Source organism: Colossoma macropomum, unplaced genomic scaffold, assembly GCF_904425465.1.
Source record: "Colossoma macropomum unplaced genomic scaffold, Colossoma_macropomum, whole genome shotgun sequence".
In the NCBI taxonomy this organism is placed as follows: domain Eukaryota; kingdom Metazoa; phylum Chordata; class Actinopteri; order Characiformes; family Serrasalmidae; genus Colossoma; species Colossoma macropomum.
In genome coordinates this window covers 31,321,249-31,393,337 of record NW_023494786.1, presented here as the reverse complement: position 1 = coordinate 31,393,337, position 72,089 = coordinate 31,321,249, and positions in this window count along the sequence as shown.

Below are 72,089 nucleotides of genomic sequence, written 5' to 3'. Positions count from 1 at the left end.
ATTTAGTGGGGAGACATAGTGACACTTAAACTGTTGGACTAGTCACTCACACAATTTTTGCAAAATGACAACAGGGCCTTTCGTGAATGCTTCTGAGGTTGGGCAGAAGAATTGTGAGTTGGTCTTCCTTCATTACATTTTACACTTTGTGCAGTGTACCAGGTCCACTGTCAACAAAGCAGCTCCGGAGCATGATGCTACCACCACCATGCTTAACAGAGGGTAGAGTGTTCTTGGGGTTAAATGCCTACCTTTACCTCTCCAAACTTACCTCTAGTCACTGTGGCCAAACAACTGAATCTTTGTTTCATCTAACCATAAAACTGTCCTCCAGAAGGCTTTTTTTTCTCCATGTGGTCAGCTACAAACTTTAGTTGAGAATTTAAGGTGTCAGGTTTGGAGCAGTGAGCTTCTTTCTTAGACAGCAGCCTCTCAGTCCATGGTGATGTAAAACTTGTTAGACTCTAGACAGTGACACTGGTGTTCCAGCAGCTTCCAGTTCATGGCAGGCCTGTGCCTTGGTTGTTCTTGGGTTGTTCCTGACCATTCAAACCAGTTTTCTCTCAGCTGAGGGTGACAGTTTGGGTCTTCTTCCAGACCTTGGCAATATGGCTACACCTCCCAAAAACTTACACTTATGCATAACCATTCGAACTCAATCTTGAAATCTGCAGTTCTTTAGAAATGGCTCTAAGAGACATTCTTGACGTGTGCAAACTACAGTAATCTTTAAGATCTGCACTGAGCTCCTTGGACTTTTCTATTGTACTGTGTGTTGGTCAACCCAATAAGTGCTGTCAAACAAGCCAATTTTATGTGGGCTTGAAGAAGCCGTAGTAATATATGTGGGTGTATGAACATAGAATTGTGACCCTGTGTTGATTTCAGAAAACCTTCAAAAATTAAAACGTGTGCATTAAATTCTTGTTTTTTCTTCATTTTGTTACTGTCATTGTATTAATTTTGTAATATAAGTTCACTAATGGTTTTCTACTTCTTCTTCTTAGTGTTCACATATTTTTAACAAATTATCCTGTACAACTTAACATAAATTCATGGATCATTTTTTTCCAAAAAACAAAAAAAATGATCACCTGACCTCAAAATGTTTCTGGGGGAATAAATCCCAGGAATACAGTGATCCAAAGCCATTCAGTAAAAGTCTCAATATTAGATTTGGTGACATCATTTGATCAGAAGAGAAAATAAGGGAGGGCGCCTTACTCTGTGTTACCCTACACTTCACACACTAGACGACACACTGAAGTTCAGTAAAAGCAGAATAATCCTACCTGGAATAAACAGCAGAATGATCAGTGACAGGACTCCACATCTGAACCACATGGTTCCTTCTGACCTGATCACAGCAGAAAACAGAACATATATTTTCACCAACTCATTTTAAATGATATGATATTACACACTACCATTCAAAGGTTTTCAATAAATGTTTTCAATAGTTTCATTCAACCTAATGAGAAACTGTAGAACAGACTCCGTTTATATCACAATACCTACATTTAGAGTCGGTTATTCATTCAGCCTAATGAGAAACTGTAGAGCAGACTCAGTTTATATCACAATACCTACATTTAGAGTCAGATATTCATTCAGCCTAATGAGAAACTGTAGAACAGACTCAGTTTATACCACAATACATACATTTAGAGTCAGTTATTCATTCAGCCTAATGAGAAACTGTAGAACAGACTCCGTTTATATCACAATACCTACATTTAGACCTTTTCAGTACAGTTTTTTATTCAGCCTATGGAGAAACTTTAGCAGGTTATTATTTTCTGTGTTTAATTTCGAAGTGTTTCGCTGACATTACACTAGTGTCACAGGAGGGACAGAAAAAGGGAGAAGACCAAGCCCAGCAAAGGGCTGTGAAAGAAGAAGCAGTGTGGTGAGGTTCAGCAGCAGAGCCCAAATGGAGGATAGCAGCTGGTAAGGACCTGCTAGCGAAGCAACTTAGCAGCCTGGCCGTGTTGACCGTGGCCTGCCAGCATTAAGCAGGCGCTGGTGGCTGTGGCAGAGAGTTGGGGCTTCAGCACAAACGAGCAGCACTCTCGCTGGTGTCGACAGCATGGTGGGTGACGGAGAGCGGCTGAGGGAGCACTCTTTGCCCCCAGTAGTAGTGACCTGCCTGCTATCCTGGCTGTTTCAGCAGTGCTGAGCAGCGTTGAAGGTCAATACAAAAATACATAATAAATATATTTGCAGTAGTAACTATGCAAGCATGCTGAGCATTATTACTCTTAACCAACTTTCTCATGTACACTATCTCATCAGCTTCCTGACTTGTGTAACAGTGGCTAACACAGGCCCTATTTCAATTCTTGTTTTTTTGTTTTTTTTTGGATTCACATGATTCACCACTCAGATGCACGCCACGCCTATTTTGCACAAGTGGCCACTCATGGCAGAAGTGGAGGAGGAGACAGCAAGGAGTGGATCAGAATCAAGCTTTATTGGCCAGGTATTGAGAGAGGTATTGGCCAAGGAATTTGGTTTTGGTTACAGGAACTCACAGTGCACAGTATCCAACAAACATTTTACAGTAGTAAATAAAATAAGAATAAAAAAAAAGAAATAAAATAGAACATGCATTCCTACCACACAGTCACACACACACACACACACACACACACACACACACACACACACACACACACACACCTTTAAACCATGCATTGTGCCAAGTATATGTAATATATTGAAGTGCTGAGTGCAGCAGCAGTTAAAGAATGTATAGTGGCAAAAAAAAGGGATAAGTAAGGTAACAGTCAGATAAATGGGGGTAATAAGGCAGGTAAGTGAGGTGCAGAAAACGCTGGTCTGAGACAGTAGTTACAGAGGATGGAATGTTGAGTATTACTATATACACCATATAAACTATAGACCAATATATTTAAGAAGTGCAGTTTGAATATTGTTTGTGTAATATTTTAACTGTTCAAGGAGTTCAGTTCCAGCAGTGTGGGCAGCTTAACCCCAATTGTCCTCTCTGCAGACCTGACGATGTGCTGCAGTCTGTGGAGGTCATGCTTGGTGGCTGAGCTACCCCACACTGTGATGGACGTGGTGATGACCGATTCTATGATGGCTGTGTAGAACCGCACCATCGGCTCCTGGGGCAGGTTGAACTTCCTCAGCTGACGTAGGAGGTACATCCTCTGCTGGGCTCTCTTGATGATGGAGCTGATGTTGCTGTCCCACTTCAGGCCCCTGGTGATTGTTGTGCCCAGGACCTTGCAGGACTTTACTGCCTTCACTGGCAGGGTCGGAGGGCTCCTCCTTAAGTCTACTATCATCTCCACTGTTTTCTCTGTATGCAGCACCAGGTGGTTGTAGCTGCTCCAAAAGACCACCTGATCAGCCACCCGTCTGTAAGCAGACTCGTCACCATCACGAATGAGACCAATGACTGTAGTATCATCTGCAAACTTCAAGATTTTCACTGAGGGGTCCGTGGAGGTACAGTTGTTCGTGTACAGTGAGAAGAGCAATGGTGAGAGAACACAACCCTGTGGAGCGCCTGTACTGATGATCTGGGTTTTTGAGGTGAACTTTGCCAACCTCACCTGCTGCTCTCTGCCAGTGAGGAAGCTGGTGATCCACTGGCAGGTGGGGGTTGGCATGCTGAGTTGGACCAGTTTGTTGTGTAGCTGTCCTGGGATGATCGTATTAAAGGCTGAACTGAAGTCCAAGAACAGAATGCTTGCCTGAGTTCTTGGGTGTTCAAGCTGTTGGAGAATAAGATGAGGTCCCATGTTCACTGTGTCGTCCACTGACCTGTTTGCCCGGTATGCAAACTGCAGGGGGTCTAGCAGAGGATCTGTGATGTTCTTCATATTAGTGAGCACCAGTCTCTCTCAAAGGATTTCATGACTACTGAGGTCAAAGCAACAGGTCTGTAGTCATTCAATCCTGTGATGGTTGCTTTCTTGGGAAGTGGTATTATGGTGGAGCGTTTGAAACATGAAGGTACGACACACAGCTCCAGTGATTTGTTGAAGATTGTTGTGAATACAGGTGCGAGCTGGTCAGTGCAGGCCCTCAGACAGGAGGGTGATACACCATTTGGTCCTGGTGCTTTCCTCACTTTTTGCTTCCTGAAGAGTCGGTGCACGTCTTTCTTGCAGATCTTCAAGGCAGGCTGAATAGGTGGCTGAATGACAGGAGGGAGTGAATCTGTGCTGAGTGGGTATGTGGAGATGTTAAGCTCATCAGCCAGCCGACGATCACCCATTGTCTGGGGGATGTCCTTTTGTAGCTGGTGATGTTCTGCAGGCAGTTCCAGATGGAAGATGGTTCGTTTGTGGACACTGTACTACTCAGCTTGTTTGAATAGCTCTTCTTCGCAGCTCTGGTTTCTTTGTTGAGTCTGTTCCTTGTGTGATTGTACAGAGCCTGATCCCCACTTCTGTACACTGCCTCTTTAGACCGATGCAACTACTATTTTGAACACAGCCAGCCTTTGCACCAAATAAGTCTGTAAAGTATCTACAGCTGTGTGTAATGAAGCAGGAGCTGGAAAGAGCCGTGCCAGACTGGGCAGGTTCAAATAGGCTACGTTCACCTTACAAGTCTCATTGCTTTAGATTGATTTTTTGCTCAGATCCGATCTCTATGACACTCATATAGGTAAATGATTCAAATCTGTCATTAATGTGAATGGAATGATACACATACAGTGAAATAAAGATAAGCATGTGTTTGACTCATTTTGGAACTGCCCTCACTCTTATGGCTTTTGGAAAGATATATGTTCTTTCATCATACAAAAAATTGATAGTGACTTTTCTCTTGTTTTGAAAATGTGTTGTTTGGTTTTATAAAGATCTCCCCTACAAAGGCAGATAAATACTATATAAATCTTATTTTATTGCTAGCTAAATTCCATATTCATAGATGTTAATATCAAAACCACTTTTAAATTTTGTTTGTTATTTATTACTGGCTCCAACAATTAAAAAGCTGTGAAAACACTAAAATTATCTGGATCTTTGATATTTTTGTATAAAGTGATGCCTGTTTGTTTGTGAATCCCCAGCTGTAGGCTGGAGGTTACCTTAATTTATTTATTTATTTTTTCTCTTTTGGTTTTATTCTACTGTTAGTGTCTTTTGATCGATGCTTTATCTTATTTGTATGTTTGCATTTAAAATGAATAAAACAGTTTAATGCTGAAACCACTATATACACAGTCTCATTCTTTTTCCTACTTTAGTACTGCTTATTATTAAGTTTTGCTCTGTGAGTGAAAACATTCAGGTTAGAGCACAGTGAGACATTTTTGTTTAGCGTGAGAGCTTGTCTGTGGCTGAATCTCAAATGGCTCCTTATCCCTATATAGTGTGCTGCACAGGTCATGAAATCAGGGATTCTACACCAACATAGTGCACTAAATGTTAGACAGGATGTTGTGCAGCTTTGACTGAATATAAATACCTTTTATTTGGACATATAATGCACTGTTTGTGTGTAGAAGCATTTACATAATGAGCTATGTAGTTCGCACTATAAGAAGTAGGAAGCACAAAGCAAAATGGCTCCAGTAGATGATGACACCTTTAAAGCCCTGTGTTTTCACTGATAAACATGTAGGATAGCTGGCCTGCTGAGCAGAGAAGGGTGTAAAATACACAAGTAACTACTACTGAAGAATATGACCGTTTTGTTGCAGCTCACCTACAGTCAGTACTTACGCATATGCGCTACAGATCGGGTAGTGGCAGTAAAAGTAAGACTCTACACATGTGTGACAGTGGTGCTCCACTATGTTCCACTGTGGGCTGAACACTGAGGTCTGCCTTTAGTACAACAGAAAATAACTTAATAATTTAGAACACTTCAGAAAAAGCACATCCCTGTACTTCTGCACAGAATCACACATAAGAGCCTCTGTCCATGACACATGCGCATTTCGACACTGTTTGCAACCCATCACATTATGCAGAGCGCTATAATAGTGATACTATAATCCAGCTAAGTTCTTTATAACATCTCTGAATCCAGTAAGAGCTACAAAAGAGATTTAACATAATCTCACACAGGAATTAGTTCTGTTTTCTGAAAGGTAGAATTTTCACTTCTCTGCAAACCAAACATCTTACTTCCCTTCTGTAAGAAATGGTTTCCTTTGTTCCTTTGTCTCTTCTGCTGATTATTTTGCTTGGATTTACGATTATCCACTGCAAGAAGCTGAGCCTTAGGGGCTCTTACTCATTTCAAGAGGGAAAGCGCTGACCACTTCTAACTCTCTTCCGACTCAGTATGTCTTTTATCTTAGACTCATAAGGTCAAGAAACATGAAGTTTAAACACGGATGCGTGTTTAGGAAGCATATTAGCTGTGAGAGTGCTGATAAACAGTGCTGGCGGCTCACTATCATCAAGATTTAATTGAGCTTCATCCATCCAGAACTTACAAAACCTCTTAAATGCGCTTGGGCATTCATCTGACCTCTGTCTAGTGTTAGCAATATGAGACATGTCAACCTGAATCTGATTTATTCTGGTGAGATAACCTATAAGTTCACTTTGAAAAGCTTTCAGGTTTATTGGGCTATTCCAAGCATATGCCTTGGTTACATACACCTCAGTTCGATCAATGCATAAGTCCACCATCTCATCGTCTGGCTTAATCTTTAGTCCTTCTAGTTTCCCGCACAGTTTTCAGCTTAGGTGGATATCATATTTGGGATAGAGACTATTTATATTTTCGATTACCTCTTCCTCATCACATCTTGCCCCTAGCACCTGAGATAGGATCATTCTATAATCTGGACCTGAGAGGTGGGAATAACGAGTCATTTTCAACAGTGAATCAGGGAATTTGTGTGGTTGGCGTGGGGATCGCAGACTGGAAACACTGTTTTATTCCAGTAAGATCAGGTGCTGTGAGCGTTACCACACTGCCAGTAATGGAAAAAGGTGCAACAATGTGAATTACGGGCCGTCACATCCTCTACATCAGAATTAGAATCAGAGTCAGGATAAGAACTAGCAGCATAATTGGTGTTGGTTTCACTCTGCGAGTTAATCGACCCTGAATTCAAGATGTTTTCAATAATACGAATCCTGTCATTAGCAGCCTCGTATGCCAGAGAAGGAGCCGAAAGGACCAGGGAAGTCGGATTCTTTGAAGTTAGTACACTTAATACTTGACTTGGTCTCTCTGTTGCCCTTTTAGGGTGACATTTATTCCATGCGATTTTCATTTTGTTCCATGTCACCAGACAATGATCCATGTATTCATAAAACCATTTGGGATGCCCTACACCATCTCTTATGCATGTTGCTGCTAATCTCATGTAAGTTTCCTTGAAGGATCTGTCTCTCGAATATGTCTGACCAAAATAAGAACGAGATCCTTCTGGCCATCCCGCCAAACTATCCACGGGACGGTGCACTCACCTAAATTATTCCTTTTCATCCAGTCCCTTGGGAATTCCCGAGGATTAGGTTTTACAATTCTACCCCCCATTTTTATTCGGAGAACAAACAGAATGGAGGTTGGGATTGGTCCTCGCTGCTGGCCAGACCAGTAATGGAAAACAACAACAGACTAGTGTATCCTATCTTTCAAGGACTTTGTAAATTCCCCCTAGAATTCACACCCCTAATCTGTTCAGTATAGCCCCTTTGGCCAAAGGGGAGAGCCACCTCTACAAAATTCACTGTCAAGGAGAATGAGTAAGGAAAAGCAATACCTCCCGATGGTGATCCCACTTTGATCCCAGATGGTAAGAAATAGTTTCCTTTGTCCCTTTGTCTAATCCCACCTTGACCTCTCTCTCTACCTGGTTGTTTTTCTGGCAGAGCTCCAGGAGTGCGCTAGAACAAGACACACATACAGGTGCACTGATATTCAGAGACACTCGTTCATTTTTGGGATAGAAGGGCCTCCTTTATACACTTAGAAGCAGACATGACTGGCAGTTGGTCAGTACAGAGATGAACAAGATTTCTAAGAACAAAATGCAGATGTGCTGAGGTGTGAAAGAAACAGGAAACCATGGGTGAGCAAGACATGCAAGAAATGTACTTGCAGGTCAAGACGTTCTGCCCTGACGTACAGACATGATGATTAATTTAATGAACTTATAGCACAGCTTTGTACAGAAAAGATTCTCCTTTTTAAGGAAATCGATGGAATTTCCTTTCACCTTCTTTTATATATACAGGGCTTAAAGCAAGGAAAATATCTGTGCCTGAAATGTGTTGAGGGAGTCAGGAGAAAGTATCGAAGGACGGGGAGGGTTCATGAAATGAAGACGTTAATTAATGGAATATGAACATGTTTAACAAAACTGAAACTAACAAACAATAACAAATAGTAAAATAACAAGTTGTGCAAAACAAATAATGTATCGTGATTGTATCCAAGTCCAACTTTCAGGGCCATAAAGATTATCTAATACGTCTCTCCTTCAAATTTGTCATCGCTCATTTCTCAGTTGGTCACTAAACAGTGTGTGCACCCCAACAGTGCATAATATAGCTAACAAATAGCCATTTGGGATTCAGCCGCATCCATACTCGACAAAGAGTGAACTGCTTGGTTGTAAAATTTAAAACTCACATAGCATGCTGTATAGGGAGTATGGAGCTGTTTGACATTCAGCCTGGTTTTGATGCTCCATAACTGCTTAAATTTAAGCCTGTGATATTAATGATGGAGTTATATAGGCTGTTTGCTATCTTTTAGCCTGTTAGCTAGCTGACCAGCCTAGTTCTACTTAAGGAAATAAGTTGTCAGCTCCTCAGTTTAAACAAAACGGTACACTCAGCGGTCTGTGCGAGCAGCATTACAGTCAAAGATCATTCCACACAAGAATTAACACAGATTTTGTGACGTGGTGAGGTAATACAGAGTTCAGTTGCTGTGAGGCGGTTGGTGTGCATATATTGAGTTTAAACAACAGCCTCGAACACGGCTCAGCCAATCAGATTTCAGGAATGAAACTTAATCTGTTTTACAATTTTTCAATCTAAAATGGCCCGGCTCCACGCCGGAAATCCGGCACAGCGCCGGAGAACTTTAAGCCATGCATCTAGCCAAGAGAAGCACTCTTCCTATTTTCACTGTCACAGTGGCAGATCAGACACTGTCAGGAACAGCCCAAACACCATCCGCTACCTCCTCACCTTCCTCTACTTCTGCAGAGGAGTTGGTTAACTCAGGCTGGCTAACAGGAGGTGCAGCAGAAGCCACCAGCGCACTGCCTTAGACAGTGCTGATGTTAGCTTTAGGAGAGGTTCAACTTTCTGTTGAAATTTCTTCATTGTTATGTTTGATTTTTACATTTGACCCCAAAATGTCCTAAAAGAGAATTTTTTTTTTTTAGTTTGGAGAGGAGCTAAAGCAGCACAGAGTGGAAAAATTCTACCCACAGAAACAACAGCAGAACAAACAAAACCAAGATAATTGAATATTTCACTGCAGCTCTGACAGACCAGTGCTGCTGCCAGAACCTCAGCATTTCAAGGGTAAAGCAACTTTTTCTCTGAATTCATATGCAGGTGTTTATTTTTATAACAAATGCAGTGGGGTTAACAGACACCATAACACTATAACGTATTATTTCATTTTCTTTTTAAGGACCCAGCCCAAAATTTAGATTTTGTGGCTTTCAGGGGTCCAAAGGATTAAGTAGGGTTATCCCCTGTATTTCACACCGTGACTTTAAGTAAACACATACATACACTGACCAGAGTGCCCAAAGCTTTTGAAATCAATTGTATTTAGATGAGTGTCTGCCCTGTGATGGACTGACGACCTGTCCAGGGTGTTTCCTGCCTGATAAACGCTGGGGTAGCACGCTACGCAACCGGCTTAGAAGCTAGATGGATGGATGTATTTAGATGGTTAAATTCCTCAGAATTCTGGTAAAGAAAATTGTACTTACATTCTGTTGCACAGTTGTCAGAAATGTGAAGTGCAAGTGTGTATTTTGTGTCTAGTGTGAATACGTATCATCCAGCTGTGACTTCCTTCCCTTTTTTTAATCAAAACACAACACCAAATGTTTTATAATCATTTCCATGTTATTTTGTGTTATATATATATATCAGTACATGAAAGATGCAAAGCCTGCATGTCATTCTAACTGCATGCTAAAACTAAACAATCTATGTTTTGCTGAAACAGCAAAGTCACAGAAGTGTGAGGAGCTTGTTACATCCTTTTAAAAGGGGAACTCCACCAATTTTGCAAAATTACATATAACCAAAAAAAAAGTGGTTCGTTGGGAAATGTGCCTTTCTAGAGAAATTTCAGAAGTCAGAATCGTTCACCATTATAGTACTAGGAACCAGACATCCGAAGCATTAATAGCTCTACAAGCTACATCCTGTTAAGTTATTACACAAAATGGTTATTAGTTCTGTGATAGTTTTGTTAAAGTTTGGGCCTAAAACAGATTTTTAATATAAACTTTTACTCCAGGATCACTTCTGTGTTTCCTGTCAAAACCACATTCTCAACTGAGATCAATGCACACAAGCTGTTGTTGTTGTTACTTGCCTGTAGCTACAGCCGTAACACCGGCAGTAGCTTTGGTTTACAGTTTTCTTACCCATTATTGGAAGATTGCAGAGTGTGGAGAACTTCGAGGAGGTCTGTTTCCAAAATGTCATAGAGCCACATCAATTCAAACCAAACCAGTTGCAGCTGCTTGAAGAACAGAGAGCCGAGAGAGAGAGAGAGAGAGAGAGAGAGAGAGAGAGAGAGAGAGAGAGAGAGAGAGAGAGAGAGAGAGACCCCATTACATCTAAACCATTGAATGATTACGTAACTTTGCAAAATGGGTGGAGTTCCCTTTACCAGTCCAGAGAGTTTGATGCAAAAAGCTTTCGGCTCATTTATTGTTCTTGTTATTGTGCCAGTCTAATCTTAGACACACCCCTTAATGCAGGAGATGAATTTGAGAATAACTGTTCATTTTTCATCTTAAAAAGGGGAATTCCACTGATTTTCAAAATTTCTCCATAATTCACTGGTTGAGATGTAAACAGAGTCATTCAGAGTGGTTTGGTGTGAAGTGGTTGATTGTAGAGACTCAGACTTCCTTACAGTGGTGGTGATAGGAACCAGAGTTATTAAAGTTAACTAAAACTAGCAGTGAACAAATGTGATTGCTAACTGTAGTAAAAATAAAATGAGAAAAGAAGAAAAGTAAAAGAAAACTAAAAGATTCTTTCATTTGTTTCAGTGAATAAGAGTTTAGAAGTGGAACTATTCTGTGTCTGGCCATCTTTGAGGAGAGCTGGAGCTGAGCTGAGCTCAGTCTTGTGTCAAAATACAACATTTTTCCTACATTGTAATCTACTTCTGTCTCTGGCATCGCATGTGTAAGGCCTCTGTACTACATGCACATTCAGCAGAGTGACTTACAAAAAACAAAGTGAGCCAATATAAGAAAAATACCCAGAGAATCTACAAGGATCTATAATCTAAAATATAAAAGTCTATCGTTGTAGTTTGATCTAATCAAATACAGCTAATCCATGAAGAGAGTGCAGCGTCATTTTACTGAGCAGCATTACATCTAAATGATTTATGTAAGAATATTTAGTGGATCTGTGATGTTCGAGGTTTTGTCTTATGAGTCAGATTTTTAGACCATGGCAGATGGGAACACTGAGACTGGACAGTGGGGACGGCCTCACAAGACTCATCAGATGTTATTCTGTCAGGAAAACATTAAACATAACTTCCCTGTATCAATCTTTTTAGATTGTCATTGTAGAGTCAGTGCCAAGGTTTACTGTTCAGATTCTGATTAGTACTGTAAAACGCTGTAACTTTATATGGTGAAACTTTGATTCAACTTTAGCTGTTTCTTTCTAGTATCCATGACTGCAGCATGGAAACCATAGAGGATGGGAGATCAAAACCAAGCGTGTTGTAAAATTTTAAAATGAATTGTGAGTGACAGTCATGCATCGCTACCATTTTTTTTTCAGAGAGAGTATGAGAACATTGAGTTCTTGCTAATTCCAATACCAATCTGTACAACCTTTAGAATGAAGTAGTTGTTATTGTAAATGAGTGCAATGTACATTAACAGTGAAATAATTAAAATCTAGCCTTTCTACTCGCTATGCTACATTAGTCATCTTGGAACGAGTAGCACTGCAGTGAAGAGCAGGTTTTGTGGCACATCAAAAAAGGTCCTGCTGTACAGCTGTAACTTGGACACCAAACATGTCTTGGCTGATGGACTACATCTGGGGGGGGTTATGAATTTGTTCAATTTTGCTGAACCATTTCCAAAAATTACATCACCTCATCACAATTGTTATGAATGCTTCGTAAATAAATAAACAATAACAGTTCTGGAGGTAAGTGGATGTAGGCATGAGTTAAAACTGTATTCTGTTTTGAAGCTCTTCCAGGTTACCACCCTCTTTACACCTCTTTGCACTAGTCATGTTTCTATAAATATCTGACCGAGAATAGAAGCAGCAGTTAACACTGTTCACGCTATCTTTATTAGAATGTGCAAAACTACTTCAGCCTCATCTGAGCTAACATGACTCTTGCAGACACTTAAACTGTGTTCTTTGGCATAAAACACATAAGATCTGGGATTTACAGGATTCCGGTACATGATGTGATGTAGTAATGCAGGAGAGGGTGGATCCTGACACTGCAGGGCTGAGAGGCATAAATGACCTGATGCACCTGCAGGCCCTGTGGAAAACTCTCCAACCCTGAGCAAATTGGTTTTGGATGGCGCTGGAGCTACGAGGCTAAAAAACATTGTCAATAGGCACCCAAATCTTTTCTGCAAATCCAGCCACAAAACTTCTCTCAACCAGCTCAAACCTCATCCAGGTCTTCATTAAGGTGGAGAAGAATGATTTACTGTGAGATATAAAAATGAACAAAACTTCACTGAGTAGCTGAACGTTGCAGTCAGCATAGAGGTTTTGTGACTGTGTTAGCTTCAGTTATATCATTAGCAAGTGAGCAGCAAAATAAAGTTGAAAATGTTGTTCAGTTTTAGGCTGTGCTTGTAGTTTGTACTGAGATCATAGCACAGCATTTAAATCTAATACAAAAACCTGTTTAAAGATAAACTTAGACTGACTTTGACTGAACATAGCAGAGGCCTTTGCATCAATCCCACTGGCTGTTACACCCTAGGAAAAAATAAGCTATGACCTTATTTTCCTGTTTCAGCAAAGCATTATGGTAGCGTAATTAACATATGATTAGACAAACATGCAGGTTTGCATTCTTCATATATTGTTTAATATAAGTCTAGAATCTCTAGTATAAATTAGCCTGATTGATTGTATGACAGCAGTAAATAAACTGTAACTGGACGAAAGTATTTTTTCAATAAAAAGGAAGGAAGTCAGAGCTGGACGTTGAGGCGCTCTCACCTAGATAATCACACCAGACACAGAATACGCTACAGACACGATCTTCACAGCTCAGCTCCAGTAAAGTGACGAAAGTGTGAGAATCCTCAGAACGTAAGTAACATTTTCATTACCGCGACTGTTCTGTCTGCATTCTGCTTTAAAACTGTGAGGAACTGTGTTGGACCTGGATATTCTTGACTTGAATTTAATACTCTAAACACAGCTGAATGCAAACATTTGGCCACTGTGGTCAGTGTATGTATGAGTTGATTGCTGAATAGTCAGGTTGAATTGAGTTCAGTACGATGCAAAATGCTTTTCTTTCTGTTATTATTAATACATAATTAAACCAACTGTGGCAAAACTGCAGGTCTTTGATAAGGGATTTCAACACAGAACAAGAATTAAGCTTAAATTTGGATGAAACCAGGGTTTGTCTATTAATCCTGTTTGCATCAAATTTTAAGTGTAGTTTAAAAAAAAAATCAGGGTTTTAATTTTAATGCTGGATTTTTTATAGTAAATCTAGATTCAGTTTATTTCTGTTGCTTCGTTACTTTAACCTCAGATTTAAACTTCGTTCAGGGATTAAACTTCCAGTTTAGGTGGTTTAATTTACAAACTAAATACTAAATATACTGCAGGTGAGAATGTGGTAGTGTTGAACTAGTTAATGTAGGCTGCACTGCTGGCAGACAGCTAACAGGCTAAAAGGCTGCTCTAATAATATTCAGTGTTAGGTTTTAGATTTAAACTCTTATATGGCCAGAGGCCACCAGCAGGCCCGAAGTTTCACTACACACTTCTCTAACCTAAGAATAGCTCAGCCAGTTTGCATTGAAGTCCCTGTAGTTACTGAATAATAAGCCTTAGTGTGTAACAAGCCTGAGATTTTAAAGGGGTTAAGAAATGATTGTTTTTTTTACTGTAAAACTGCAATTTACAGGATAATATACAGAATGTTTGTATTTAAAATATTTTGATTCAAATTGCTGATTGTAATGGGACGGCGGAGAGGCGGACCTGAGTGCAAAGAGGAAAACCCGTGAGAAAGGGTGTTAAATAACTTAATTGAGGCAATGGAGTTTGAATTTGGCACATTGGAGTTGAGGTGACCCAGAGCCAGGCTCAAACTGCCAATGTAGTGATCTGCAGTCCATGGAGTTACCGCTGCACTACCAGGAAGCACAAGTGACTATGGGAAAAACACCTCAAGGAACGGGAAATAAAAAGGCTGGACGCTGAAAGCAGCGTGCTCAAACAAAGGCTGAGCTAGAAGAGTGAAATAAAAGACAATCAGAAAACGAAAATGACTTCCTCTGTAATTATGAGAGGAAGGCAGACTTTGTTTCACTTAGCGGGGCAAACACCTTTTGTATGGCTTGGAGCCGTTTGTAGCGCAAGGCTTCTTGTGGCTTTTAAGTAGTTTTGGGCCAATTTCTCTCTTTTGTTTTTTCCAGCCCTCTTTCCTTTTCTTTTCTTTTTTTGTTTAAATACCCACCTGGGCTGCTTACCATACCGGTCACCCCTCTACAAAGGTTGTGACAAAGTACTGCTTTTTGCCACACCCTTAAGTAGAGGAATCCACAGGTGTGTCAGGTTGGGCCTAATCAGCCCGAGGGCTTCTGGGAATTGGAGTTCCTTGCAGGCTGGGCACCTTACACAAAACAAGTTTGTTTTCTGTTTCTGCTGTGATCAGGTCAGAGGGAACCATGTGCTCCAGATGTGGAGTCCTGTCACTGATCATTCTGCTGTTTATTCCAGGTAGGATTATTCTGCTTTTACTGAATTGTTGTGTGATTTTGCTGAGTCTAGTATATCTAATGTTTAACAAAGATAATGTTTTGATGGAAGGTATGGTCTGATTTGAGAGACAGACTGAGTGGATGAACATAGAGTGAATGTCAAAAGCAGGGTGAAAAAAAGGTGTAGTGTATTTGTTGTGTAGTTTAGTTTTACTGTATAACATTTACAATATTCTTAGTAACACACACACTGTGTGACCTGCCTTTATAAGGTTTTATATTCCTGCTTTCTATGTCACACATTTAAACATATTTAATTATGAGCAGCTTTAATAATTTATGCTGTGCGTTATAAAGAATAGCGCACAGCATATAACATTATCAAAACAATGTATTATATGTGCAGAATTTATAGGAAGTGTTTCCAAAATTTTACATGATAATACGGTGCCACAGAACACAATCACTTCACTAATGCTGCAACTCTTGAACATTTTAATTCTAAAAAATATTATATTCAATATTTGAATATTTTGTAAGAATGAAAAAGCTCAGGACATGTTATTATTGTTAATGTTATTTGTAGAGGGAGTACTAGTATTTTGTGCTCTTGCATACATTTCTTTTCTTTCTTTTTACTAGCATAGGGGGAAACCATCACTGATGAACAATTATTTTTAGACCAAGGTGCATTAAAATGCTAAACTGGGAATCTTGTCCAATCTGGCAACCCTGAACAGTCAGCTGACTGCTTGAACAGCAGTGAGTGCAGGCCCAGTGTCAGGGGGTCATTTAGGGGGTCACCAGCCAATCATCATGCATCAAGCTAACATTAGTATTTGGCTTGATGAACTGTGTTTCCCACCAGAAGTTCATGGGTTAAAAAAGTGGTAAAAGTGTTGGTTATTTGAACGGCATTTCTGCTTTTTAATATTTTAATCATCAAATCTATCAAACGTTATCAAATATTTGTTGTAGCCATACAATTCACAATTAAGTGAGTTATGTTAAATGAAATTCACAGCAATCGCAGCTTACCCCTAAATTAAGACAAGATCTGAGTTGAGTAGTAACTAAGGACATTTATAGTTTTACAGTTAGTAATTATTTACAGTTACATCAAAAAGAAAAAAATAGAGCCTAAGTTCTGCTGGAGTTCTGTACTCATAATAATAATTATTATACATTGTTATATATATAATTATTATAATTGCAGAGAAATATGATTTGTATATGTTGTAATCTGTTAAAGGCCAATTTGTCAGGTTTACTAATTCTTCTGACTCCCATTTGTATGTAGCAGAGACAGAAGAGCTTCAAGTTACTGAGAGTAGAAATAATCAGAATTAGAGTCAGTTCTACAGTGTAAGTCTGTGAGGAGTTCAGATTGGTGAGATCTGTGCACTGATTCAGTTTCAGGTTCTCTGGGTCAGAGAGTGACCGTGTCCTGCAGTCCTCAGACTGTCTGCGCTCTGAGAGAATCAGCAGTGAACCTGATCTGCTCTTATTTAACCACCACCAAACCTCAGCAAAGCTTCTGGTTCAGCCCCAAACTAAAGGCTAAATGGAGGAATGAGGAAGATCCAGAGGATTTAGCTTTAGACTCAGACTACGCAGGACGAGTGAGATACACTGATTATGGGTTCAGCTCTACTCTCACAATAACGGACCTGAGAGAGAGAGACTCAGGAGAATATCAGCTCATGATCATCACAGGAGGAGGAGAGAGATCTCTCAGCTCAGCAGTCAGACTAACAGTTTCAGGTAATTAACTATTTTTGTAAAGTTGAATTATTTATACAGGAGATTTGACAGAATATTTCTTTGAAATTGCAGTGCTAAAACATCATACAGTATATTCTGACATACTGCATATAGACTCATATGCAAACATTTGGGTGCCTCAGGTCAAATGACGTTTTGTTGAAAATAAAGTAACCCATCCTCTACAGAGAACACACTTCTGCACATTTTAATACACAATTACTGTTTAATTACTGAATAAAATGTGTCCACATACACATTAGTGTACTTTGTTTTATTCATGTTAAACTCTGCAAATAAATAGAAGTTGTGCAATAACATTCACAGAAATGTCATGTTTAAGTGCAGGGCTGTTACTCGGATCAAAGTGACCTACATCACTACATCATGTTTGTTTCTCCTTTTGCTTTTTATTTATTTATTTTACCAAATCATTGCTATTTTTTTACCTATCCATAATTATTATGTACCTTTTCCTTTTATTTGCTTTCCTCCTCTTCTTCCAGTTACCCTGTTTAATTGTATTTAATTCATTTGACTATTTAATTACATTTTTATTTTCAGCTGAAAATGCATGTTGAAATCTAGGTGATAGTTTCACATTAATTTAACTTTTTTTGTTCTCTCGCTGCTCGTCTCTTTCTCCCTCATGCATCTCAGTCTGTCTCTTACAAACCCCAGCTATCAGGAAAGGCTGCTACTCATACAGATAATGAGAATATACAGTATAATGTACCTGTTAATTTCTTAATTATGTTATTATCACATGTTGCCATCAATATGCTAGTTAATAGTGAACTTTCTCAAGCTTGTTGCAGTTTGTTATGAGTAGGAAACATAAACATTTCTCATCTTTCTAATATAGCCAACTACAGAGCTTGTGGCTAAATTAATAAGCTACTAAAATTAGACTAAATCATGCTGATTTAGCCAGCAATATTACAAGTGATTTAAATGAAAAACATTTTACAGGCATAATTTCTAATCACTGCAATGTTATACGTTAGCCTACAGTATGTGTGCTGAATACCTAAACATCTAAAAAATAAAAATCACTCTGGGAAACGTTAGCATAGCATCTTATACAGCGATAAACACAGCAGTCAGTCTATGTTCAAACCACAGCTGTTCTGAGGTCAGCTGAAACGGTCACTGCTGTCTGTGTAGCCTTATCAGTTTCCACACTGAATCTCATAAACCCTTTAGACACTTCCGCTGACCTCTTGCTAGTTACAGACATAACAGGCACTGATAACGAACTGAAGGACTGAGGCAATGACAGATAGCAACTGTTGACAAGCAGTGACTGAGGAAAATAAGGCGGAGCTTAGTGGAGAGCGTAATGATTTTGATTGGCAATAATACAGTGATAGCACTCACAAATAACATATCAAATTTCATTATCTCAAAAATGTGGCTTAATGAATTTTCCTTTGGATAAAAGGAAATCTATAGACCTTTAGCTCAGCAATGTTAGGTCGATATCGGATATTTGTTTCTCCCTATTGATCACAAAAAACTGCCTAAAAACTCTGAAATTACATTTTCTAAATCAAAACAAACTACAATGATTAAGTTTTGTCAAAGTACCAGATCTTTTCATTTGACTGAGCAAATTTAAGCAAAATAGCTGGAATCGCTAAAGACCCTATTTCAGATTTTCCCTAATAAAGTTGCTTGATGTATATATCCTGCCACAACACAATATCCTGTTTCTTACACCAACAAGTATCACAAACCTTCAACAACCTTTTGATTAAAAAAAAAAAATTCCTTTTTAAAACGATGTTTTTTCAATAATAAATAATAAAACACTACTATGACAAACCCATTTGAAATAGAGATCTACAACCCTGTTTCCAAAGAAGTTGGGACGCTGTGCAAAGTGTAAATAAAAACAGAATGCAATGGTGTGCCAATCATTTAAACCATATATTTTATTGAAAAAAGTACAAAGACATATCAAATGTTCAAACAGAGAAATTTTGTTGTTTTTTGAAAAACATATGCCCATTTTAAATTTGATGCTGGCAGCATGACTTGATTAGTTTCCCTTCACAAATCAAATCCTCAGGAGCCACATTCACTGCCCTCAGGCTGCCAGTGCTGGAATCGTAGATTAACTGTAGCTCACACAGCTCGTATATAAGTTTATCTCAAGGTTCCACAATTTTGCCGTCTACTGATCTTTAAGTTCTGCTCTGAAGTTGGCTATTTTCAAACGGGGGTTTTTAGATGGCTAAGAGTGCAGATCGTTCACTCTGTGGCTGAGCTGGGTTGTGAACTCTCTGCCATCATTACCACACAGTTGTTGAATTATTCGCTCGTTTCAGCTGGACCTACATTTCATTATAAATCATGAAAGATGTTTTCTGACTCCTGTCCATCATGCAGTGTGTTCAGTTCAGCAGCCCAGACCCACATGAGCTGCGGTAATGCTGCTTTGTTTCACACTCGAATATGAATTTCCATAATCAAATGTGTTTTTTTTTACAATGCAATTATATAATCGAATTTAGGATATTCATTGACAGCCCTAGTAACTAATGTAATATTTCAGACAGAAGCATATTATACATATACAACTCATCGGGTGTGTGCGTGTGTGTGTGGGGGGGTTGGGGGCAATGGGGGGGCCAGCGATTGTATCAGGGTGGCTGTGGCCCGACCTGACCCCAACTTGGATCAAACGCAGGTGACAACATGACTTAGATTCACTTGAATATTGAAACTTCATATCAAACCTTCTCTGCACTGATTTCAGCAAGTAGCCATATGGGTCAGTGACTGCTACAACTGCCCCCTGAGTAAAACACATTAAAAGCCAGATCTAGGCTTGGGATAGCTACTGAAAAATTAGTAGTTAGCTACTTTGTAGCTACTTTCCCAAAATTTGTAGCTAGCTACAGTATAGCTACTTTTCCAGAAAAAGTAGTCGCTACGTTTTAGCTACTTTTTGAAAAGTAGTGTAGTTTTAGCTACTTTTAAAGCATGATTGTGGAGATTGTGAATCTCCACCTGACTCACCAAACAAGCCCAACTGAGAGTGTGAACAAGACACTGCATTTAATCCTGTGCCAGAAAGAAACATACAATTGAAAAGCTGCAAATATACAAAAAGATCACCAAAAAGTGTAACCAACAATAAACTTACACGACCAAAGGCGTGAAATCCAACAAAAATATAGACTAAAGGCAAAGACAAACATTTTAGGTTTTTCGGAACAAAAATCAACAAAAACAACTGAATACAAACCAAACAACTTTGTGCAAAGCGTTGTCAACTGTTGTAATGTGATTACAATAATTTAGAGTTTATGATTTATCAATACAAAAGTGAAATACAAAAGTTTTCTAAGTGAAAATAAGTAACACTCTCCTCTGCAGGGACTAAAAATACGACACTTTTCTGCAAATTTTAATGCACAGTTTCTATTTACTTGCTGAGTTTAACATGTTGGAGAAAATAAAACAAAAAATAAATAGAAAATTTGCATTTATCTTTGCACAGGACATATTTTTTTGTTTAATTTTTCCCGCAGTATGTTAAATTTACCGTATAAACAGTAACTGTGCATTAAAATATGCAGTCCTGATTTTGTTTTTTATTTCAAGCCTTCCAACATTAGTGTCCTCTGACTGGACAGACCAAATTTGCATCCCAAACACCAAAACTGGACATCTGAGATGTGAAATGTACTGATGAGAGTTTAAATTTGTAACTGGTGTTACTTGGAGAGGCAGAAAGTGAAACTTCTGACCTTTAGCTTTACAAGAAGCATGGAAAAATATTCTTACAAATTTCTTTGAAAAACTGAAAAAAAGAATGGAAAAAATACTGGAAAAAATATATATATTAGATTTGGTTATTGAGGCTTCTGTGTAATGTTTTGTTAAATAGATGTTTTCTGCTTTTTTCCTGATGCTGAAAAATGTATAATTGTGGGTGTTTTGACTGGAAATGAAATAAATAGAGTGGTCTCTAACTTTTATACAGAGCTGTACATATTTGTTCTGCCTTATCTGTAACATTATTTCTGCTCAGACCTGCAGCTGAGGGTGAGTCCTGTCGCTGTAGATCAGAGAGAACTGACCTGTAGCACGTCCTGCACATTGACTTCTGCATCTTATTACTACTGGTCTAAAAATGGACAAAGAATGGACGGGAAAAGCAGACAGATCAGTTCGGTTTCATCCAGCGATCCTGGCAGTTACTCCTGCTCTGTTGTCACAGGAAGCCATGAAACCTATTCCAGTGCAGTGTGTGAGTATCAGAGCTGTTTATAACTTTATGTTTATGATCTGATTCAAATAAAAAAAGTAATGTTTTACTTTTACAGGTGTTTTTGATGAGAACTGTTGGAATGTGAGGTACTCAGACAGAAGACTGTGTGCTGTGGAGGGATCATCAGTGGACTTTCTCTGCACTTACTCACATCCCAGTCATCTCACAGTTAATGAAGCATTCTGGCATTACCAGTCTGGAGTGAACCCGAAGGATCTGGGTCTGGATGACCGGTTTGCTGGTCGAGTAGAGTTTCTCGGGGATAAAAAGGGAAACTGCAATCTGAGAATGAGAGACGTGAAAAAGAACGACTCTGGAGAATATCACTTTAGATTTGTTACTAACACTGAAGGAGGGGGATTCTTTGGTAAACCTGGAGTCATTCTGGAAGTTACAGGTACCTCTCCTTACCTATTTGTGTCCAAGTTTGATTTTTTCTGGATGTGCTGTACACTGTGGGCTTAGAATTTTAAAGTTTTATGTGAATACAGTGCAGTTTTGCGAAACTGAAGATAGAATTAAGATTCATCTCTTGATAAAGTCACTGAACATTAAAATCTTAGGATATTTGGAAAAATCCTTTTTCTGGCAGGGAATAAATGCAGATGGAACCTTATAATTCTGAAAGCTCTTAATGTGAATGCACACCAGATATGACACATCAGCGTCACATAATTGCACTGTAAGTAAAGCAAAAATACAGAGCATTCAATCCACACTGCCTCCAACTCAGCTCTACCACGTCAAAGCTTCAGGCAGAAATATCAGCTTTTATCTCCTTTTTCTCTAATTAAACAGTATCAGACAGAGTGCAGCCTCCACCACTCTGCAACTGCTAGACCACCAGAATCAACAAATATTAGCAAATTAAGATTTCAAATAGTCTCTCTCAGTAAAAGCTGAGAGAGGCAGTGTTCCTTTTAAAAGCACTGGTCTCCTCCCCAGTGCAGCTCTGCCTCTCCTCCACACTGTATGGGTTTGTTTTAAGAAGCACATAAAAGGAAAATCTGTCACATGACACTACAATAAAATATTACCAACAAAGTATGTGTCCATAGCCTATATCAACAAACTTTTTGAAGCATTAAAACTTTTTTCATTTAAAAAAATCATTTAGATGGAAACCTTTCTATTCATTAAAATAGAAGTATGTTTGTTTCATCATAATAAACACTAAAAACACTTCAGAAATGTTTTTTATGTAAATTAGCCTTGATTGTGTTTAGAATTAAGATTACATCTGCTAACAAACCCAAACTGCAATAGAACCTCACCACACTATGACAAACTCTCTTCTCATAAATGCTTAAAATGTTTGAAAAATAGATATATATAAGGGGCTGATTCAGAATACTACAGTGTAGCACAGTGTATCATGTACATTTAATTTATAAGTATTTGCAAATACTTAGAATTGAAATCCAGAGAAATGAAAAAAAAAATATTCAGATGAGAATTCTCAAGAGACAAGCACTTCAAGCAGAGGTTTCATAGTGTATTTCATAATGTATATAAATATAGTATGTAAACACTTGAGAATAGGAATAACCAAAAAACAAGAATGCTCTAAAAGAAATGAGAAATAAAAGAGGACACTTATTAAACCTAATTAAACAATTAGCATCAAATGATTACATGTGCATAACTCAATAACTCTGTCACATGGAAACTAAAAGTTCTAAGCCCACAATATGTCAGAATATAAAAATTTGAAAAATATGAAAAACATTTTTCTTTGGTCAGATCTTCAGGTGAGAGTGAGTCCCAGCAGTCCAGCAGAAGGTCAGTCACTAACGCTGACCTGTAGCTCCACCTGCACTCTGCCCAACAACCCCACTTACATCTGGTACAAGAACGGAGAGCCTGTAACCAACAAACCTACCAAATACAACAAACTCTACCTGGAGTCAGCGAGCAGTGAAGATATACACCTGTATTCTTGTGCTTTGGATGGCAGAGGTAGGTCTACATGTACTCAGAGTTGGGTAGAATACTATGAAATATTATACTTTTTCATAAATATACTGTAGTGATGACTGAATACTGAATACTTTGTCCTGAATTTATTTATTAACTCATTCCAGTACAACACATATAAAAGTAACAGAATCAGAATATATTAAGACACATCTAGAGTCCATTGTGATCAGGTTCATGGGAAAAAAAACTCTGATGCTGTAAATCTGATTTAATTCACACATTAGTGGTAGGTAGTTTTCTTCATGTAATTCTTATGTAAACTGTTAATATGTAAAATATCATTTTAATCATGTGAGAAGTTCAGAAGTTCTCAACTTTTTTTTCTCTCATTACCTGTCTCATGCTAGCTAAGCTAATGCTAATCTGGTCCTCTCTCCTAGTGAGCAGCACTGTTTAACATTTTTCAACAGTTTGAGTTAAAATTTAGTTTAAAATTTATTGAATGATGAAAATTGTGTACTCTGTTCACTTATTTGGTGACCTTGTAAGCAAATTATTTTTTTGATATTGAAATAACGCAGGGCGAGATGTCAAAAAAATCACAATTGCTTTGTCACTTAATACTTACGTCACTTACATCATACTTGGTTGAGTGCTTTGTTGTCCACTCATAAGTTGTCCACTCATAAGTTGTCCAACACATAAGCCATTGCTGATACCTAAAAAGAAAGATATAAAGTTAAACAAAGCATAAGTGCAATACAATGAATTTCAAAAAGTACTTAAATTAGTGCTCACTTAGTGGCTTCACAAAGAGATGAGTCTTCAGTTTGTAGACTGCGAGAGAATCCGCTGTTCGGCAACAGTGTGTATGTGTGTAAACACACACACACATATATATATATATATAGTAGGGATGGGAATCTCTAGGCACCTCACGATTCGATTACGATTCAGAGGGTGATGTGATTATAAAACTATTATCGATGCATCTTTTTTCCAAACAAGATTTTTTTTTTCTCACTGTGTGACAACTTGGAACTTTTAAAGCAAAGTATTTGTAATGATCCATAATGAATTTACTTCCAATATCTTTTAATAATAAATCAAACGGAAGTGATGTGACCAGTGAACTGGAAGGCTCTCATTCACTGCTCTTGTTTGGAGCACATGAGACGCTGCTGCCACTCATCTGTGATAAAATGCACTGTTCCGGTGATACAAGATTCTGTGGCAGTGAGTGTCCACGCAGCACATGTTACAGCTATCCTACCCATTTTCTTCAGTGATTTTATAACTTCAGTTATGGTGTTGTTGTAGAGAGTCGGGATCGCGGTGTCAGTAAAATATTTTCGAGACTGGACACTGTATCTCTGCTCCAAAGTGTGCAACATAGCGCGAAAGCCCTGGTTCTCAGTGACTGATAACAGATGCAAATCCTTGGCAATAAAAGTTGCAATAGAATTTGTAATTCGCTTCCAATTTGGGAGGAAGCTTCAACATCGCTTCCTCGATGGTTGGCAGCAAGCACAACCGGACGGAAAACAGGTGGAAACATGTAATATGGTTTCTCATGTTTATTGTCCCAAAATATTTTAGTTTAGTTTGGCACAACTTGCATATAGTGTGACTATTCTTCAAGTCCTTTTCCCCTTTAACTTCTTAGAAGCCAAAGTGCTTCCATATGCAAGCTCAGGCGTCTGAAACCTACAGCTCTTTTACTGTCCTGATAAAAATAAAATAATCCTCCTTTGTAGTAAAATAAAGGTCTGCTGATCGTTCTAACACTGTTATATAATATATATAATAGATGTCCTTAAACGCTGCTAATTCACCACCCTGCAAGTCACATAGCTACACACAGTCTCGCCGAGCTAGTCACTATCGAAAAGGCAAAAAGAAAGATTTAACATTTGGAGATGAATGGACTTATTCACATTTATAAGCACTAAAGATGTTTCCTGGTACATTAAATCTGCAACGAGTGTCAAACACCCTCATGAAGCCTGTTTCTGATTGTTTGGTCAGACACATTCACACCAGTGGCCTGCTGGAGTTCATTTTGTAGGGCTCTGGCAGTGCTCATCCTGTTCCTCCTTGCACAAAGGAGCAGATACTGGACTTTCTACGGCCTTGTCCAGCTCTCCTAGAGTAACTGTCTGAGTAACTCTCCTAGAGTAACTCTCCTGGAATCTCCTTCATACTCTTAAGACTGTGCTGGGAGAAACAGCATACCTTCTGGCAATGGCACGTATTGATGTGCCATCCTGCAGGAGTTGGACTACCTGTGCAACCTCTGTAGGGTCTAGGTACCGCACCATGGTACTAGTAGTGGCACTGACCCAAGCCAACTGCAAAACTAGTGAAAAATCTGTCAGGAGAGATGAGGAGGGACAAAATATCAATGGCCTCCACTTATTAAACCATTCCTGTTTTGGGGGTCATCTCATTGTTGCTCCTCTAGTACACCTGTTGTTAATTTCATTAACACCAAAGCAGCTGAAACTGATTAACAATCCCCCCTGCTACTTAACTGACCACATCAATATCCCAGAAGTTGAATTGAGTTGATGCTATACTCTGATTAAAAAGTGTTCTTGTAATTTTTTTGAGCAGTTTATGTATATGAGAGAGAGAGAGAGAGAGAGAGAGAGAGAGAGAGAGTTTATCTGACATTTGTTGTTCTTGGCAATCCATAAAATGGTAGTGCAAAAATATGTCATTTAAACAAAGCAGTTTAATGTTTTAGATGGTCAGTTTTCACTGTGACAGTTCTGAAAAAGCAAAATCACACTGCACAGGTAAAGCGAGAAACATTTGCTCATCCTCAGCTTTTCACCTGCTGTAACTGAATGGGTTTGTTTCTGAAAGTCCAGAACACAGTGAAGTCCTGAAGCTCATTGCTGTGACAGCAATCGTCTCTCTGACCGTCTCTCTGACTGTAATACTCATCACTGGATCAGTGTTGATGTGGTTTGTGATCAGGAGGAGGAGAGCAGCAGAGCGAGACACGGATGTCCAGGTACTGAAATGTTTTACTGTTTACGTTTATGAATATAAACATAACATTAGGCTTGTGAATAAAGACTGAAACTGTGTTCTGCTGATCTCTGCCTGAAAGACTCCGAAGCCTGGAGACGATACATACACAGCTCTGAACCCAGTTACCATGTCCTCAGATTACGACACTCTGACAGTAAGTCCAGTGTTTGTGTGTGTGTCTATTACTATGTAGAATGTTTAGATTTACTTTTTTCCCTGTAGAATGTTACAGGCGCTACCAGTGACACATTCTCAACCCTCAACCCTGCAACCATGGCGTCTGATTACGACACGCTGAAAGTAAGTCTGCAGCAGTGTTTCCTAAACTATGGGTCGTGGGTGTTTGTTCAGGGTCGACACATGATGGAAAATGTGTGTCAATATGTTTTGCCCATTTTAGAATTTTGAGGTAACTTCATCTTTTTGCAAGGTTTGATTTCACAAAGTACAGTTTTTATTGATGAATACGAGCTTTTTAATTGCACACATCCATATCAATGCTGTTTTTCACACTGAGCCTGAAACTGAGTGACTGAGAGGCTGCATACAGTTTTAAACAGGGCCAGCTGTATGTTCCATGCTGCAGAAAGCATTAATAAACAGGCAGACTGATCAGAGCTATATCGTCATGGTTACTCCTGTAGTTTATTTTCCCATTTTTAATACTTACAGCTACAAGCTAAAGCAGTGCCTCATAAGCTTTTGAGATTGTGTGCAATATATACTAAATCTTGAAAAGACTAACTCATTCTTAGTTTGGGAGTTCTCAGTTTGGGTTGGTAGTTTTTGCAATAAGTTTAATAAATCAAACGTTTACAGCTTATCAGCTGCATGTAGTTAAAAAATCATTAATGCTCACTGTGAAGTCAGCCTATAGATACTGTTATTGTAGTTGAAGTTGGAAGCAGAAGGAGGAAGAACTACTGACAGCTAACTTTTTAAATAATCACTACTACCCTACATATTGTATGTTTTCTTCTAACTCTATATTTATTTATAGTGAGTAATCTGTTGGTGACCAGTCACAATCCCTGGTCTAAAGCCTGTGTTTTATGTGTGTGAATATTCTCCTGGTTAGTGTTTTTAGCTCTCTAAGTGTTTTATGTTCTTTTATTTTTCAGCATTTTACCGGCTCTCGTAATGACACGTGTTGAATCCAGTATTGTTATTATGAGACTCTCAGGGTAAGTGTGCAGCGTGTAAATTCATAATTCAGACTTTTGTTATCTGGAGCTCATTCAGTCAACGTTCTTTTCCTTTCTGTATTGACAGAATAACCCAGCAGAGACTGTATGAAAAGTCTGCATTTGAAGATCCTTGCAGATATTCTGGGTACTTTGTATCGCTTTAGATTCCACTGTTTGTATGTTTTGTAAGTCACCCTCGATAAGAGTGTCTCCTAAATAAATACATTTAAATGTAATATTTATAAATGATAAAACCTCTTTAGATAAGATCATATGCTTTTCAACTATGAACTAGACAATGAGAAGTGTGAAGGAGAGGAAATGAGGAGAGGAGGCTTTGGTTAATCTCATCACAATTACTAACGTCACCATAAACAAGTTCATCTCTTAGCCTTGATTACAAAAATCTGCAGGTGACCTCAAGGCAGCCATTTAGGTTTCCATGAAATAAATTCATACATTTTTGTTTTAACTAAAGTAAATTTATATTCCAACTGGAATGTTAATCAAACCATCAGGTGGAGACTCAAAGATGTATTCAGTGTCCAATTTTAAAATATAGCTGAGCAGTTTTGTTGAATGTAATGTGTTTCAGTTTTTTTTCGGTTCTTTATGGTAAGAGTTTTCTTTTTCCTTTGTCTTTCTTGTATATGATGTCTGATGCATCCGTGGCCATAAGAAATGTGCTAAATTGTGTTAAATTATTATTATTATTATTATTATTATTATTATTATTATTATTGTTGTTGTTTCAGTTGTTCTTTTGTTGTTGTGTTTATTATTATTATTATTATTATTATTATTATTATATATTTTTCCATAGTCTTAATTTCAGCTGCCAGGTTGATGAGCAAAGAGCACAAGCTGTGCATCGTTTTCAGTTGCAATTCAGCATATTGCTACTATTGGAACAAAACATTTCATCTTATTTTGTACTTGTTCATTTTTTGTTGTAATGTGAAAATACTAGCTGTAATATTACGTAGTAAAAATTTCATAGAACATCTTTAATTTGAACTATATTGCTAAAAGTATGTGGACATCCCTCTTAATTACCTACTTCAGGTGTTTCAGGAACACTCGTTGCTAACAGGTGTATAATTAAAGCACACAGTCATGCAGTCTCCATAGACAAACACTGGCAGTAGAATGGATCATACTGAAGAGCTCAGTGACTTTAAATGTGACACTGTCATAGGATGCCACCTCTGCCACAAGTCAGTCTGTGACATTTCTGCTCTGCTAGATCTGCCCCAGCCAGCTATAAGGGCTATTATTGTGAAATGGAACAGGAGAAACAACAGCTCAGCTACAAAGCGCTAGACCACTCAAACTCTGAGAGCTGGGCTGCCGAGTGTTGAAGCGAGTAGCACATAAAAATCTCCCATCCTCTGTTCCATCCCTCACTACAGGGTTCAAAGCTGTATCCCACTGAACACCTTTGGGATGAACCTGAATGTAAAGACAGGCCGCCTCGTCCTTTTGACTGACTTCCCACAGATAGGCTCCAAAATCTTGCTGAAAGCTTCCCAGAGGAGTGGAGGCTGTTACAGTCACAGAGGGTTAAAACAGTAAAGACATGTTTTCTTTTTTTTGTTGATTCAATGTTTTGGTCCAAAAATGCCAATACACAGCTACACGTATTAACAGGTTCTAGACTGTGGATTCTGTCAACCATCACATTCTCATACACAGTTGCAAAAGTACATATTTTTGTACTTTTTTTTTGTTGCATTAGTCAAATTTGTTCTTATGTGAATGAATTTTAAATATGAATATTTCCTTCTATATTTTATTTAGCCTTGAATACAATATTCTGTTTCACTGCTACTTAATAAAAATGTGGGTTTTTCTAATCTGTGCATCATATTCAGCTCCATTCATGAAGCAACTAAGAAGAATGTACTTACTGCTTTCACACCTTTTAAAGATTTTACTGTTTGTTTTCTATAAACTTTGTGTAATGTAAAGAACAACCGGTAGTTCTGTATGATTTTAAGTCTATAAAAGAAGTTATAATTGGAGATATGAAGATGAAGATATAATTGAACATTATTATGTAAATATAAAAGGACAACTAAAGAAAGGAAGAAAGGAAAAATATGTAATGTGGACTGTTAGTGGAAAATGGATCAGTGGAATTTTGTCTAATTCTCTGATTAAGCACTGGTGCACAGCCCGGAAAACACTGAGCGTAATGATAGTGGACCGAGAGCTTTGCCATCAGCGGAACGACAGTGGCCGTTATGCTCTTACTATCAGGGGACGCGCTCGTGGCTTTTTCACATTTGGAATTGAGACAGGCTTGCGGCACTTTCTCATTCGGAATGAAGACGCTCTTGCTCACCACAGTTTTCATTAGCGACCACTACTTCACTCTCACTTTTATTAGCTACCGCCACTGCGCATCCACTGCGCAGCCACTTCACCATCACTTTTATTTATCGACGGCTACCTCACCATCACTTAACTGTCACTTTTATTAGCGACCGCCGCTCCACCGTCACTTTGCCGGCAGCGTTATTAGCGGCCAGCTGTGCACTTGACAAATTTATCAGCCACTTCTCCTGGGGCATATTTCGTGGTAGCTGTCACACCATCTGCACAGCTAAGGTGAGAAAGCACAGGAGCCACCACTATCTAAAGGGATTTGCCATGGGCTGTAGGTTTGTGGTGCTTAGTGTTTGGGAGTTAGGAGATAAGGAATTACTGTAACCCCTACATTCCCTTAATAAGTCCCATTGTAAAAGCATTCTAGGCTATATTTTTTAACGAAAAAAAGAAAAAAATCTCAGTAAACTGTAACTCATCACACATGACTTTATCTCGCCTCACTAAAACGCTGTGTAGTTATGTTAGTGATGGTTGTTCAGTTGATGGGAGGAAACCTGATTTTTTTTCTTTTTTCCATTGTTTCATTTGACTCACCAGTGAATTATCTAGCACTTTTATTATTTGTATTATTTGGAGAAGTTCGGTAGATTGGTGTGGGGCGGGGCAAAGTCAGAAGCCCCATCCTCAAAAGGCTGAGACTGAGAATGAAGTGAGAGATTTAAATGCATGAAAAAATATACAATTATATTATATCATATCAAATTATCCGCCCAACGACAGCTGGGATAGGCTCCAGCACCCCATCGTGACCCAGAAGGATAAGCGGTTTAGAAGATGTATGTATGTATGTATGTATTATATCATATTAACTATATACACTAGTACTGAGTTATTGACAAATGAATAAATCTAAAGATGTGAACAAGAAAAAAAGTAAACAAAATTAAATAAGTTAAAAATTAGTCATAGATAGAATAAACATGATATAATTCAAGCGTTCCTTATTTAATTGACACTAACAAACATAATTTAATACAAGTGTTAAATACTTTGTAAACATTATTTATGTCTTCATGTATTATTTTATGTATTTACGTACTCATGGTTTATTAAGGTTAACAAGTATAGTTATTAATTTCACCTAAATGTAAAGGATTACCAAAAAATGACAGTAAAAAGACATGAGAAGACAGAAAGTAGGAAAGGGAATATAAAAAAAAACTTGGACTCTTAATGTATAAGACAGGAACCGCAAGCATCTAATTTCCAAAATGAAACTGAACTGCTTTTCCTATTATTTCCATATATTTTAAGTTTGTCCTGACTATTATTTAAATACAAAATAGCCATTGATTTGCAGTAAGCCTACAAAACATAACATCAGTACAATATTTAATTATCCTTGCCTGTCCGTTTTTCAGCATACCTTGCATAGAGTGCCAGTAGTGTTAAACAGAAGCAGACCTCAGCTGTTTGGGTTGGCCAAAGGGAATTTCATATTAAGATGTGTGATGAGGCAGTGGAGGTGGGGAAAAAGGAAACAATTATTGCACTTGTATCTGTAAACAACCACATTATGAACAAACTGAAATCTCTGAAGTCACTAATAATACTTAAACCCTCTTATCAGAAAATCTTACCAACATTAAAAGAATAATTAAGATATTCTTTTGATCAGCCTATCAGGGAGTTATCGCAATAATAAGATTAGTCTCATTAACCACGTATGTATGCAGTAATACACTCCCACAGATTGTATGTCAAATAAACAAGATATCAAATCATAACTGCATTTTTACAGAGTATCAATACCTACAACACTTGCCTTTGTCCCATTTACATTTACAATTAAGATACTGCAGCACAAATTCATTTCAAAAAACACAAATTCACTTCAAAGGGTTTCTAAACAGACAAGTGCATTAGACAAAATATTTTGGCAATTTTCATACATTTTCAAATGTACTTTTGTACATGTAATATTTCCCCTTAATTGTTTACATAATTGCATTTTAAGATATATGTACTAATATTATTATTATAGCAATATATTCTGAATTGTATTTTTGTGTTTGGAATATATTTTGGCGTGGATTGCAATTTATTTGAAATGTAAATGGAAGTTTAAAAGTAGCGGTGGAGTGGCTGCGCAATGGTAGTTTCTAATAAAGTGAACGTGAAGTGGTGGTGGAGTGGCTGCGCAGTGGCTGTCGCTAATAAAAGTGAAGGTGAAGTGGTGGTGGAGTGGCTGCGCAATGGTAGTTTCTAATAAAGTGAACGTGAAGTGGTGGTGGAGTGGCTGCGCAGTGGCTGTCGCTAATAAAAGTGAAGGTGAAGTGGTGGTGGACTGGCGGCGCAGTGGCTGTCGCTAATAAAAGTGGTGATGGAGTGGCTGTGTAGTGGCAGTCGCGAATAAAAGTGAAGGTGAAGTGGCAGTAAGGTGGCTGCTCAGTGGCAGTCACTAATAAACGTGACGGTGAAGTTGTGGTGAAGTGGCGGCGCAGTGGCAGTCACTAATAAAAGTGGCAGTGAAGTGGCGGTGAAACGGTGGCGCAGTGGCAGTCGCTAATAAAAGTGGCGGTGAAATGGCTGCTCAGTGGCGGTCACTAATAAACGCGGTGGGGAGGTTGCGGTGAAGTGGCGGTAAGGTGGCTGCTCAGTCACTAAAAAAATTACGGTAAAGTTGCAGTGAAGTGGCTGCTCAGTGTTGGTCGCTAATAAAAGTGACTGTGCAGTTGCGGTGAAGTAACAGCGCAGTGGCGGTCGCTAATAAAAGTGCCGGTGAAGATGCGGTGAAGTGCCGGTCGCTAATAAAAGTGACGGTCAGTAGGAGTTGGATCTCTGCGTGCCGGGTGACAGGCAGAAGCGGCTGTTCTTGTGGCAGCAGGAATGTGAATTCCTGGAAATATTACACAGTATGGACTATAGAAAAATACATGTATGTAAATATATTTATGAAGTACATTTGAAATGTATGAAAATTGCCAAAATATGTTGTCTGTAACTGTAAATGTTGGTAAATAGACCTTTAACAGGACAAAAGCAAGTGTTGTGTATATTGATACACTGTGAAAATGTAGTTTGATGATTTGAAATCTTGTTTATTTGGCATACATTTTGTGTGAGTGTCTTAATGCAAAGCACAATGCAAAACACAGCAGTCAGTACCGTTCATTCAGTTCATGTATATTTAGTTACATCCTTTAGTAAAATTAGATACAATTGAAAAATATAATAACAAATACCAATAAATGCATTTTAAATATATATTTAAGAAATACATTTCTGGCCATTTTCATATATTACAAAAATATATTTAATAAATATATTTGAAATATATATATTTTCTCCTTCAGGGAGACTAATTTTAATATTGCTGTAACTCCCTGATACGCTGATGTCTGTTTCTGTTTAACACTACTCACACTCTGTTTAAGGTAAGCTGAACTACACAACACATTTTGTTAAACTTGACAGGCAGAATAATTAAACATTGTCTTGATATTCTGTTTTGTAGGCTTATTGCAAATCAACGGGTATTTTGTATTGAATTAATGATAAAGGACAAACTTAAAATGTGTACAGAAATAACAGGGAAAGCAGTTCAGTTTTATTGTAGAAATTACAGCATTAAATATTTAATTGTATAATGAACATTTCATCTTCTAGATGCTTGCAGTGCCTTTCATGTAAATTAAGAGTCCAATTTGTTTGCATTTCCTTTCCTACTTTTTTTCTACTTTTGCTGTAATTGTTTTGGTAATGTTTTGGTGAAAGTGTCAATTAAATAAAAAAAACTTGAATTATATCATGTTTATTCTATCTATGACTATTTTTTTACTTTTTTATTTTTTTTTTTTTACTTTTTGTCTTGTTTATATTTTTGGATTTATTCATTTGTCAGTAACTCAGTAAGTGTATATAGTTAACATTTTATTTAATATTTAATGTTTAAGAACTGTAACACAAATCCAACATTTCTTTATGATGTCTTTTTACAGGTATGGAGTATTTTTTCATGCCTTTAAATCTCTAACTTCATCCTCAGTTTCAGCCTTTTAATAGGGCTTCTGACTGAGGCTAGATAAATTCACTTGTGACCAGTTACTATTTACTTAGACTTTTTTTTCCTGTTTACTTCATTAACAAAAGTTATGGCCTACAATGTTTGTAGGATGCAACTTATTAAGGGAATGTAGGGTTCCAGTAATTCCTTATCTCCTAATCCCCACACATTAAGCGCCACAAATGGTGTCGCAAATAAAAGGCCGCGATTTGGCTGCTCATTGTTGGCCGCTAATAAAAGTGGCGGTGAAGTGTCTACGATGTGGCCGTTTCCTGCTGCCACAAGAGCCGCCACTTCCGGCCCTCACCTGGCCCGCAGACATTTAACCCCCTCTCGTGGTGGTGCAGTGGCAGCGCCGTGGCGGTCGCTAATAAAATTGGCCGTGAAGTGGCTGGCTCTCTCACATTCGGAAACGCGCTCGTGGTTCTTTCACATTCCAAATGAAACGCGCTCGAGGCACCTTCACATTCAGAATCACAGGCGCTCGTGGATCTGTCATAGATCCGCCAGCGCACCGTCATTCTAAATGCGAAAGAACCGCGAGCGCCTCTTCATTCGGAATGTGACAGAACCGCGAGGGCGTTTCATTCGGAATGTGACAGAACAGCGAGCGCCTCTTCATTCGGAATGTGACAGAACCGCGAGCGCCTCTTCATTCGGAATGTGACAGAACCGCGAGGGCGTTTCATTCGAAATGTGACAGAACCGCGAGCGCCTTTCATTCGGAATGTGAAAGAACCGCGAGCGCCTCTTCATTCGGAATGTGAAAGAACCGCGAGCGCGTTATTTAAGTTAAATGGTTCAAACATTTAATAATAACCTTTAAAATAATAAATTATTTAGTTAAAAAAATGTTTAAAATGTTGATCCCGTTGTAATAAATAATCTTCCAGCTGCCTTATTCCTGATGAACTGGCCGCGTACAGGAATGTCACACATTAAAAGAAAAGTAAAACTGTTTTGAAACATCAATAATAAAGTGTCTGTTTTATTTTTCAAAGTGCTTCTATTTTACCAATGCTAGCTAGCCAGCTCACATTAGCTGCTAGTGTACATTAGCTACTGGAGGACCATTTGGACATGTAGCAGCAGTTTATGTGGTTTTATCGCAGGTGTCTAACAGCAGTTATACAGTTTTGTACAAAGACTAATTCATTTTAAGGTGGACCTTCAGAGGAAAGAATAGTTAGGGTAAAACAGATAAACAGCCAGCTTGTGTCTGCAGTTCGTTTATTTAACATTAGCTAGTGACATTATATGTAGCTGCTCACTGAATTACTTTATCTAAACACAAAAAAGAATAATAATAATAATCATGCCAGCTTGGTTATTTCCTTCTGACACGCTATTACGGTCTTTGATAAAATAGTGTATTGAAGAAGCTTGCCTTACACCGATTGGATGAGGTGAGAGGGACCTGGGTTGGTTTCAGTTTACTTTGTTTGGATGAGTTGATTTCCATGCAACAGGCCTCAGTGTGTGTTCGACATGTAATAGCAGGAGGTCACATTTAGCACAAACACAGCAGTCTAACTTCAGTGGAGGGCTGTCTTGCCAAATCCTTTTACAATGCATTGCAGAACAGGCTTGTTTTCAGAATTTTGATCCAGACCGGACTTCTGGTCGAGATCTGACTTGAGCACTACTACCTCCAATTTCTTATTTTTACCCCTTGTTTTTGAGTGTCCCCTTGCTCCCTGGACTGAGTTATGAGGTGTAGTGGTTAACCCCTTGAATGACCAAGGTCCACCAGTGGGCCCAAAGTTTTACTACACACTACCATAAATGATTGGCCCAAGGTAAGTAACCTTGGGCCAATAATTAGTGTTAATGAGTGTTAAATGTAGCTTAAAATCTTCCCTACGAAATGGGACCCTCAAAAGAACATTACTTCATTAACAGGCTGCTAGTGCTGCTCTGTAAGCGACCCCGCCAGTCTGCAGTGATAGCAGAGGAGGGTAAAGTTCAGCTCCTCACTTCTGGGCTTTAGTTACATTTAGGGAATCATATGACTTCAAAGAGGGGGCAATTATTTATTGTCACCCACCACTAATTCTTCAGTGATATGAAGCTGAAGACAGATATTCACCAGCTTCTTGTTCGAATTTGTGAACAAAAATCTATTTGGAAGGTCATGTAGCCCTAACACTTCACCCTACCCCTCTATCTCAACAAGAATGGGGACACCCTACCCCTAGACGTGAACGTGCAAAACAGAGGGGAAAGGGCTAAGTGGTAGGAGTAAGGGGTGAAATAGGATTGGGCCAACACCCCTTTTGGTTGCAATGATCATGTGACATTCAGTGAACAGCATGTAAGCAGAAGGAATTTCTCTTCAGTTTTGGTATGTATTGGTTTGTGGATTCTTCTTTTGCTTTCCTTTCAGTTCGTTTTGCTGGGATTTATCTCTGAATGAAGATAAGTACCTGATTTCCACAGCTCAGCTCAGCTCAGCTTAGCAACCTGACTGATCCAGATCAGTGCAATAGTCTCTTAATGTCCAGTGGGGGGCAGTATTGTTCAGTTTAAAGTGCGTCAGTCTTGAGGGATTTTGCAGGTTTCTCCTTTCAGCCCAGGTTATGAGGAAAACATTTCAGCCCATGTGAGTAAAGTATTATTTTGTTTTGTTACTCAATAAAACCAATGCAGTTTTTTTAAACACAGCACCTCTTGAACTTTTCTCTGTTTTTGCAAAAAATGTATCAGCATTGTCAGGATCAAATTACGTTCAACAATCAACAAACAGAATACTTGCATAATGATTTTGTCACATTCTAATGAATAGATTGGCAATTTGACTACATGTGATAATAATGTGAGTCCTTGGATTAAACAAAAATAATGGTTGAAAAAATGAGAAGAAATTAATGAGCTTTAAAAATGTATATATTTCTCTGTTGATTAAAAATAACATCAAGATATATTAATTGATTGGTAAAGCACACATAGAGAGCGGAGTCTTTAGATTCAGAGGTTTTTGTACAGCCGCTAAGAGTTTGTATCACTGTAGTGGACTTTTGGTTGAGGCACGAGACGGTCAATTGGCCATAAGTAGCCTTTTACTTAATATTTACAATTAATTTGTTAATAAAGTCTATAATATCAGTGCATTTGATCGCTTTATAAATCATGCTTAGCACTTATTTGTTATTTATTTGTCTTAACTAAAGCAGTGCAGATTTAGTACAGTGATTTTACATTGACTGAAGTGTGACACTGCTGTGCTATACATTTCTCCACTCAAATGTGTTGTAAAGTCCTAGTGCTCCTCATAGTTCTCTTCAATATTTCATGAACAGTTCTCGCTGTGTGGTGTGTGCAAGATTGAATACATTTCCCAATTTAAATAAGGGCCTCATGAAGTACAAAATGCCCAATGTTGTTTAGTTTGGGGGTCTAGTGCAGCATGTTAAGCCAGCAATGATTTAGGATTTTACAGTTTGTCTGCTGAAAATAGAAAAGCATCAGCTCAATGATGTCTTTGGATTCTGAGGCTCCTCCTGCTGTGCTCTTACTGCTCTTGCTAGCTTTAGCCTAAATCACATACTAAATAACACTAAGCTTTGCCTTTAGCTTAAACTATTTCTCCTCCCATTTTGAAATGTGTGACTGTAACCATATATGCACAGAGAACTTGTAGAGAGGAGAATTACCACTCTGTAATGTCCTCCGGGTTTCTCAAACACTAGAGGGCGCTCCTGAGTTAGTCCAAAATGAATGTTAAGATGGAGCATTTGAGTAAAATCACAGTTTATAAATGCTTAAACATTTTTACTATAAAGATGCATTCATATCCAGAACACACAACAGTTAAAAAAAACGTTTTAACACTGATGTTAGATTTTTAAGCACTTTTAAACTCGAGTTATAGGGGTTTAAAATGGTGCCTCATTTACATTCATGACATGAATCAGCATTCAGTAGCAGTAATGTTAGTGTTCTGCTGTTCAAAACCCGTTCGCTGTAGAAAAAGGAAACATAAAGATTCGTCTTCTTTGCTTTTTAGTGAAATACGTCCTTCTACTTTCTAAAATTAAAGGAAAGCTCTGGGCGAGTGATTAGAAACTTATTTTAACTTTTAATTTTTAGCCACTGAGCTCCATTTACCCCATTCATTGAGGACTTGCTCGTGGGGGCCCTCAACTGTTTTGCAGTCATGTTTTTGTTATAATGGGGGAAATAGGAAGCGGCCAGGCTCCTTTTAAACCCACTCTGTTGTGCATTTGCGAGCTCCTGCTGGTTTGGGTTGTCTTTCTCTCTGTTACAGCAAAAATGCTGCTTGCGAGCTAGTAGCGCCCCCTTGTGGGGAATCAGAATTACTGTGGAGAAAATCCTTATCTGGGCTGGGTTTCCCAAAGATGATTCTTCAATAGTAGAGCGAACATTGCACTGAACACTCTCTCCCAGTGCAATCTATGCTAACAGCTTTTGGGAAACTGGGCCCTATTTTTTAGCACCATCCAGGTGCATTACCTGGGCACATAAAGATCAGGAGCTCAGCCTAGAAATCATCGCCCAGTATTTAAAAAAAAAATAACCTGTCGCTACTTCTCAAATTTAATATGCGAATTTACACATCAACAAAACATGCAGTGATTCAGGAATGTTGATTAGTGTGTCTTGTAAATAAAATCATAAATAAAAGAAGAGTGAAAACACTGTTACAAAAATAAAGAAAACAAACAAGTGAACACAGATGTTTAACCAATCATGCTGTTCATTAAGTCCTCTGCACATTTCCTCTCTGCACTTCAGCCAGCTCTCCCACACGTTCTGCTAGCAGAGAAACAATAAGTGATTGTTTATGAGCTCTATAAAAACTAATTTGGAGTTTTTCTTAAAAAAGGAAGCAACCTGGCTGCCTTTAATTTTAATGTTATTGTGCCTTAATAATGAGTTCACACAGTGCACTTTCTCCAATGAGTTAAATGATCGTTGTTTTATAATGTAGTAGATTTGCCTTTTTTCCCCGATATTTGAGACATGCATGCATTTTCCTTTGCACTCTCTCACTCTCTCTCTCTGAGTTTGGGTGAATGGACCCCTGAATGAAAGCATGGATGATGAGAGTGATGTGTAATTGATTCAGGGTGAAACCTGTGTAATGTTAACGTTATAAGGTTTGTGGCTGGTTTAAAAAATGTTCAAGGCTATAGCCAGTGTGTGAAATACCCCCTTGTATTTGGGGGTCCCATATTTGGCTGGCTGCTGCAGTGTTGGCTGACTGCTAACTCACTTACCATAGTGGTGCTGATGCTTCGATGGCAACAAATAGTTTGTTTCACAATTCATGTTTTGGAAATGCTATTTTCTAGTTTGGTAATGTGCTCTTCCACCCATTAATTGGGACCTGTAATTAACACACTAATTACACATCTCTTTTGTCTTGGGAAATGAGTGACAGTTCACAAATGAGTAACAACTGATTTAATCAACCAAACTCTTGGGAAACTATATGAGTTTTCAGATTTACAGATGTTCAGATTTACAGATTCAGTGGTATCCTGTCCATAGTTACAGTTGCTAGGCTAAGAAGGACCAACTGGGTGAACCAATTTACTACAGCGCCACCCTGAGGCAGAGCAGTGCTGCAGCTCTAGTTAGTTAAAAACACCAAAGACAGAAAGTCTGGTGTTGTGGGTGGAGCAGCTAAACAATGAGCTTTACATGAATTTGTATTTGTGTGTCTATTTGTCCCAGACAGACAGCATAATGTCATGATAAGTTTATTTTCAGGAACCCCTCAGAATTTTGAATTTGAGACATTCAAGGGGTCCAAGAAATTGATTCGGGGTGTTCCAGACCACTCAGGACCCACTGTATTTCATACCTTGGCTATAGCCCTGGAGGCCCAGGCCAGGTGACTTCAAAGAGGCACCTATTGCTGTAACAAGTGTTCAACTTGCACACTCTCCATAGAAAAACATTGCTCAACAGAATGGGGCGCTCTAGAGCAGCCACGCATGAGCCTAAGGTCACCATGCCCAGTGCCGAGTGTGGGCCAGAAGGGCATACAGCCCCCCAGCATTTGGCTGTGAAGCAGTGAACAGTCTATGATGTGCTATTCAGTTAAGGTTTGCACTGTTCTCATCCAGTAGCTCTCGTGTAAAAGTAAAAAAGCCAACATTTTGCACAAAATTGATGTTTGTACATGTTTAATATGTTTAATATACACTGCTGTTATCTTTTTTGAGGGCTTTTGAACTCCATTGGAAAGTTATAGGACTTTCGAATGGAGTCTTATGTATACAGCAGCAGTAATGCTAGTGTCAAATTACCAAAAATGTAGATGTAGATGTAGAAGAACGGAAAGAGACTGGTAAGTTTTCTTAGATCTTTAATGGAGTGTTTCATTCTACATTTCCAAAATGAAAGTGAGTTCCCACATGAATGCCGAGAAACATGTTTAATTTTCATTTTTATCCATTTAGCTCCATGTACCCCCATTCGCTGAGGACTCACTCGTGGTGCCCTCCAGCGTTTTGCAGTTTTTTTGGTGTAATGGGGGAAATAGGAAGCGGCCAAATTCACTTTAAACTAGCTCTGTCCATGGCTCCCAAAAAACATCCTGTTTGTTCCGCTACTGTTGTTGGGGTGGGAAATTGGAACTCTTGACGGAACGTTCTGCAGCCGGTGGCAGAATTTTTCTGTTGCTTTTCCATAGAAAACAATAGAATATCATATATAAGGGTTTAATGAATTTCCCTTACCTGCTCTCTTATGATGTAGCTGCATATGCTACCCCTAAATACTGCTATTTATCACTGTGGTCAGGCCTCACTGGGCCCAAAACCTGAGCTGACTGCAAGCTGTCTCACTGGCAGTCGATGAATATGTTAGTGTTATGTAGGCACCAGTTACATCCAACAAGTGAAAAGAGGCCCAGTGAAGATTCAAGACTCTGGATGATTGGAGGCTATCAATCAAACCCTAATAAATGAGACCTGCCTCTGGCTTCAATGTTTGCGCTTCAGGACTTTATAAGGAACGCTTGTATTTGTGTAATGAGGCTAATCTGGCCAAGTTAAAATGTCAACTATTGGGTACTTAAAGAGATCAGAAGATAAATAACAACATTAAGTAGAGGATTCAGGTCCAAATTCAGGGCAAATCAGGTAGTGCTGCTTTCAAAGGGAGCCTTCATGCTCCTGATTTGAGGCCAGCTTCTAGTCAAAATCATTTTGCAAACATTTATGTGGCCTGGATGCATGTTAGTGTGGAAGAGGGGCAGTCAGTTCTTTGCCAAGAGCCAGATGATTTGCGAATCTTTGCGAGTCAAAAGTTCATGCTGTCCTACAAACACTCTGGAGCAGCCACACATGAGCCTAAGGTCACCATGCACAATGCCAAGTGTGGGCTAGAAGTAGCAGTGGAACTGTATTCTCTAGACTGATGGAGCTCCATCCAATACCTTTGGGATGCGTTGGAGTGATCCAGAACTATGTGCTGTAGATGGTTCTATATAAAACCTTTTAAAAAGGGTTCTATATAGCTTCTCTTGTATACAAGCTTGAGATTATAACAATAGAAGAACCCTTTTTGGTGCTATATAAAGCCATTTTCAAAAAGGTCTATACAGAACCATATACAACACATTCTCCATCAGTCTGAAGAACCCTTTCCCCATGCAAAGAATCTTTTAATCATGCAAAGGGTTCTTTGAGTGTTTATGGCTCTACATAGAACCATTTTCTTTACTAAAGAACCCTCAAAGAACAATCTTTTTTAAGAGTATATATAACAGAGAGAGAGACGAGGATTTGCAGAGTGAAACAATGGCACAGGGTTTGTATAGTGTCCACTGTTAAAGGGCAATTCCACCGATATTTCACAACTTCAACATAATTTAGTAGTTGAGATGTAAACAGAGTCGTTCAGAGTGGTTTGGTGTGAAACGCTCTGTTCTAGAGAAACTTACCGAGTCAGAACTGTTCACAGTGGTGGTGATAGGAACCAGACGTCCACCTCTAAAAGCTCCCTCACAGAAGGTTATCACATGAAATGGTTATGAGTACACTGCCTGATGACTAAGATGTTGTTTTACAATGGTTTTGAGAAGTTTTGGCCTAAAATATGTCTTTTAAAATTAATTTACAGTTGTGGGGTTCATGCAGGACATTATAAAGCAACAGTGACCCTAAAGAATTTTTTTTTTTTTCAGATTTATCACTATTTTGCCATCATCAACATTCCATAAAAACTCATAAGACATGTGGAGGTTCATTATATTATAGTCATTATATTTTGATGGAAGATTACAGAAAACAAGATGATGAATCGTGCTGAACATGACAAGGGACACGAACTAACAACGTATACTTTCAGGTTGGCTTTGGTCACGACTGGTGAGCGTTTTGTGAAGTCATGCTTGCTGTACATCTTTTGCCCACAAGGTGGCAAGAACAGGCCATCAGATGCAGAAGAGTCTTGAGTTTACAATGGAGAATGTGGCCCATTGTTCTTACTCAGTTATAACAGAAAACGTTTTCACCCTTAGCTTTATAATGGTCAAAAGATTATTCTTTGTGGGGTAAAAATCCTGCCATTAGTCAGTTTTCTACCTTCGTATCTAATACTACAATATTAAAAACGTGTCCTTCATTTTGTTTTTTAAAGTATTTTCTGTTCAATTAATCACAGATATTCTATTAATGTAATTGCTCTTCACTCTCGGCAGTTGCATGTGGTCATGGGTGGAATTTCTGGCGCTGATGGTGGTCAAACCTGAGCGCAGAGAGCTAATGGGCTAATGCATCCTGTGGTTATTTACTCTGAGCTGGAACAGACTCAGCATTTAATTTGAAACATATTTCATATCCATCCATCTCCTCCTTCGCTCTGTCATGTACAACATCGCGAGCATGTACCCATGGGAAAATCCGACCAAAATATTTATTAATAACACCTTTGTCTTTAAGCTTAGAAAATCAAATGGAAAACATACGTTCATCTGCGTCCTATTACGGAGCAATTACTGCTAATTGGAACAGCATTTAGAAAAACCACTGTTAGCTATCTCTGATTGGATTCAGCAAAATGGATTGTTTAAGGTTAACTGTAATGTGGTGTGCACTGTAAAAAACGGAGGGATTCTGTTTGTGTGAAAGACCAGGGGATTTCATGCTTGTGTTTACAAAAATACTCACTAGAACAGAGGTGAGCAACCCCAATGTTAAGAAGAGCCATTTTGTCCCTTCTACAAAAATCTAACCACCTTGGGAGCCACAACATTTTATGTCCATTTTACCATCTTGGCTGTAAATATGTCTCAGTATGTACTAATGTCCTAGTATGGGCTAAAAATATAAATGAAATGCAGATTTACTTTGGTCTGCTTTAAGCTTTAGCTCAGCTGTAGCTTTTCTCACATCTCCGGCAGGAAACTTTTGCACAAAAGTGAAACAGTTTCTTATAAAATGTCTCTCAATGTTTGGCTTTTTACAAAGCTTTTTACAAAGCTTGTCATTCGCCAGCTTCTTGTTGAGCACCAGAATGTAACTGCTGCACCCATTTAAGGTGGAACTGGAAAATACAAACAAGAAGCTGGCGAATGAGAAACTTCAGCTTCGTGACTTTTTAGTGTTTGACAGTTTCTTGTTGCAGATTAAATGTATCAGGAAACCAGCTGAGTGCTCAAAAACACAAATAAGTCAGTTTGTCTCCAAATTATTGATGTTTCGTTAGCTACTAGCTAGGTGAGACTGTTGTCTGCATTGCTATGGTGACCAGCAGTCTGTGCTGATCTTCAGGGTCAAAGAGTGAATTAGTAGTTCTACATTAACTCCAGCGTTTAAGACCATTTATTGTTAAAACTGTTAGAATGATCAGCAGAGCTTTATTTTACTGCAAAGGAGGATTATTTTATTTTTTAATCTAATTCTGCTGTGGAGCCTCAACAGGACAGTAAAAGAGCCACGTGCGGCACCGGAGCCATGTGTTGTCCACTGCAGTTCACACAGTGTGGCTAAGAAACTTTGAAAGATAAAGGCGTGATTGTGACCACTAATTTAATTTATAAAGCTTTATAACTTGTAAATCCTGACTGCTATTCTGTACCTTTACAATAACTACTTTATATTTACAGAGACATTCCAACAACTTTTCTAAATTCCTACATAATTTAATCTTTGGGATGTAAACAAAGTTATTCAGAGTGGTTTGATATGAATTGAAAAAAGAGAAACAGACTCAAATTTTCTTTACAGTGGCGGTGATAGGAACCAGATGTTGCTACATAAATATAGCCATTTTATTTACTACACAAAACCACAGAACCTACACGTGTCTTAAGAGTTTTTATTTGCGATGTTGATGATGGTAAAAAAATCTAAAAAAAAAAGTTTTCTTTGGGGACTATTTTTCTTCACAATGTCCTGAATGGATTTTTAAAAATACATTTTAGGCAAAAAAATCTTATCACAAAACTACTATAAAACAGGGTCTCAGACATCAGGCAGTGTATTTATAACCATTTCATGTAATAACTTTCTGTGAGGGAGCTTTTAGAGGTGGACGTCTGGTTCCTATCACCACCACTGTGAACAATTCTGACAGGTAAGTTTCTCTAAACAGAGCATTTTGTTCAAGTAATCCAAGGAAAAATAAAAGGTCAAACCAGAATTCTGATTTGCTCCTCATTAGGTCTGATCTGTTTTACAATGAGGACAGTACATAAAGAATCCTGTTAGCTTTATTAGCATACAGTGCTGCAGGTCAGTATTTCTAATGTGCTTTGTGAAATAATACTGAACGGCCCCTGAAGGCCTGGCCCGCTCTCTAAAGCAAACCGTGCACCACTAATGAAGCCATTAGTCCCAGTTTTCTTTATTATCAGAATAATTCAATATAGTTTTGGCACTTCTGCGTCTGTTAGTCTGGCATTTGGCAGCAGCTACATTTCATTTTTGGAGTCAGCTCTGCTTTTTTACTCAATCAGCTGCTCTTTTACTTCTTTCCTCAAGACACATGAATTATATTTCGGGGCAATTTGGGGCAGCATTCAGCATGAAAGTTGTTAAACAACTCACACACCCTGCAAGCATTTTCCCTTTATATAGTCCTAAATACCATCAGGCTTTTGCCAATTGCCATTTGTTCAATCATAATTGTCCCATTCTGCCTGCATTCTGTGGTTATAACTGCGGGTTAATGGTACCTGAAGTCAAGCCAGCTCTATTGTTTGAATTATCTTTTGATGTCCTCAGCACCTACAGTAAAACAGTGGGTGGCGCTAGCGTTATTATACTTTTTTAGGTTTTGGCTTGTTGTGCTGGACAGCTGCCCGCACCTCTTCTGTACTGAAACTGACTGCAGATTAGTTGGAGCATATGTTACTCACATGTCAAACTGTAATTGCAGAGTTTTGAGAGAGGAATTCAGCCCAAAATGAACAAGAAAGTTTTATATCAACTATGCCTGCCATCTCCACCTAGCTTGGTCAGTACACAGTGGGCTGATTAAACCCTTACGTGGCAAAGAGAATGGGTCACTTTGGCAAAAGGAAAGTAACAAAAAACTAAACAAGAATTGCCTTTACATTGAGATATTCCATTAGGTTTCCTTCTGCACTCCATAATTTACACCTCATTAAAGTCGTTTTCGGCTTGTGAGTTGAATTGATGTGTTAGATCAGAAGAACCCTAAACCAAGCAGTAAAAGGCCACTTCATGGCCTTGTCTTGAGTTTCTGGTGTCCAAGGTCTTTAGAAGAGAGTTTTGTCATTAGCTGCAAGCATTGCATTGCACAAAAGTAACCTCCATTAAAAACCTGTAAGGTTCAGCTCAGCATCAAACAACAGGACTTTTATCATTGAAGACCTTCAGACTGGACAGAACAAGGCGCCACACACAGCAAATGAGGTGTTTAAAGGAAAGAGGCTAAGCAAGTTGGCTAGCCTGTAGCATATAGGCTGAGCCAGATGATCCAGATGAGGCTTCAGTAAGATTTACTGGAATGTGATTTACTAAACTTGATAAACTTTATCTAGCTTAGCTGGGAACTTCAGCTATAATAGCTAGAACGTTAGATTGGATTGAACACTGACGCTCCTGTGAACTACAGGAGAATGGCATTGCCACAATGTCTTCGCATGACTGTGGAGCAGCAGAAACATGTTATGAAGCACTATTGACCACCTTTGGGATGAACAGAGCGTTGGAGCTCTGTTAAATTAGTGATGGGGAGTCAACTTCATCTGGGAGTTGTGGTTGACTCTTGGGCAATGACCCTTATAGTCGAAAAGTTATTTCACTTCTATCTTGCTGAATTAGCAAACGCACAGGAATTCATGTGACTTCATGTTTCATGATTTATCAAAAGGAATGTACAGTGACAAGTAACATGTTAACTGTCAAGAAAATTCAGGTTTGTTTACATTTAGGATGCTTTAATTGTCACATCCTTGTATCCATGGCTCTGGCAATGTCTTGGTAAAAATTAATTGGAGTTGAGGAGTCAATTGCATTGACTAAAGCAGCACGAGTTGAATTGGAGTCAACTCCAGAAAGCTCAGTGCCATTTGAATACTTTTGAAGATGAGTTGGAGTGATGGAGCTCCACTGAGCACTTTTGAGGATGAGTTGGAGTGATAGAGCTTCATTGAAAACATTTGAGGATGACTTGGATTGATGGAGCTCCATTGTACACCTTTTGAGGATGAGTTGGAGTGATGGAGCTACATTGAACGCCTTTGAGGATGAGTTGGAGTGATGGAGCTCCATTGAGCACTTTTGAGGATGAGTTGGAGTGATGAAGCTCCATTGAGCATATTTGAGGATGAGTTGGAGTGATGGAGCTCCATTGAGCATATTTGAGGATGAGTTGGAGTGATGGAGCTCCACTGAGCACTTTTGAGGATGAGTTGGAGTAATAGAGCTCCATTGAACACCTTTTAGGATGAGTTGGAGTGATGGAGCTACATTGAACGCCTTTGAGGATGAGTTGGAGTGATGGAGCTCCATTGAGCACTTTTGAGGATGAGTTGGAGTGATGGAGCTCCATTGAACACTTTTGAGGATGAGTTGTAGTGATGGAGCTCCATTGAACACTTTTGAGGATGAGTTGGAGTGATGGAGCTCCATTGAGCACTTTTGAGGATGAGTTGGAGTGATGGAGCTCCATTGAACACCTTTGAGGATGAGTTGGAGTGATGGAGCTCCATTGAACACTTTGAGGATGAGTTGGAGTGATAGAGCTCCATTGAACGCTTTTAGGATGAGTTGGAGTGATAGAGCTCCATTGAGCACTTTTGAGGATGAGTTGGAGTGATAGAGCTCCATTGAACGCCTTTGAGGATGAGTTGGAGTGATGGAGCTCCATTGAACACCTTTGAGGTTGAGTTGGAGTGATGGAGCTCCATTGAACACCTTTGAGGATGAGTTGGAGTGATAGAGCTCCATTGAACGCCTTTGAGGATGAGTTGGAGTGATAGAGCTCCATTGAGCACTTTTGAGGATGAGTTGGAGTAATAGAGCTCCATTGAACGCCTTTGAGGATGAGTTGGAGTGATGGAACTCCATTGAGCACTTTTGAGGATGAGTTGGAGTGATGGAGCTCCATTGAGCACTTTTGAGGATGAGTTGGAGTGATGGAGCTCCACTGAGCACTTTTGAGGATGAGTTGGAGTAATAGAGCTCCATTGAAAACCTTTGAGGATGAGTTGGAGTGATGGAGCTCCATTGAGCACTTTTGAGGATGAGTTGGAGTGATGGAGCTCCATTGAAAACATTTGAGGATGACTTGGAGTGATGGAGCTCCATTGAACACCTTTGAGGATGAGTTGGAGTGATGGAGCTCCATTGAACGCCTTTAAGGATGAGTTGGAGTGATGGAGCTCCACTGAGCACTTTTAAGGATGAGTTGGAGTGATGGAGCTCCATTGAGCACTTTTGAGGATGAGTTGGAGTGATGGAGCTCCATGAACACCTTTGAGGATGAGTTGGAGTGATGGAGCTACATTGAAACGCCTTTGAGGATGAGTTGGAGTGATGGAGCTCCATTGAGCACCTTTGAGGATGAGTTGGAGTGATGGAGCTCCATTGTACACCTTTGAGGATGAGTTGGAGTGATGGAGCTCCATTGTACACCTTTGAGGATGAGTTGGAGTGATGGAGCTCCATTGAGCACTTTTGAGGATGAGTTGGAGTGATGGAGCTCCATTGAACACTTTTGAGGATGAGTTGGAGTGATGGAGCTCCATTGAACACCTTTGAGGATGAGTTGGAGTGATAGAGCTCCATTGAAAACCTTTGAGGATGAGTTGGAGTGATGGAGCTCCATTAAACACCTTTGAGGATGAGTTGGAGTGATGGAGCACCATTGTACACCTTTGAGGATGAGTTGGAGTGATGGAGCTCCATTGTACACCTTTGAGGATGAGTTGGAGTGATGGAGCTCCATTGAACACTTTTGAGGATGAGTTGGAGTGATGGAGCTCCATTGAACATCTTTGAAGATAAGTTGGAGTGACGAAGCTCCACTGAACACTTTTGAGGATAAGTTGGAGTGATGAGAACACCTTCCATGATAAGTTGGAGTGATGGAGCTCCATTGAACACCTTTTGGGTGAATTGGAGTTGTGTTTGTAATCCAGAACTGTTGTTGCTGAATTAAGCCAGATGCTCACAGCAAAGCTCTAGGATAACTCTAGTATATATTATAACACCTAGTATAGTAGAAGAGAGACTACAGGGTGGACCAGCTCCCTATCAGTTCCCTTAGTTTCAGAAGAAATGCTGCACAAGCATGCACTCTTGGACAATGCACAGGATTCAGGTGGCCTTTAGTGATGAACTGATAAATGTTCCAATCATTAGTGTGGTATCTTTGGTTCGGCTGCAGCCTGACCAGAGCAAAACGTCTGACTATTGGCTTTCTTTTTGTACACATTATGAGACACATTTGAGCTCTTGTTAGGAAAAAAGCCAAGCAGTGCATGAGTGGGAAAAGGAAGGGGGAATCCCTTGGGACGGGGTGGAGGGGTAGAAGGGATTGGGCGAAACCTGTGGGAGATGATAATGACGCTGTGGTTTTTATTTGAGGGCAGTCCCACAGGGCACAATCACTGCCACACTGGCAGCAATCAAGCATCTTACAGGTCCTAACCATTTACAGCACAAACTCATTACACACGATTGAGAACAGAAGGAGAGCGAGATCGTCTGAAGAGTTATGCAAACGCTTTCAAAAAACAACATAGAGCCCACATCTTCAGACTGTATTTCTGCCACGCTTAATGTTTAGCACTCACAAAGCAGTTTTACCCCGTGTGCTCTTGAGTAAAACTGATAGATAGATACACTATATGGACAAAAGTATTGGGACACCTACACATTACACCTACAGGAGCTTTTATGAATCCCATTCTAAATCCATAGACATTAATATGGAGTTGGTCCTCCTTTGCAGCTGTAACAGCTTCCACTCTTCTGGGAAGCTTCTACAAGATTTTGAAGTGTTCCCCAATCTGTTCCCACAGAGTTGGAAACATATAATGGTACAAAATGTCTTGTTCTGCTGAAGCATTAAGATTTCCCTTCACTGGAACTAAGGGTTCTAGGCCAACCCCTGGAAAAAAAAACCCATATCATCATCACTCCTCCACCAAACTTTACAGTTGGCACAATGCAGTCAGGCAGGTAACGTTCTCCTGGCATTCGCCAAACCCAGACTCGTCCATCAGACTGACAGATAGAGAAGTGTGATTTGTCACTCCACAGAATGCGTTTCCACTGCTCTGGGTCCAGTGGTGGTGTACTTTACTTCTTCAGTGGTCAGGACCCCCATGGACCCTCACAGAGCAGGTACTATTTGGGTGGTGGATCATTCTCAGCACTGCAGTAACACTGACGTGGTGGTGGTGTGTTAGTGTGTGTTGCGCTGGTATGAGTGGATCAGACACAGCAGTGCTGCTGGAGTTTTTAAACACTGTGTCCACTCACTGTCCACTCTATTAGACACTCCTACCTTGTCAGTCCACCTTGTAGATGTAAAGTCAGAGACGATAGCTCATCTGCTGCTGCACAGTTTGTGTTGGTCATCCTCTAGTCCTTCATCAGTGGTCACAGGACGCTGCCCACAGGACGCTGTTGGCTGGATATTTTTGGTTGGTGGACTATTCTCAGTCCAGCAGCGACACTGAGGTGTTTAAAAACTCCAGCAGCACTGCTGTGTCTGATCCACTCAGACCAGCACAACACACACTAACACACCACCACCACGTCAGTGTTACTGCAGTGCTGAGAATGATCCACCACCCAAATAGTACCTGCTCTATGGGGGTCCATGGGGGTCCTGACCACTGAAGAACAGGGTAAAAGGGGGCTAACAAAGTATGCAGAGAAACAGATGGACTACAGTCTGTAACTGTAGAACTACAAAGCGCACCTATATAGTAAGTGGAGCTGATAAAATGGACAATGAGCATCAAAACAAGGAGGTGGTCATAATGTTATGCCTGATCGGTGTACCTTGCTGAAATGTTTAAATTGGAGCAGTATTATTTCAATAGTTGACAATGCTTTGCACAAAATTCTCTGGTTTGTGTTCGGTTATTTTTGTTGGGAAAAACCCGGAGTGATTGACCTTGTCTTTAGTCTAAATTTTTGTTGGATATCACACCTTTGGTTGTGTAAGTTTGGTTGTTGGTTACACTTAAACTTACTATTTGGTGAAAAAACTTACTTTTGTATATTTGCAGCTTTTCAATCGTATGTTTCTTTCTGGCACAGGATAAAATGCAGTGTCTTTTCACACTATCAGTTGGGCTTGTTTGGTGTGTCAGGTGGAGATTCACAAACATTCTGACAATCATGCTTTAAAGGAGCTAAAAAGTAGCGCACTACTTTTCAAAAAGTAGCTAAAAAGTAGCCACTACTCTTTCTGGAAAAGTAGCTAAATTGTAGGTGCTACACATTTTGGGAAAGTAGCTACAAAGTAGCTACTCCTAATTTTTTCAGTAGCTATCCCAACCCTGATTTTTATCCACCTGTTTTCAGTGGGTGAGGCTGAAACACCTGAACTTAATCATTAGGAGGGGTGTTCCAATACTTTTGTCTATATAGACAGATAGATAGATAGATAGATAGATAGACAGATAGATAGATACATAGACAGATAGATAGATAGATAGATAGATAGATAGATAGATAGATAGATAGATAGATAGATAGATAGATAGATAGATAGATAGATAGATAGATAGATCATCAGCTACATAACAGTTCCACCAGATTCTCATGTCTGCAGTGCTGAATCAGTATCAGTGAACTAGTCTGTACTGACTGTGCCTGACTTTGTACTCCTATGGTGTGCCCAAGACAAGCATGTAAGTCCAGCCAACTGCTCGTGGTAGAGGTGATGTGATGAAGAGTGGCAGCTCTCTCCCCTAACACACATCTTTCCACGCAGCAGAGCCTGGGAAAAACACCAGCTCCAGGGTGTTTACCTCAACAGGACATGGCGGAGCATTCATCAGGCCCGAGGCCTCAGACAGCGACGCCATACGTGGTCATATTTCCAATGCGCAGCACGAGGACACTCTTCGGACCATGTTGGTGCCATATGGCTGGAGCGGAAGGCACAATTCTACTTTCAGTGTTCAAATGGTCTTCAAAGGCGGAGATTGGAACGAATTGGGAATTTATCCTGTGAAGAGAGTCTTTGCTGTTATGATCAGTGTGAGTGAACAGACACTGGCCAAATCACTGCCATGGAGGACAGACGGTGTAATAATAATAAAGTTAAGCTGCGACCAGAAATGTCTCTTCTTTGGTAGCAGCTGTTAACGTTAGCATGGAAGCAAATCTGTTGTTGTCTCCAACCTCCCCCAGTTCTGATTAGCTACAACACCACAGTCCAGCTCAGTTGCACAGCACTGTAAACTGGAGACTCAGTATTGTGTAGTGAGTTTGTTCACACCTTGTATCTACATGTTTGATGTCCAGATCGTATTGAGGTATTTTTGGCCGGAGCGGCTTTTGTTTGTCGAAGAATGGACAAAAAAAATCAGACAAAAAATCAGACAAAAAATCAGAAAAATGACACTCAGTGAGTAAGACAAAGGGGGGCTACTTGGGGCTACACTGTGTCCACGCACTGTCCACTGTATTAGACACTCCTACCTTGTCAGTCCACCTTGTAGACATAAAGCCAGAGACGATAGCTCATCTACTGCTGCACAGTTTGTATTGGTCATCCTCTAGTCCTTCATCAGTGGTCACAGGACGCGATGATCCACCACCCAAATAGTACCTGCTCTGTGAGGGTCCTGACCACTGAAGAACAGGGTAAAAGGGGGCTAACAAAGTATACAGAGAAACAGATGGACTACAGTCTGTAACTGTAGAACTACAAAGTGCACCTATATAGTAAGTGGAGCTGATAAAATGGACAATGAGCGTAGAAACAAGGAGGTGGTCATAATGTTATGCCTGATCGGTGTACATACATGTGTGTGGTAGTGCAAACAACAGTAATCTACATCATGTATGGGAATAAAATTACTGTGCACAGTGGTATGAGTCTAAAGCAGGGTGTAATAACTATCTGCAGAAATAATAAATAAATAAAAAATAAAACAACTGGGGTAGCTATGGGCCAGCAGATGATATTGCTAGACAGCTATTAATGGTGGTGATGGCATGAGAAAAGAAAGCATAAAAGTGGTAGGACTTTCAGTGAGTTGGACAAAGGGGGCCTACTTTGTTTAACACTTCTTTTCCTCAACACTTTGATCACTCCATTATTCCATATCTGGTATTGCATGGTTTTAACATCTTCACTGTTGTACTGAAATGTGTTAAGTAGTAAAAAATAAGGAAAACCCTTCTATAAGTCGGTGCGTCCAAATGTTGTCACACAAATGTTACAGTTTAATCTAACAGGAGGGAGATTGCTGTAAATCAACACTAATAAACCTGTCTAAAAAGGCCTAAAATCGGGACTGTATCCTGGCTCTGAGAGCGCAGTGGAGCTGCACCTGCTGCTGCTGCAGTAGCTCTACAGCACAGTGTGGAGAATTGTAGCATTGAGTCACTCACACCTTCGTCTCTCCACTGTGTTTAGACAGCTGCTGCTCAAATCACCAGCCTACGGCCTCCACACAGCACTAAATCTCTTTTATGAAGATGTGCTCATAAATGTATCCGCAAAGGGCTTAATAATGACCATCCTCTAAAATGTTCATCACTGTGTGACCGTGATCAATAAAAAATGTGTTCTTTATTTCGTGCAGCTGACCACACAGTCTGCTCATTGTTAACTCCAGTACTGTATTTAACAGACCCTGCATTTCACACACAACCCTCTGTTTCTAACTCTGCATTTTCAGGGCTTTTCAGGCTGTTTTCACACTTACTTTGTTTGCTAAAGTCCAAAACAGAGTTTGCGTTTTTGTGACATTGTGTCTTTTTCGCTTGGTTTGGCTGGTTTTACGTTGTTTCAACAGCTGAAGTGCATCAAATTATGCATGTGGGCGTTTGTTTAGTGGTCAAAAATGTTCAGTGATACAAGTGCTGAGTCAGTTTGCCACCAGTAAAATAGTAAATACAGACGCTTAATGTCTATCTGTATTACAATCAAAGTAATAACAATAAATCTTACCTGATCTCTACTTCTTTATGATTGGTTTGCCAATTCCAGTTTAACCAGTCAGGTCACTGTTTGGTCAAAAATGCATTGTTTTATTGCGTTTATTGCATGCTGTGAGAATGAGTGTCTGTAAAAAGTCAAACATTAATACAGGCAGATTATGTGGACAGTGCGGCGCTGTCGTCAAATGGAAACATGCTCTGATGTTGAAATCCCTCCTTAGCCATCACAAAAATGTGTTCCCACCAGCAACGACCTGAACCAGGATCAAGACTTGGGATTTTAGCTGGACAGTGGTTCAGTTGTTTGGTGCAGACCTGAGTACGGGTGGAGTGTTCACAGACTGAACTAAAGAAGAAGCTCGGTTGGTCTGCACCAAACAAGAAAGGCATGAAATCACCACGCAATCTCTAACTGCTACGTCTGTAGCATACAATCCATCAACACTGACAATATTTTCAATACGTTTCTCTTCATTTAGAAAAAAAACATAATATATTGACTCTAAACTCACTCATAATGGAGGGGATTGGGCAGTTGCTGAATTCCGTCAGTAGATGGTTAAAGAACAAATTATACAGATTATTTTCCCGATACATCTGAACATACCTTTGGCTGAAATTCATGATAATCTAGAAAAATAGCTGTTTTGCACAAACATGTAATAATAAAATGGGCTAATTTCACAAGAAACGGAAATGCATAAATGCCAGGTTAAAAAAAAAATTCCGCTATCACCTTGCAAATGATTATTATCCTCAAAAATACTGATATTTGTATCACTTCAGTTACTGTGGAAAGTGTGTCACTTCTTCTTTATCATAGCTGCTAAGATTGACATTGGAGGATGGGTGCAGAATTTTGGAGAGCACCAAACACAACAATTGTTAGTCCAAGCTGAGTAAATATTCACGTAAGAATTCCTTCACAGTTGTCAGAGTACAATAAAATCAGCTATGTTCTACAGAGAGAAAGAACGAGGATGTGTAAAAAATAACCATAACCAAAAAGCTAGATTAGCCATGTTAGCTGGAGACGTTAACAGCTTGGTAACAATAAACTAATTGGCAAAAAAGTAAACATGCACACAACCAGCAGAGGGTGTGCCGAGCGGGAGCGCCACTGTAGACGTTTTCCACAATGACCAGCTCCACTGAACGAGCAGCTTTCTCAGATGCTGACAGCTTTCGAGGAGGAGCATGAAAACTGTTCCACTGTAAGCGGCTGCAGCACCGACTTTAAAGCATGAGCTGTTTTCTGTGTAACATTAGTCAGCAGTGGTGAGACGCTGACACAAAGATTCTTCCACTCCATATGGCACAATTTATTCCTTCATCCCTCTTAATTGCACAAACCCACTTCCTTCCACTTCTCTTCAGCTGAGAAACCATCTAAGCTCAAACGCTTGGATTCACTGCAGAAGCTCTTATTCTTGGACTCTGTCACTGTTCTGGTCGCTGTTGCTTTAGCAAGAAGTGGCTTAAACCAGGAACAAGTACTTCCAGCAGAAAAATCTGGGCATATTCAGCAACTGTTTTAAATGTATTTCAACAGGTTTGTCTGTTTTCAGTACAGGGAAATATTTAAAAACTGGCCTGGCTACGAGTGATAAATAATGACCCAAATGCAAGAAAAGACATCTCAAGGCCTAAACAGCACAGGAGATCTGGAAGGGTTAAATGTAGTGGTGGCAGAGTAGGTGCACAGCAATCTGTGTTAGATCTGTGTTAATTAGGGCAAGATCTGATCCTCGTGCTGTCATACAGGATAGTCCTGATCTCTCTCAGCATGTCTAACATGGCAAAAAATAATATCTTAACAAGTAAGAAACGTCTTAAATGTAGTAAATAAATCTAATATCTCTCATTGTGAGACTGTTGTAAGAATATTATAAGATTATTCCACCTGTTTCTGTACATTTTTACTTGTTTTAAGTGATTTTATCTGGTGAAAGTGACTTATTCCATTTGCAGATTAGTTTACTTGTTTTGAGAAATAACGAAGATAATTTTCTCATTTCAAGAAATAATGATTAAAACAAGGAACACGATCTGACAATGAAATAAGACACTTTTATAAGATAAAACTGCTTAAAAACAAGTAAAACATGTCTAGAAATAAGTTAAATAATCTCACAATATTCTTACAACAGTCTCATAATGAGAAATAGTAGATATATTGACTACATTTCAGATGTTTACACTTGCTAAGACGTCGTTTTTTGCAGTGTGGGTGTTAGATGTGAAGTCAGTGGTGATTTCAGTTATTTGCAGACTAAGGAAGCTCCTGATCCAGTGACTGTAGGCCTATTGAAACTCCATGGCAGTTTCATAATATTTGCACTATAGAGCTTTAGACATTCAACGTCTCCTCAAGGTGAAGAGCATAACCCTGTGTCTAACTCTGCCTCCTCATTATCCTTCAGACACTATTTAAGTCAATCTTTTATTCTCTCCTCATTAGCATCTGTGCCAAGTCGCCAAAAAAAATATTGCTTAAACGCCGGTGTACATTCTCCTTTCCAAAACAACAGTACATCACATTTAGCATGCTCTGAGGCAAAAGAAACCCCCAAGACTTCCCTGTTCTCAGAACACCAGAATGAACCTATACTTAATCATAAAACCATAAGATTAAGTAACCATAAAGAGCTATTTGGCTGTGTGGGTTTCCTTGCTTAAGCTGTATTATTTCAGTAAGGCTATTTCTCTCAAACTCGTCTGAGTTACACGCATCCATGTGTTGAGCAAACAGCTTCGGCTCACAATCACTCAGAGCCGCTCTGACACTGTTTTCCCCTGCACGGCCTTTCAGAGAGAGAGAGCTTTAGCTTGAAAAGAACATTCTGGCTTAAAGCTACACTCTTAAAAAAAGGGTTCTTTAGTAACAGGAATGGTTCCGTTTAGAGTTTTCTCTGTAGAAGCATTTCATTCTTACGCTTTTTTGAAAATGGCTCAATATAGCACCAAAAAAGGGTTTTTTTAATTGTCTACACACTTAAAAAGAAGGTTCTTCAGGGTTCTTTAGTAAAGAAAATGGTTTTGTATAGAACCATAAACGCTAAAAAGAACACTTTGCATGATTAAAGGGTTCTTTGCATCGTGAATGTGTTTTTTCTATTGTTACAAGCTTACGCTCTCTTTTCAAAAAGGTTCTATATAGAAGCCTATACAACATGTTCTCCATCTGTCTGAAGAGCCTTTTAACAATGCTGAGAATCTTTTAATCATGCAAAGGGTTCTTTTTAGTGTTTATGGTTCTATACAAAACCATTTTTTTTCCTAAAGAACCCCGAAGAACCATCTTTTTAAGTTTGTAGACAATTGAAAACCCTTTTTTGGTGCTATTAAATTCGAATCTTTTAATCATGCAAAGGGTTCTTCGAGTGTTCATGGTTCTACATAGAACCATTTTCCTTCGAACCCTCGAAGAACTATTTTTTTTAAGAGTGTATGTTAAGTTTGTAACAATAGCGGAACCCTTTTTGGTGCTATATAGAACCATATACAAGTTATGACGTTATTTAGTGAAAAATAATAATTAATCATGCTTTTGTTCATCAGTGTTCTCTCAGTACAATACGCAGCATGCATTGCAGATCTATTATACAACCATTGGGAATCTCTGTAGTGTCAACCAATCCCCCTAGCCTAGCCGCTGATCTACAGACAAATAAAATGCAACCAAGCTAGCGTTAGTGTAACTCTTACCTCAGTCGTCAAACAAAATCATAAAGAAAACAGTGATTCTATCTACATTCAGCACAAAATGGATTAGTGCTAACTAGCAGCTCAACTCAGAGTCACAACATTTTACCCTGGGTATTTAGAAAGCCAGGTTAGTTTTAGCTTGTTGTGCTCCTCATATAAGTTAATTCTGTCATTAGAGTGATCCGTTCTCTCCACAGTAATGATGATTTTACTACAGTTACTAGTGAAATCGTCTACTTCCTAGCAGTAACGTTAGCTATGTATCTTCCTTCTGCATTAGCCAGCTAACAGGAAAAAAAACGAATATATTTCAAAAGTCCACCCGAAGAAGTTCTTACATCATGAAAAGGGGGATTCCATGGTCTTTAAACCTAAAAATCACAACCCAGAGAGACTGTAGCACTGCTGTATCAATATTACAATTATGTGGCATCAGCACAGAGTGAGACACAATATCATTAAAAAAAAACCTTACTTTTCCTCTCATGATCTTCAGGAAATTCAGACAACTTGATGCAACAGTGCAACTTGATGATTGGTCAATTTTCTGCTCAGCATTTTTAAGGATTTAACCCTTTTGTTTCCATCCAAAACTTGAAGTAACAGTAGTGTTTAAGTTGCAGAGTTTAAATACAAGTATGCTTCTAATGCATAAAAATGAACAAAAAATTACAGAAATAATTAGGCTTTCTGTGGAGGCCTACAAGGTCCTGAGGCCTTCCCTCTGGTAAATTGCACATTTTTCAAAAGTACAACGGATGATGCATGAAAAATGTTATTATATTTAAGCATTAGATAATAAGCAAATTGTACATAATAAGATTTATAAGGGATTTAATGATTATATGTGAAGGAGGTGCTGTAGGAGGTGAGACCCAATCCCATTTCTTCTTTTTGCCCCTACTCCTTGTTTTCGAGTGTCACACTCGAGTGATGATTTGAATTTACTGATTCAAATGTGTAAATCAAGTACAGACTGCAAAAAAGCTTGGAAAGTGAAATCACCTCAAATCTAGTTGATATACCTAATATTTCTCATATTGACATTATTGGTAGAATATTATACAATTATTTAAGGTGTTTTATAGATTTTTCTTTTTTATATTTGAGTAATTTAATCGAGTGAATCTCACTTTATTAGCAGGTCATTTTGCTTGTGTCGAGAAATCTGCTTTAAACAAGTACAGTGCATCACTTATTTCAGTGCAGTCGAATGACCTGGTGTGATGGGTGAGGCGTACGGAGGCTGAGGAGAGCTGCAAATGGCAGCGGGATGCAGGCCGGGCCAGCCGAGAGGGGAAATGCACGGCATTCCTCATCCATCCCCACTGAGGGCAGCCTGAAAGGCGATAGCGCTGATCTCCACTGAACAGCATGGCAGCCGGCGCCAAGGCCAAACTGCTGCGCTCTTAAAGAAACAGCTCAGCAAAAAAAAAACAAATTCACCACAATTTCCACCCCCCACTCCAAATGTAGTCCATCGGCAAACACATGACTGGTGACTGAAGTTTGCTTCTTCAGTTTTGCACTGGAGCTATGAGGCTAATGTAGCTTACGCGTAACAGCCGTCAGTTAGCTGTAAATCATGTTGAGTTGTTAAGTAATATCTTGCCATTAGGATTCCATTTAGCCCTTGTAAATTATCCCCTTTTTTATATAATATCTCATTTTCTACAAGATTTGTTTGCTGGTGGTGGCTAAAATGAGTAATAGGGCTGAAAGTAAAAGGAATAGTTGTTTTTAGCATTGAATTAGCAAATGCACAACATGTGGTTAACTAGCATCCATGCTAATGGCATAGGACGCTAAGGGCATTCACGTAAACTTATTTTTTAATAATTATAATGAATGAATTAATTTTTAATACTTTGCTTTCAGTCTATAATTTAAGTGGGCTCAGCAATTAATATTACAATATTGTGGCGTCAGCACAGAGTAAGACACAGTATCATTGAAATAACCCTTACTTTTCCTCTCATGGTCTTCAGGAAATTCAGATAATGCAACTTAATGATTGGCCAATTTTCAGATCACTGTTTTAAGGGTTTAACCCTTTTGTTTCCATCCAAAACTTAACTATGAAGTAAGAGTAGTGTTTAACTTGCAGAGGTTTCCCTGAAGGCCTACAAGGTCCTCTCTGGTAAAATGTACATGTTTTCATAAACTACAATTTATGACTCATGAAAAATGTTGTTATTATATTTAGGCATTACATAATAAGCAAATTCACACATAATAAGATTTTTGAAGTATTTAATGATTATATGTGAAGGTAAAGTGTGGTTATAGAGGCACTAATACTATGTGCTGCAGGTTTTTATTAATGTAAGTTATTTATCTGAAACATACATAAGGGTTGTTGTGAAGGACACTTTATCCGCGTTTAAACTGTCCTTTAACTTTACTTAATGAACACAATATTCAAAGTAATAATGTCATTGGAACACAAATAGCACCTGAATCACGGAACAATCTTCAACAATGTTTGACATACTGTAATCTTCAACTTGGACTTTGCTAAAACAGTCGTAAGAGTTATGTTGCATTTTCTGAATTGTATCTTTTCTTTTGTAGATAACAATGTTATTTTGTAGATATAGAGTGTCAGAAACCACATAAGCAAGCCTGTTTAGGGTGAGCAATATGACAATATTTTATAATCATTATAAATTGCAACACAATAAGCTTTTCTGAGCACATCTTCAGTAGTTAAAGAGCACTGAGCAACTGCATAAATTAAAAAGAAAAAGAAAAAGGAGATTAGTCCTGCTTAGTTAGATTTACTGCAGCATAATATGTTAAATATTAAATAAAAATAACAAAAGTAAAAAATTTATTCATAGTCTTTGATAGTGTGTTTTAAAGCTACACTATGTACGTTGTTGGGGGTTTGGAGACCTCGCTGGTGGAACTGTGTAATTACACGCAACGTGCTGAAGAACATTTTTTGTTGTGCTTCAGACTCCTTCCCCGAATAGATGAATTGTCATCATATTTTCGTCAGTATATTGTTCATTTTTCATATGAGAGCAAAACATTGAGGTCCGAAAACCCCCGGAAATGATTATTTCAGGGTTTACAGGGTGCAAGAACACCACATTGTAGCCTGTTCTTATTCTTCTGACTACTTCTTTCAGTTTTAGCACAACAATTTATATAGTGAAGCTTTAAACGGAATTAAATGGATTTATTTTTTGTCTGTTTGAACTCATCAAACAAAAAAATAATATTGTGACAAGTGCTGCATATCTGAAACATGTCTTGAAGTATCATGATGTTATATTTATGCTAAATTGCCCATCCCTATGTATGTCACAGTTGTGATTTGTTTGCAGTAGATGATCACAGCTGTGATGTTATTGTACATAACACATGATGTCGTGTTCTTTTGGTTTTATATAGAATTTGTGCATAGGAAAGACACCTTGAATGTTTTAAGTATAGGTTTTAATTTCCTTGTACCAAAAATTAGTAGTTCCATCAGAGCAAAGCAATGAATGTTGTTGCTTAGCAACTGGTGATGTGCAGAATGGAATTATGGTCAAACCAAATTACGTTATGGTGATGTTATCAGATATAACGATATGGCTGAAGTGTTTTTCAGCCAATCAGACTGTTTTGTCTGAGCTAGCTGCAGTAGAACATTACATAAACATACAGTAAACCTCAACATAAGCCCTCAGTGAGCTCGATCCAGCTCGCTGGTGAGTGTTTTCGGCGTGGGAAAATGCGCTGCCCTCGCATCCTCTTCCTCCCCGGCTGTTCTGCGGTGGCGAGGCTGAGCTGGGACGGCTCTTTAGTCATTCCGTGAACTAGCAACATAATGAAAAACAAAAACCCAAGCCCCCGCTCCCCACCCTTTAAGTGGTCTTGCAGCTATTCCACTTACATGGTAGTCAGAGTTTCCAGATTTAAAGGGGGAATTCTTTCCACTGCAAGGCAAGCCCGTTTGACTCCATCAGCACTTTCGGCTGACAACCCAGAGAGAGAAGGAGAAAGGGGGTGATGCGCTGTCATAGCAACAACCAGGCCAGGCCATTACACTGAATTACATTTTCATATAGAATGAGCCGTTTGCTAACAGTTAGCATGTTCTCAGGCAGAAGAAGCCCCACATTTATTCTTCCATTTTTCAACATACCAGAACATTCTAATCATGAAACTATAAGAGAAAAAGAAACGATTTATTATGAAATAGATGATGAATTATAGATTAGAATTTGAGGTTCCAGAGAAGCAGAATTTACAAGTTGCTGTCATTTAGCATATTATGAGGCCATATTCTAAACCTTCATATTTCCATTTTTCAACAAGCCAGATGGTCGTTCTGAACGTTCTCATAAAACCAAACACAAATATTTAAAAATGTTGAATTATGAGAATGATATTTTCATGCTTCAGAGATGCAGAATTTACTTAAGGTGACCATTTAGTATATTCTCAAGCCAAAGATGCCACCACATATTTGCTTTTTTGAAATATTATTGCTGTCAAAAAATCTCTTTACAGTAACTTACATACAAGTTCTTCTGAAAAGTTGCCTCTTTTTTCTTAGACAGCGATGATATACTAGATCGCTCTGAATGGGATCATAGACCATTTGAAAACATTAAATAACACTGATTTATGAGTTATACTATAGTTTAATTCACAGATCCACAGATACAGAACTTACCATTTGCTAACATACAGCATGTTCCCAGACAAAATAAGCCCCAATGTCTTTTTTCCAACATACCAGAACAATAAGTCTTAAATATAATCATAAAACCAATTAAAAAGGAAAACAAACACAGAACTCTGCATTGTGAAAGATATTTTTCATGTTCCAGAGATGTTTTATTTACCTTAGGCTTCCAATTAGCATATTCTAAAGCCAAAGAAACCTACACACATTTGCTTTTTTCAACATTGCTGTAAAAAAAAATCTCTTTACATTTACTTACATTAAAAGTTGTGAAAGTTGTTGCAGTACAGTTCTCCTGTAAAGTTGCCTCTTTGTTTTTAGTCCGCGGTGATATACTAGATCATTCTAAATGTAATCATAAACCATTCAAAACTACAGTTTCCTGGCCCACAGATACAGAACTTACCATTTGCTAGCATATAGCATGTTTCCAGACAAAATGAGCCCCAATGTTTTTATTTTTCCAACATACCAGAACAATAATTCTTAAATTTAATCACAAAACCTATCAAAAAGATAAAATAACACTGAATTATGGTTTCTAAATGATATGTTCATGTCCCTGCTATGCAGAATGTCCATACGCTAGAATCTAGCATGCTTTAAGTCAATATCTTCTTTTTATATTTTCCTTTATTTTCAACGTGACAGAATGGTCATTCTAAATGTAATCATAAAACCAAAAGCTAAGATTACATAATATTCAATGAATGAATATCATTCCAAACATAATCATAAAATTATTGAAAAGATGAAGTAACACTAATTGTAATAAAATTATATATGACAGAATTTCTATTTTTTTTTTACTTCACAGAGAACATTTAGCGTGATACGATTCAGTCAATATGAGTGTATGTATATATCGCTGCTGTCGGGACAAAACCTTGTATCTCCAAAATGATGATTTTACAGGAGAAGGAAAAAACCTACTTTACATTTAATGTAAGTCAATGGAACCAGAGTTTTTCCGAGTCATTTTGGGTTGTTAGTTTTAGCCCATTCCTCATGAAATTTACACACAATGTAAAGAACAACAGGTACTTTAAAATAATGTCAAAAACTGAAAAATGACAAAAATGAAGATACGAGGTTTTCTTCCGACAGCAGTGATATATATATATATATATATACATACAAATATATATATATATATATATATATATATACATATATATATATATATATATATGCTGTTGCCCTTTCCATTGTGTGTACATTGTGCATAAATTTTATTATGAATGGACTAAAAGAAACGGCCCAAAATGACTTGAAAGTCTGATTCCATTGACCATATATATATATATATATATATATATATGATAATATGATCATCTCCAAACATGTGCAGAAGTGTAGTTATGTAGTAGTTGCCTGCCTCAGAATCTGCAGAATTAATTAGGCAGTAAAACCCCCCATCTTTATTAGCATGTTCTCTGACAAAAGAAGCCCCCCATGTATTCCTTTTTTTTTAACATGCCAGAAACAGTTGTTTCAAATTTAATCCCAAAAGTATAGAAAGAAAAATCAATAACAATAAACTGTAAATAATTAACAATTTTATCACTTCCTACAGATGCAGCACTTGCCATTTGCTAGCATTTAGCATCTCCTGAGGCAGATGAAGCCCCCATAGTTCCCTTTCTTTCAACAAGCCTGAATGGACAAAATGAAACTTAATCATAAAACCATATAAAAGGTTACAAACACACTGAATTGTGAATTGTACAGTATGAGTTTCATGTCACCGTGACCCAGAAGGATAAGCGGTTTAGATGATGGATGGATGGATGGATGAGTTTCATGTCCTGGGGTGCCAAATTCACCATTTGCTAACATTTAGAACGCTCTCTGGCAAAAGAAGCCCCCGCTGAGCCCCTTTTATTTGAAAGGCCAGAAATGTCATTCTAGATACTTCATCATAAAACCAAAAGAAAAGACTAAAAACATCCGATTATGAATCCTATTGTTCTTTCACGTCCCCGAGATGCAGAATTTGCCACATGCTAATACTTAGCGTCTTTTGAGGCTAATGAAGCTCCCTAGTTCCATTTTTTCAACATGCCAGATATATCATCCTAAACATAATCATAAAACTATTGAAAAGATGAAATAACAACAAAGTATGAATTATAAACTCTATTTTTTACTACACAGAGAACATTTAGCATGTTTTCTGACAAAATAATCCTCAATTTATTCCATTTTTCCTACATGCTAGAATGGCCAGAATGAAACTCAATCATAAAACCATATAAAAGATTAAAAACACACTGAGTTATGAATTGTACGTTACGGATTTCATGTCCTGGGGGTGCCAAATTTGCCATTTGCCAGCATTTACCATGCTCTCAGGCTGAAAAAGCCCCCAGTCAACTCCAGCTAAGGCCAGAAATATCATTCTATACTTAATCATAAAACCAAAAGAAAAGATTAAATAACCATAAAAAGCTATTTGGCCGTGTGGATCCTGCCTGCTGAAGCTATATTCACTCAGCAAGGCCGTTTCTCATAAACTCTTCAGAGTTACATGCAGCCGTGCACAGCTTCAGCTCGCAATCACTCAGAGCCGCTCTGACGCTGCCGTCCCCTGCGCGGCCTTTCAGAGCCCAGAGCTTTCGTCTTAATTAGGGCGGACTGGAATATGAATTAGGGAATCTTGTAAATCTAGCATGTAAATAAAACACACATGCGCAGTGGAATCCAGTTGGATGATTTGGCAGCACTGCTAGCCAGCGTGTTTGTGAAGTGTGCTGGCAGGTCCTTTAATCAGGCCTAATCAAAACCAAACGCAGAGAGAGAGAGAGAGAGAGAGGAGAGAGAGAGAGAGAGAGAGAGAGTGAGTCATTAAAATACTATTCAGTGCCATGGCCAGCATATTCGCAGCAGATGATTCAGATATGTTTTTTCCTCTGCTGAGTCTTTGCTCCGGAGCCCAGATCAGAGTAATTAAAGCATTTATTCAGTGTTTTTACTTCTGGATGCAATATTTGTGCTCCACATTTGGAAATAAGACTTGTGTTGACGTGTGTATTGTTTCTGAATTTGTAGTAATGCTAATCAGACATTAGATTCAGTTTATAAAACTTTTTCAGTTTTTGATAAAAGTTGAAAATACCTGTTGTTCTGTACATTGTGTGTAAATTTCATGATGAATCGACCAAAAGAAACGGCCCAAAATGACTTGGAAGAATGTCTGGTTTCATTGACTTTCATTAAAAGTAAAGTATGTTTTTTCCTTCTCCTGTAAAGTTACCATTTTGGAGATACGAGGTTTTCTTCCGACAACAGCGATATGAACATACAGAGTTTATGTGTTTGTATGAGTACTAATACTATTTTCCAAACGTGTCCATCTCAGAATCTGCGGAGACAGTTAGACACATGAAAACTCTTTTTTTGTCCAGCGTTCTCAGTGTAAAGTGTGAAGTGGCCCCCTCTATCAGCAGGAATCTCCTGGCCTTTTACTGCTGCTAATGGCTAATTAAGAAAGTAAACTCCAGGGTCCACTTCTCCAGGCAGAGAAAATTGAAGGCAGACTGTGTCAGTGAGCTTGGGGTTGACCCGCCACACTGTAACGCAGGAATGCTTCTCTTATCAGCACGACTAATTTAAAACAATCATTACGTTAGCTTTTATGTCCCAGTTTACATTTGACAAGCCAAGCCTGTTCTCTGCTGTAACGTGGCCCTGTTCACTGGACATCGTATGAAATCGATCTGTGTTTCTAGCTAGCTAACTATACATCTATGTATATGTATGCATCTGAATAGCTACTGTTGTACATTATAACAAGATAACAGGAACCAAACATGGTCAAACATGGTCCTGTAATAATTCATGTGGTAATTTATATTGTATTATAGAAATGCCACAGGAATGTTTTAGTTCACTCACCATCTATCTATCCGTCCATCTGCAAATCTATATCTTGGCAAGTAAATTTTCTTAAATCTAGTTGATACGTCTAATATTTCTCAAGTTGAGATTACTATAGGCTGATTGTAATATTATTCATCCTATTTCTAGGCATTTATTACTTGGGTGAAGTGATTTTAGTGAGTTAAATTATCTCACAATATTGGCAGATAATTTTGCTTGTTGTAAGAAATGTGCTTGAAACTGGCAAAATGAGGTAATTTACTTGCTAAAAGCACTTAACCCAAGTAATAAACGCCCGTATCACTATATTAGCAGATGTTTTTGTAAGTTTTAAGCATATTTCTTACAAGTAAAATTATTGCCAACATTGTGAGATAATTTAACTTACTAAAATCACTTAAACAAAGTAGAAATATCTAGAAATATGATAAATAATCTTATAATAAACTTACAAAAGAATTAGATCTATCTATCTATCTATTTATCTATCTATCTATCTATCTATCTATCTATCTATCTATCTATCTATCTGTTTGCCTATCTGTTTGTCTGTCTATCTATCTATCTATCTATCTATCTAACTAACTAACTAATTGCCTATCTATCTATCTATCTATCTATCTATCTATCTATCTATCTATCTGTTTGCCTATCTGTTTGTCTGTCTATCTATCTATCTATCTATCTATCTATCTATCTATCTAATTGCCTATCTATCTATCTATCTATCTATCTATCTATCTATCTGATTGCCTATCTATCTATCTATCTATCTATCTATCTATCTATCTATCTATCTATCTATCTATCTATCTGACTGCCTATCTATCTATCTATCTATCTATCTATCTATCTATCTATCTATCTATCTATCTGATTGCCTATCTATCTATCTATCTATCTATCTATCTATCTATCTATCTATCTATCTATCTATCTATCTATCTATCTATCTGTCTGTCTATCTAGCTATCTATCTATCTATCTATCTATCTAAGACTCACAGCTGATGGAGTGAAGGCCTGGTGTCTGATGGTGGAACATCATTCGTATGTAGTAACTCAGATTTGGCAGCCAAATGAACCTTTTCGAAGGACAATCATAGTGTGAGCTGCTATGTACCCTTGGAGTGGTGCTGAGTGTCTGGCTTTGAGGTGTAAATCAGTAAATCAGTGAGTTTAGCCCTTGGCGCTGATTGTATTGAAAGTGTTGAGTTATGATAAGGCCTCACAATGGCAGGCCCTGTTCCCCAGCTTTATGAATGAGTTTTCTTAATCAGCGCTGGGAGGAAGGTGTAGGGCCTCGGGGACAGATGCATAATATCACTGCTTCCTTCCACTGGCTCGTGGTGCGGATTTATGGTGTGGCTACTTTGTTAGAAAAACTCTCTCATGGCCCTGTTCAGCCTCAACCTGTTTTCCTTTCTCCTGGAGTTTTAGTGTTGTGTTGTTTCCTCTACTCGGGGTGAGGTAGAAAGAGTGAAGGCCTGGCATTTAGAGTGAAGGCTGTTAGGAGTTTTACTGTCCAGAGCTATGATTAGGCCTAAAAAAGCACTTTATCTGGTTTTATAATAATGAAGTGAAACCAATTTGAAACAAGTTTTTGGGCAAAATATTACTGTCTGGAAAATGTTGAGCTTAAATGTTGATCTTAAATCCAGCTTTAATACTGCAGGCCGTCACTGCCAGATCAAAAACTCATAACACCAGCTCTCATTTATATATTATTGACAATTTATGTCGAATGACCAATAGGAATGGCTTCACTTTAAATGGTGCAGCAGTTCTGATGCCTGAGGCACCAGAATGAACTTGTCCACCATATAAGGTGGAACAGGAAAATTTAGTGAGCTAGCAGTTTTGTAAAGGACCATAATACCTTGACACTACATTAAACTAAGATAATACAGTGGTTATCATAATTTTCTAACAAAGAAAATTCTCACATTTGTGGGTTTCTTTGGTCTCTTGCTCAGCCATCTTGCCAGCTTTTCTTTTTTTCTCATGACACTTTGTTTGAAGTGTGTCTGTGAACAACCTCCGTTTGGGGGGTCATGTAGCCCCAACACTTCGCCCTACCCCTCTATCAAGAATCAGGACACCCTACCCCTAGACGTGAACAGAGGGGTAGGGCTAAGTCGTAGGGGTGAGGAGTGAACTGGGATTGGGCCTTAAACATGCCTCACTTTACTTAGACCTGACAAATACAAACTACAAGCTCTTATGACATGTTAAGAACACTACTTATAACGCATCATATTAACCATTCATAATGCATAATAAGCATGACTATAAAGTGTAACGCATTTTTATGAATATTTATAGCCATGTTTATGAATGCATTATAGCATGTTATGAACGTGTTCATAGGTTCTTATAGATACGGTATTCATAGAAAGTGTTACTGAAACTTTTGCACAAATTGCCCCCGTTGTGTTCTAAACTACACTCTGAAAAAAGATGGTTCTTCAGTAAAGAAAATGGTTCTATATAGAACCATGAATGCTCAGTGAATCTGAAGGGTTCTTTGCATTGCTAAAGCATTCTTCAGATTGATGGAGAATGTGCTGTAGATGGTTCTATATAGAACCTTTTTGAAAAGGGCTCTGTATAGCACCAAAAAGACGATGTCAAGCCTGTAACAATAGAAGAACCCTTTTTGGCGCCATACAGAACACTTTTCAAAAAGGTTCTATATAGAACCATATACAGCACATTCTCCATCAATCTGAAGAATCATTTAGCAATGCAAAGAACCCTTTAATCATTCTCTGAGTGTTCATGGTTCTATATAGAACCATTTTCTTTACTAAAGAACACTTGAAGAACCATCTTTGGTTCCAAGTGTGTACTTTTTATACTTTTTCAACATTTCCAAGGTGATAACCTTCTCTCGTAATGAATAGTGCTGCTTTTGTTCCCCATTAGAAACACACTTTTCTCAACACATCGTTCAGCCTAAGCGTCACTGACTGATTGCTCGATGTTCTACAGCACATTTACATACGCTGAGCCGTGACAGGCTCTCTAATGTGACAGCCACACCGCTGTAAGTTTTCAGTGAGAATATTAAAGTCCTGTGCCGGTGGGGGTTGCCAGTCCAGGCTCTTTCCTGCTCTCAGTGCATTCTGGGATACTTCAGCCCAAGCCAGTTTCTTTGCTTTGATGCAGCGTCTCTCAGATTTGTGTAGAACTGTTCCAGAAGGCGTGATTAGCTGGAGACGTCAGCTTCAACATCTCTCTCTGCGAGCAGTTTGGAAACCGCTGTGGAGAAAGCGCGAGGTTGTCTGAGGACAGATTGAGGCTATGATCTTCAGCTTCTCGTGTGTTTCTGTTCAAGCTAACTAAAGGGGTGTTAGCTGCTAAATAACTGTGTTGCATTAACTGACACTGCAGTGACATCGCTAAAGGACTGAATGCGACGTTCGCTAAAAGCTCATTGTATGTATGTGAGTAATTAAGCAGATTGACAGCACATTTGCAGTGTTCTTTACACTCGACTGCTGAATGGTTACATGCCATATAATGTCCTGTTTTCCTGGTATATAGGGTTCCCAGTGAACATGCTAAACATGCACAGATCTTATGGGTTTCTTGGGGTGCTCTTTACCCTTTACCCTTCACACACCCAAGGTTACTTTACAATTAAGAAAAAATACATAAAATATAGAGTCTTAGGCAACATATATACAATCATATGCCAAAAAATACTGTTTATTAAAAAATAAACAGTCTTATTAAAAAACAATACAATCTAATGCAAACAATATATAATATAAATATACAGACTTATGCCAAAAAATACAGTCTAATGCAAAAATATACAGTATTATGCCAAAAAAATACGGTCTTATGCAAAAAAATACAATCTAATGCAAAAAATATAGTCTTATGCCAAAAATTACAGTTTTTTGCCAATAAATACTGTCTTATGAAAAAATACAATCTTATGCAAAAGTTTGAAATACAAATTTTAGTACACTTTCTATTTATTTAGTTTAACATATTGAAAAAAATAAATAAATAAATAAAAAAGATAAACCAAATGGGCAAATTCTTAAAATGCTGTAGCTGAAAATCACAAGCAAACCTGCTGCTTGTTGTGTTGGTTTGGCTTTGGTTTCGTTCTTAATGGTTTTCATGTAATCTTCCTCTTTGTTTGTTGACGACTCGCAATGGACTTTGCCTGCATTTTGCCCATCTGCCTATCTTGTGTTTGCTTCCCCTTTAGAATTCATCCAGTGAAACTACTTATCAACATTAAGGGTTTACTGAAAATCAAATATAAAAAAAATATTGCTAATACAGGGGGAATCAACAATGCTACTGAATGAAAGTGTCTACTCTTATTTGTGAGCTGAACCCATTGATCTGACTCACTGAAAAGAGCCAGAATGCCCATCAGTTAGATCCCGTTGTTTTAAAGTTAATGTGCCCCAAAGTCTGAAAGTCAGTGTGGAACATTAAGAATTGTCACAACTGAAACATTTTCTGCAATTAAGCAAACTTTTTTGTGTTTTAATGAAAAATATTGTAGCATCCCACTACTGGCTTGTTTGACTGTGTACACATGGAGGCGTGGCCATGAGGTGGCACCATGGGTACCATCATGGCAGCAGTGAGAGAGACCCAAATCTGTAAGTAGTTGTTGTTGTGGGCTTGGAGATGTGCACATATGTTGTGTGTGAGGTTCTGTGCCGGACTGTGGGGATGGTTGGGTAGGTTTAGTGGTCACCTTGGACTGAATATGTGTGGCTGAAGGTGGCCTACACTGCTTCATGGCTGTTCAGCAGGGCTAAGCGTCGGATCTCTCCTGCTGCTGTGTAAATGAAAGAGCACTTGTTTAAAGCACTACGTTTCCCACATCTTCTTCTACGCCGATGCTACAATGTTATGATTTTATGTGTGTACAGCTGTTTAAAGCTGTGTGTTTGCTGATTATGTACTGGCTGCGTTTTTGAGTTCTGCTCAAAATGAGCTGAAATCTCCACTACTGAAACAGTCACTTCCGAAACATTACCAAATTTGTCGGTAGCGACAAAACTGAGTAGTGCACAAGCAAATCAGAGCATGTTTCATGGTATCGGTGGTCTCCATTGCTGATTTCAGTGTTAGATTTACATGACTTTTTCGGTGTCGATGCTGATGCGGTATCAGTATCGGTGCAACACTGAGAGATACTGAGAGAGTTCAGGGCCATCCTGTACAACAGCACAAGGATCAGATCGTGCCCTAATAAAGGCCAGGCAAGTTTATTTATACCGCACATTTCATACACTGCTGTCATTCAAAGTGCTTTACGAATGAGAAAATACAGAATGGTTTAAAAAAGTAAATGAGGATAGAAATTAAAAACATGATTAAAACATGATTCAAACAATAGATTTAAAAGAGAAAATTGTTATATTAAAAATCTAATTAGAAATAAACCCCTTACATGGCCAGGGCCAAAGGTTTATTACACACTTATATATCCTAAGAAAAGCTCATCTAGTTTGCATTAAAGTCACTGTAGTTACTGAATAATAAGCCTTAGTGTGTAATAAGCCTGGGATTTTAACCCTTGTGTGGTGTTGGGGTCTGTGGGACCCATTTTCAATGTTTACCAAAAGAAAAAATGATGTGACATTTTCAGTGTCTTCACTCTGTTCACCCCCCACACATTTATATTACACACGTGGTGTTGGGTGAACCTGCGGGGAGTAAAAGTGTGGAGGTGCTGTGTCCTTCACTCTGTTCTCCTCCTACATGGCCTGCTGTTAGTGTGTGTGTGTCTGTGTGTGTATGTGTTTGTATGTGTGTGTGTGTGTGTGTGTGTGTCTGTGTCTGTGTGAGGGTGAACAACATGGACAGGCTGCTGACTGGCTACAGCTGCTAAAGGAAACCCTACGCTGGACACTTGTGATATTTTAAACATCTGGTATTTTTACATAAATTATTATGGCTGTATTGATTTAATGAACAATAATGTGAGCCCCCTGAGTAACAAACACATCAACACCACACAAGGGTTATGGGGTTAAATTAGGATGACTTCCTTGCAGGTATGAACTGAACCATTTTAGGACAGTTCCTGGGAGCCCAAACTAGTTCTCAAATCTAAAGAATTTTATAGTCATAAATACCATAATAAATAATAATAAACACAGTTCTGTGGACAGAAAGAGTCTGATTATAGATGAGTTTTGTTTCATGGCTGCCACAGGACTACAACTATTATTGTAGTCCAGTTATGTCTGACTTCATAAAGAACTTTGTAAAGAAATTTGGGAAATTTGGGTAGAGTGCTGGATTTCGTAAGAATGAAGTCATGAGAAAATCTGCGAGCGGCGTTGTGCACAACCTGCGACCAACATTTGATGAATTCATAACTGGATTGATACAGCGTACATGTCCAGAAGCTTTAGACATCTGATTCTCCAGCGTTTCTTCTGAAATGAAGGGTATTAATAGTCAACTTGACCTCCTTTGCTGCAGTAACAGCCTCTACTCT